General features: G+C 39.8%; 2 protein-coding genes across 2 annotated transcripts; both read left to right on the forward strand.

The window, feature by feature from the left end:
• Positions 1 to 22515: 22515 nt before the first annotated feature.
• On the forward strand, positions 22516 to 29251 carry PIP (prolactin induced protein). The gene is made up of 4 exons (XM_076006230.1): positions 22516 to 22648; positions 25044 to 25152; positions 28483 to 28744; positions 29068 to 29251. Exons 1-4 carry the CDS (start codon positions 22557 to 22559, stop codon positions 29190 to 29192), a joined length of 588 nt encoding a protein of 195 aa, XP_075862345.1. The 5' UTR covers positions 22516 to 22556; the 3' UTR covers positions 29193 to 29251.
• Positions 29252 to 40425: 11174 nt separating this feature from the next.
• On the forward strand, positions 40426 to 41707 carry TAS2R39 (taste 2 receptor member 39). The gene is given in 3 exon segments (XM_012768205.2): positions 40426 to 40471; positions 40691 to 41673; positions 41675 to 41707. Coding segments are annotated over 3 exon segments (1062 nt in total).
• Positions 41708 to 72089: the final 30382 nt, after the last annotated feature.

Genomic DNA, 72089 nt, shown 5'->3' on the forward strand with positions numbered 1-72089 from the left:
TGCTCTGGGGCACATATCTAGTGAGTGGTATCTGGGTTTGAACCCCAGAGAGCAGAGTACAGGGGATTCTGGGCTTGTGTATTTGGAACTTTTATGGAACATGACCTTGCATACACTCTACACTGACGTTCCTCATTCGCCTTTTATGTGCTAGACTCAGATTTTTATATATTTGCTGATCAGTGAGTATTTCAAGTATTGCTACCAAAAGTTTGGCAGAATGAGGACAAGTGGTTTGAGAAGGAGGAAAGGGAGGTTTATTAATTTGCCAGCAAATGAGGAAAAGGCAGGCTTGAGTCTTACAGTACCAATTTTCCTATCTACAAGCAGAAATACAGACGCTTTAAAGGGAGGGTTTTCAGCTTCAAAGTACTGTTTAACTACAGTTGGCGGTTCTGATGGATCCCATCTCCCCAACTCCAGTAAAGACAATCTTATGACTTTTGCCTGGCCAATTCTGTTTAGCCACCTCCTGTGGTACAAAGAACAAAAGACAGACACTCCCCTGACCCTCCTGACCGTTGGCCTGGGGAAGGGATGCAGGTTTTAATTCCCAAAAAGAGTAGGGGAAGTTTTAAAGAGACAGCTCAGCTCGTAAGACATTTTTACCTCTTTCCAGGCCATTCCCTCCATTACAGTATCATATATAGTATCACCTGCCCTAATGGTTCATCTTGGTCTGTTCAATTATTTAACTATTTTAATTGGAAATCATAAAAAGTGAAAATGGAAACTGGGCTTGGTGAGCTTCTATTTGCATAATGCATTTACATGAGAATTTTGACAAAACCACTACAACAAGTATACACAATACATCTGTCTCAAAGATTGATCCCAGGGTGGAATTCCATGAACATGTGTCTAAGTTTCAGAAGAAAGGGTCGGAGGCAGAGTTTAAAGGAAATACAACAGTCATGCTTCTGAGCAATATCTCTCACTCTCCTCTTCTAACCTTCTCATCCTTTCCCCAGGTACATGGGAAAATATGTCTGTCCTGCTGGAGCTTCAGATCTCTGGTTGGGCTCATTTAAGTTTTGGTGATGTATACAACCGCCACCACTTCAACGATCGAATGACCAAGAATGACAAAACGGAGAGGGGTTTTGAACCCTCAAATCATTTTTAAGCAGTTCTGCAACATATTTCATATGTGTGTAGAAGCTGCAAATGACCCATCTGAGGCTAAAAAGGGAGGTTGAGAGATTGAGGTGAAGTGGAAAAATTGGGGGCATAGGGATTGTTTAGGAAGCAATCCAAAAGAGCACTAAATGAGCTGAAAGAAGTCAAAGTGCTGTGATAATCAGCCTGAGAGAAAGACACCAAAGACAGGAGGGGAGAAGAAATGGAGCAAAACCACTAGAGAGATTCTGGCGTGAGCTGCCTGAGGCAGGGCGCTGGGCACAAAGAACATAAGTGACTATTCCGAGTGCCCAGAGTCCAAGGGCAGAGCTCGAGGATGGATCTGCAGCTGCAGCAGGAAAAACAAATTGTTCCCATACATTTGGGGGACAAGGAGACTAGAAAAAGAATGATGGCAACAGAGAGAACAATAACACGAGCAAGTAAATGAGCTCTTCCTGGTGCGAGGGTGACAGATGTCCTAACTAAATGACCCCAAACCATAATAAGGGAGGATGAAATCAAGGAGTGTGCCAATGGCTGCCTACCTGTAAAGATGAGGCTCCTGTAATTTATCTCAACTGTATGTAAACTCTACCTACATCTCCTTATGCTGTTCTGGCTGTGAGCTTATCCTGAGCTTGTTGCATTTCCTGGCAGTTGGTAGATAAGAGAAATGTAGAGAGCTGGGAATTGTAGGACATCGCTAAAGAAAAAGAAAATTCCTGGCTGGGTGTGGTGGTTCATGCCTGTAATCCTAGCACTCTGGAAGGTCAAGGTGGGAGGATCACTTGAGCTCAGGAGTTCAAGACCAGCCTGAGCAAGAGCAAGACCACATTTCTACTAAAAATACAAAAATTAGCAAGGCATCATGGTGTGTGCCTATAATCCCAATTACTGCAGAGGCTGAGGCAGGAGGATCCCTTGAGCCCAGGAGTTGGAGGTTGCTGTGAGCTCTGATGCCACCATTGCACTCCACCCAGGGTGACAGAGTGAGACTCTGTCTCAAAAAAAAAAAAAATGCCTTTTTTGATGTATACCCCCTTTCTGTTGTGTATGTAGGTAATATAAATTTTCCAAAACCAGTGGGGTAAAAATCTGACTGGAAGAGGATCCTGAATTTAGAGCTGCTTAAGGATGGTCTGGTGCAGCACTGACCTGCTTAGAGAGGAAAACTTCGTAGGTAGGTACCTGTCAGTGTTAAGGACCATCTCAGGAATTTTAGAGAGTTGCGGAACTATGACGATAGGCCCGTGAATGGGTGCAGTTTCTATGCTCTGGCTCTTATGGGGCTAATTATTCTACCTCCTGGTGGACGTAGAGCCTAAAGAAATAAGTGGAAAGAAGTTATCTCCTTTGAGATGCAGTATACCTTTGCATATTCCCTCCTACTAAAATAATAATCCTCTCCCAACCACCACCCTTCCATCTGTACCTGAGCAAGACCTGCGCACGTGCACACAAACACACACTTACACACACTTGATCCCATCTTCTCCCAAGCTTTTACCTTCTCCTGGATCTTTTACCCACTATGGCTGGCTTGGCCCCAAGGCTGAGATGTCAGGTGTCCTTCCTCCACAACCTCTAGGGAGCCTCAAGAATCACCAACAACTCAACTGATTTGAGTTCTTTATAACCCTCAAATCAAACTCACAAACTTCACTCTGGCAGAAGCTCTGTTCTAACTGCCTCCTTGCCATCTGCTGATCTAATAACACGCTTACTGCGCGCTGCCATTCTCTATTACCAACAGAACCTCTGCTCCTGTCTGGTAAACCGGTTTACCCTCTTCACCATGACTTGTTCTCTCTGCTTGGAACCCTGCTAAGTCACTTCCTTCCCCTAGACATGCTGTATCACAGCACCCTCCCCTACCTTTTGTTCTTCTACACACACACAAAAGTACTAGTCCTTTCCACTATCATAAAAACCCCAGCTGGTAATGTCATTTCATTTTGATCTTCTATTTAGCATTTAGGGACTTAGATGACACAAGTGTTGAACTCACTTTAACATCTTACAGAGGTTGAGAGGAAAGAAGAAATGCAATTAGTAGGGAATAAGAAATTAATGAGAATTAATAAAGAAGCTGGTATACTATCATTCTTAGATATCCAGAAAATTAAATTACCCATAATGAGAACAGACAGATCATTAAGGATTTTCTTCATCCCAAACAATCGCAGCACCCCCTGAAGAGGCAGCCTTTGCGGGTCCCCACTCAGCTCTTAGCTTCCCGTGCCTGGAACTATTTCTAGAGGAGTGAGCATCATTATTGCCATGAGTCACACATGCTGACAGGGAAGTTGCCATGGAGGGGATATGCTTTTCCAGAAGGGCGCTAAACGCTTATTACAGCAAAATCATGTATGTCTGACGATGGCCTCCTAGCAAATAATTGAACATTATTTAGAAAAAAACACTTAGAAACAAGTGGAAGCTTTAAGAATTTAAGGCAATAGCAACTTTGTTTCAGGAAATTTAGGTTCACACAGTAAAAGTACAAGTTATAGGATAAGAAAACTGAGATTGTGACCTAAATTTACAAATGTCTTATAAACACAAAGAGCCTATTGGCCGCTGCACGTCCCTAACACACTCGCCTGTCTCCACGGAGGAGCCAAAGTCAAGAATTATCCTGCCAGACTCTTTTCTGCTTTCTGGCTCCACAAAGGAGCTATGCAAAAAACCTCTGCCTCTCCCCACTGCTTTGTCCTTCACCTGTTAGAGCCCTCAGGCATTCTTTCTCACACTCAAATCTGCATCTTCATTTAGCACAAACTTTGCAGCTCCCAGAACACCCCTTCTCTCTCCTTTCTTTTTGTTTGTTAGTCTAAAATCTCCCAAGCCAGGACCAAAGTGTACAAGAGTGGTGATAGCAATGTGTCTAATGAGGAAAAAGAACAACAAGAAGGAATAATTTGTGCTTTTCTGGATTATCAGAAGACAGAAATAAAAGTCACTTGTAATTCCTCCCCCCAAAGAATATGAAAGTTGCCATTTTGGAAAGTCATAGGTTTTGAATCAAATTGAAAGTGACAAGTCATCCAAGGAATCATCCCATAGCCCCCTGGGCAAGTGTGGAAAGTCCCTGTGAAGGACCGAGAAACTTCCCACCGCTGTCCTTAGTCTCTATTTAGTAATCTACTTTTTAGAAAGCATCAACTTTCGACATTGAACACTTTTTTCTAAATGCTTTGTTTTTCAGGTTTGTTTAATTACAAGTCTTGCATTAAAAAAATCAAATATTTTTTAAAATTTTATTTTTAATTGGCAAATAATAATTGTATATATTTATGGGGTACAATGTGATGTTTTAATGTATGTATACACTGTGGAATGTTCTTAAATCAGCTTATTATTCAGTTAGGTTTATTTAGCCCTGAGGTTTTTTGGAAACCCGAGGTTTTTTTTTTTTTTTTTTTTACCACACCTGAGGGTTTTTTTGCCACATTTTTTCCTTGGGGAGATGTGATCTAAATTTAAAAAATAAAAATTAACAAGCTTCTTCCAATCATAAGCTTTGGACTGCCTGTCTATTATTGCTCATTCTTTGATAATTTGTTTCATATTCCTTTGACGTTTCACCTAGCCAGAGTAAGAACTATTTCTTCTCTATTACACAGTGGTACATCAAGGTAGGACCAATCAAGATCATTATTATTCCACTAGTTTGGAAGGTGTTGCAATGAAGATGTGGAATACAAACTCTGCCTCACTCATTGCCTACAGTTCACAGACTAAATTTCCCAACATCTTCCTTATCTCTCTTGCTGCTGTCCCTAAATAAAATTGTGCATTTACTGGGGCCATGTCCCCAAGCTTCAGCCTTCTTCACAAACCTCTTCTGTCCCTTCAGTGCCTCAAGGGCCTGCTTAGAAATAACAAATCGTGGAGGTAAAGAAAGAAACGATCTAAATGGCCCAGCAGATTGAGAGCAGGACTAGAAGCATAAGTTCCACAGACTCGCATCAGTAAGTTGAACATCACCAGTTCTGATTACTTAACGACATCCAAGGGCACAAGTCGTTGAAATGGAGTTCAGGCAAAAGTCAGTGGAGTTGAGAAAATCAAGAGAAGCTGAGGAGTTGAAAGGGTTGTGTGGAAGTTATGTAGGATGATGGCAGAATTCAGGATGAAAAAGATAATTTTCAGCCACATGCCAAAATTTTCAATGAGTAAGGAGGATTGATCAATAGATTTCAGGAAGGGAGAGAAGTGGATGTAATCAATGAAGTGAGCACCGAAGTAGCAGAGATTTTTTACATTAATATCTAAAAGAATCAGCTCAGACATCATCTTTTCCAAGAAGCCTGTTCAGACTCTGCCTCCACCAATTGTATGACGTGAATTTTGAATGTTTCCACATCACTCTTCAAGTTTCTACTGTATCACATACCAGGAGGTGTGTTTTAGTTTATATTTCCTCTAGACTATGAGCCTTCCTGTTACCTGGTGTGTGGAAGGGCCAGCTAAAAATCTATTGTACTGAACTCCCCCACTATCCTCTAGTGCCTCCAAAAGTACAGTTTATATTGATGGTTTTCTCATCACCCTCACCTATTCCATATGTCCAAACAAATAAAAGTCATTACAGAGAATGTTCAACATATCACTGTAGATATTAAAAAGAGTTCTTGAGTGTTGAACTTCGTGTCTTAACTATCAATTTCAATATCCTGGTTGTGATATCATACTACAGTTTTTCAAGAGGCTACCATTGAGGGAAACTGGATTAAGGGCACATGGGAACTTTCTGTACTATTTATTACAAATTCATGTGAATTTACTATTATTTTAAAATCAAAATATTCACACACAAAATATGTTTTCCAGGAACATATACAGAAAATAGGCACTAAACAGACTAGAGTGACTATGTACTGATAGGGAACGTGAGAGGAACAGGAGTGAGGATGAGGATAAAGGATATATGTTGTCAATAAAAAGGAAAAGTTTTAAATTATTTTTAAGAAACACTCTTACTGCAGTTGATTCACTCTTAGCTCATTACTGATTATCCGATGAGCCAGTAATAGATTGTTGAACGGGATCAATACTGTGGAATCGGATTCCCTACTGAATGCATCCAAAGTCATAGATTGGGGGTTGAAGCCAAAACAAAAAAGAAAAAAAGAAAAAACCTCTCTATCATATTAGGTTTATATCATGCCCATGGAACTCCAGATACAGTCATAGGCATCACATGATTGATTCAAGTTGGCAAAAGGTAGTTTCAGGCCAGACGAGGTGGCTCACACCTGTAATCCTATCACTCTGGGAGGCCAAGGTGGGAGGATCACTTGAGGTCAAGAATTTGAGACCATGGGGGATGGTCATGATGGAGACTCAGACTTTTGGGGGGGGGGGAAATGGGCATTTATTGAAACCTTAAAATCTGTACCCCCATAATATACCAAAATTAAAAAAATAATTTAAAAAAAAACAATTTTAAAAATAAAAATTGCCTGCAGGAAAAAAAAAAAAAAAAAAAAAAAAGAATTTGAGACCAGCCTGAGCAAGAGTGAGACCCCATTTCTACTAAAAATAGAAAAATTAGCCAGGCATGGTGGCGCATGCCTGTAGTCCCAGCTACCCAGGAGGCTGAGGCAGGAGGATCGCTTGAGCCCAGGAGTTTGAGGTTGCTGTGAGCTAGGCTGATGCTACGGCACTCTAGCCTGGGCAATGGAGTGAGACTCTCTCAACAATAACAACTATATATATATATATATATATATATATATATAGTTTCATTTTAATTCCAGGTGTCCTGTATTTACACATCAACTGATGCAATTGTATTTACAAATCCACTGATGAGTCATTGTTTATGAAAACCACTGTTACCATGGTAACAGTTAAGTTTACATTGCAAATGTAATGGCATGTTTTCTGCAGTTATGCTAACTGGCTCATTTTAATTGTTTGGATAATTAACTTGTAAAGGCACATTGCCATCAAATAACAATACAAGTTCAGTTTAATAAACTAATTGTCTTACTATTTATGTCTTTTAGTTCTCCTATTAATTTTTGCTTTCATAGCATTATGTTTAAAGACAGAAAAGGAGAATTTTGTGGTAAGGATTTTTAGTAGAAATTTTAAATAAGAAATTACTGGGGAAAATTGCTTGCAACCTTCAGATCCAATTCTGGAAAGGTTTTATTATGTTTATCAACATTTTGGGGGCATATGAGAAAATGGAAAAGTTCGACAAACTCAGGCCCATTTGATCTTTAAGAATGTGTTCATTCAAGAAGCATCTATTCAACAACTGCTATAGGCTGGGAACTATATTAGATACTAGTAAAAAAATGTAAATGACACAAAATCTCTATCCTCAAGGAGCTCAAAATCTAATAAAGAAAACAAGTAAACAGAAAATTACCATTTAACATGAAAAGGAATAAATAAAGATATGGATCAAAATCCTGTGTAAGTAAAGAGTAACGTAAGAGGGGGTTGTCACTTGCTCTGGGGGAGCCAAGTGAGAGTGACATTCACACTGTTCTTTAAAAAGGACCAAAGAAAATTAAATATCTAGGAGTATACTTAACAAAAGATACAAAAGATTTATACAAGGAGAACTATGAAACACTAAAAAAAAAAATTGCAAATGATTTAAACAGATGGATTGGTAGAATCATGGATTGGTAGAATCAATATCATTAAAATGTCAATATTACCTAAAGTGATCTACAGAATCAATTCAGTCCCCATCAGAATACCACCAGCATTCTTTACAGATTTAGAAAAAATAATTCTTCACTTTGTATGGAGCCAGAAAAAACCTCGTATAGCCAAAGCAATCTTAAGTAAAAAGAACAAACTGGGAGGCATCAATCTTCCTGACTTCAAGCTATACTATAAATCAATAATAGTTAAATCAGCCTGGTACTAGCACAAGAACAGAAGTATCGATATCTGGAATAGATCTGAGATACCAGAGATGAAACCATCAGTATATGGTAACCTAATCTTTGATAAACCAGACAAAAATATACAATGGGGAAAACAATCTCTCTTCAATAAATGGTGTTGGGAAAACTACATGCAGAAGAGTGAATCAGGATCCCTACCTCTCACCCCTCACAAAAATTCACTCAAGATGAATAACAGACTTAAACCTAAGGCATGAAACCTTAAGAATCCTAGAAGAAGATGTTGAGAAAACCCTATCAGACATTGGTCTGGGCAAAGGATTTTTGAGGAAGACACCCAAGGCAATCCCTGCAGCATCAAAAATAAACAAATGAGTTCTGATCAAATTAAAAAGTTTCTGCACAGCTAAGGAAACTATCAGTAGAGCAAACAGACAACCCACAGAGTGAGAGATAATATTTGCTCTCTATACCTCTGATAAAGATCTAATAACAAGAATCTATCTAGAACTTAAAAGAATTAACAAGAAAAATCAAACAACCCCATCAAGAAATGGGCAATGGAAATGAACAGAAACTTCTCCAAAGAAGACAGAATAATGGCCTGCAAACATATAACAAAGAAAAAACTCAACATCTCTAATCATCAGAGAAATGCAAATCAAAACCACAATGAGATACCACCTAACCCCAGTGAGAATGGCCTATATCAAGAAATCCCAAAACAACAAATGCTAGTGAGGATGTGGAGAGACAGGAACACTTACACTGCTGGTGGGACTGCAAATTAGTGCAACCTTTGTGGAAAAGAATTTGGAGATTCCTCAAACAGCTAGAAATAGAAATACCATTCAACCCAGCAATAGCATTGTTGGGCATCTACCCAAAAGAGCATAAGTCATTCTATTATAAAGACATCTGCACCTGAATGTTTATGGCAGCACAATTCACTATTGCAAGGATGTGGAAACAACCCAAGTGTCCATCAATTCATGAGTGGATAATTAAAATTTGGTATATGCTCACAATGGAATATTATTCAATTCTAAAAAACTACAGTGAGCTAGCACCGTTTATGCTATCCTGGATTAAGCTTAAGTGAAGCGACACAAGATATGGAAAATGGGCACCACATCTACTCACCATCAAATTGGTACTGACTGATTAAAACCATGGTGCTCAAATGGTGGTAATGTTCACTAAGGATTGGGGGGGGCAAATCTTAGGTATGCGGCGAGCATTGCGGGGGGAAGGGCATACCTCTAACCCTTCTTAGGGAGAGGCAAAGATATACAATGTAACCAAATGTCAAAAAATTAAAAAAGAAAACAAAAAACTTTTATCGGGTGGAGGACAGGTGGGAAGGGGGAGGAGGAGAAGGGTGTATACTTACATAAGAACAAAGGAGACATAGTGACCATTGAAAAAGTGACGATTCCACTTTTAATATCTAGGTGCCTGGTTGCAAATTCTAGGTTCATGTTTTCAGGGTGAGGGAGTTCCACAATTTAATGTTTTGCAATCCTGGCTGCATATTATAACCACTTCTGGGATGTTTTTAAACACCTAGGCAGTATGCCCAGAGATTCTGATAAATTAATTGGTTTAGGATGAGGCTCCCCAGGCGATTATAATGTACAGACATATCAAGAACCACAAAGACTGTCTCTAAGTGCATTGCCAGAGAAGAGAGCATTGGCTTACCGGAGCCAGGTGACTAATGAAGTCCTAGCTTTTGTCGATAGCACTGGCCACGAAGCCAGACAGTCCAGGGCATCACTCTCAACTAATCCCCCTACACCTTAGGCATATTTTGAAATCTGGGGGTGGGGGGAGGCAAGTAATAAGTTTATTTCTTCATACCTATATCCCTCCCTTCAGAAATGCAGGCATTTCAGATAATAGAATAGGGAATGGAGAAGGTAGGATTGTATATTATGAGCTAAATCTCACTGAAATTCCTGGGTTCTATTAACTGGTGGTGGCATTAGCTTTGTGGCCTATGCAGTGATCCTGGGCAGCTGTACTTGATGGACAGCACCCTCCTCCCCACTGGCCCCATGGGGATGTCTCCCCCTTTGGTTCAGAGCCAGTTCAATGCTCAGTGAGAGGCATCTTTTTACCTCACTCTGTCCCAGCTCCCAACGTGTTCAGAAGATTAGATGGACAGGTAGTCACCTCTTCATCTGGCTTATCTGCCTGGTTGGAAAATCACTGGGGGGTTTCTTGGGGTGCCCCTGCAGGAGTTTAGAGAAACAGTTCCTTCTTCGGTTGCTCATGAGGGCGGCCCAGTCCTGCCCAGGCTATTCCAGGACTAGCAGTACAAGGTTAATTTTCTGTCCCAAAGATCCATGTCTCCTGAATCATCCAAAAACAACACGGTGAAACTAGCCTGATTTCATAAGCGATTTAGCTCAGTGTTTCTTAGCACGGGCCTGCAGCCGGATATCCACCCTGGGCCAGGACTTCCAGAGGCATCATATGCAAATGAGGCAAAGAGGCCAGCAACCAGCTCTAAGGATCCTTATGTTCCACATCCATGTGTTGGAACTCCCAGATCCACGTGCAGAGAAGCACTGGCTTGGATTATAAACTCCAGGACACAGACGTGCTCAGGCACACCAGACTGTGGCCACGAGCACCCAGAACACGTGAGTTCACACGCACGTGTAGGCAGGCACGCAGCATCCTGCTGCCCGTGACTCACTAGCAACACCTACGCATATCCGTGCCACGGGGGATAAATGCCCACTGCCTGATGCTGCTTTCACTTCCACGATGAGCAACTAAAGCTTTCTACTCCTCTCCTCTCCCCGCCTTGGATACCGCCCTGTAGATGGCACACCAGGAACGTGGTGCCTTTGCCCCTGGACAGGGAACCGTGCTTCCCTGAGGAGCTGAGCTCTGGCCGGCCCCACGGCCCCTCTCTCCGCCTGGTGGGAAGGAAGAGCCCTCACCTGGTGTAGGACGAGGGATTCCCGGAGGGAATCTACACAGCGAAGGCAGGACGCAGGACTCAGACCTTTTGACAAATAATCACTGGGGGAGACAACAGGGGTGTTCTCCGTGGAACAGGACCGGGCTTGTGGGAGGGGCTGGGTTTGGCCCACTGTTTTTCAGTACAGGCCCTTTAGTACTATTTCTTCTGCTTAAACATGTGTGTGCTTTACTTCGATTTTTAATTTTTTGTAATTATCTTACCCTTCAGGAAACCACTTTACAATTTTAGCATGCTTGACTCTGGACATTCAATCAAGGTGCAATGAAATTAACATTCTGTTAGTGTCCTTCTATTAAGGACATTCTAGGATGCATCAGCAACTGAGCTATCAACACTGAACTTGAGAGATTTGGCCGATCATTATTAGGTTCTGACCACAGAGCGCTGGACCAAGGAAAGGGGAAATAACAGTAATTGTGTTTTGTTCCTACAAGTGATACAACATAAAACAATGGTAGAACAACCACACCCAAAGACTGCCTGTTCCTCACTTAGTATATTCACCTGAGAAATCCAGTTTTACTTCATTTCAAGTAGGACACCGTTCCAGACTTCAGACGGAATGGCCAGCAGCACATCATGGCACGTGGCTGCGATTCAAGTGATTTGGGCTGAGCCCGAATTAGCCTCTTACAATAGGCTCCGATGGACCTTTCCAACATTTGTCTCCCAATATTTTCTTCAGGAATCCCAGTTCCAGCCACACTGGTCTTCTCACCATATTCTATTTAAGTTCTACTTGATCTTCCCTCACTACACCTGGTCACGGCTCCAACTGCCTCCCCACCCAGATCCTTTTGCTCTCCCCATTTCCCTGAGTCCTCCTCATCTTGCACCACTCAACAGATGAACTTCTTTTTGCAGACTCGTGACATGCAGAACAGCGTTGGGTGCTGCAGAAGTTAGTCCTCTAGGAGCTTCGTGTTTCATTACAACATGAACAAAAGTAGGCAGGTAACTACCATGTGAGATAAAGTGAAACAGGTTCTGTAAAAAGGAATGCAAAATACTGAGTAGAGTGACAGACGTGAAGGGGATAGAGGTGAAGTCGTGGTTGGATGCTAAGATATTCCAGCACCAGAGTGATCTTTGAAGTAGGGCGAGGTATAGACAGAGAAGTCCCTAAATGATCATTTTTAAAAGTCTTTTTGTTCTCGGGACTGGGAAAAACAGGACTGATAAGAAGAGAGGGGACTTGTAATAAAGTGATCTCTCCCCCTTTTTTGCTGTGATGTGTTTTTTGTTATTGCTACTGATGTTTTGATCTTTTTGTTGTTTTTGTTCTATTCATTTATTTCACAGAGGGAAGGAAAGCACACAGTTGGCCAATTTTGCCATCTTGAGCTGAAAGCCCACAATAACAAAGACTCTGATGGAGATTTAAAGGACTATATCTAAAGGAAGAGAGTAATTCTGGCGTGAATTATTACTTCCCTGGCACCACCCCATTCCCAGCCCAACCTAGGTCCCCGGAAATTAACCTGGATGCTAGAGGACTTTGCAAGTTAGAAGCTGAGACAGGGGGAGTTAGGGTGATCTGTCACCTCGATCTGTCCAGAATCAAGGAGTCTCCCCTTTCAGTTCTGGGCAAACTGGGGTGACTTGATCACCTAAAAAGGGTGGAATGCAGAAAGTGGGCAGAAATGCCAGAGCTCCGATATCAATTATTTCTCTAAATTCTCTCAAAATGTGTCCAGGGCTGGGAAGCAGACATTTATAAGGAAAAGTGTGGGTGAGATCTCTGTGTGTACAACCCAGACAGAGGAAGGTTTTGATTTGTGTAAGGGTTTCTATCAGCAACCATTCACCAGTTAAACCGGAGCCCCAAAGACTTACCAGGGACGTGCCTGGGGTACACTCCTGCAGATGCTGCCATCCACAGGCAGGGGTGGAGAGGGAGAGTGGAAGACCTGGATCAGGGCAGTGCCAGGCTGGCAAGTGGAAATTAAACAACAGTTGGTGATCATCACAGTGGGCGAAATGGCAAGCAAGGAAAGGAGGAGAATTAAGCTGACCTCTCATGCAAGGACACTATTTCATCCACAAAACCAGGAAGAGCAGCGTGTCTCCTGTCCTGAGGGCATATTCATGACATTTGCCATTGTGTAGCTACTGTTGACTTTTCCTGTAGAATCCGTCTAAAAGGACATCTGGAAAGGTAAGAGGGCGTGTTGGAAACCCTGCCAACCAGCCTGAAGGGACTCCCAACCACCTCTTCCTCCTGATTCTTCCAGAAACCCCGCCGGGCACTACCGACTCACGCATCCTCTTGTTCTTAGTGGAGCTTCTGTGTTGGCGCTTAGTCCCGAATTCTACATGCAGAGGGTGGCCACTAAGATTAATCTGTCATTTGCAATTGTGAGAGGCAATATGGTATCATGAGGAGAGGCTGGCTTTTGTAATTAGAGAGGCCTAGATGTTTAATCTGGCCACTTACTACCTGCATTATTTTGGATACATTCATAAATTTCCATGATCCTTAGTTCTCTCATTGGTAACATTAGTTTAATAATCCGTATCTCATAGGGATTTTGTGAGATATGGACGTAAACGTATGAAAATGCCAAGCACAGTGTAAGTGAGGAAGGAAAGACCTTCTCTTCCCCCATAAAGTGGCCCACTCCAACTCTCCATCAGTGCGTGTGACTGTGAGTGTGTGACTGTACACCTGTGTGTGTGTGTGTGTGTGTGTGTGTGTGTGTGTGTGCATGCGCGCGAGCACAGGGCTCTTCAGATGACCTTCTGGCCTACAGCCTAAGCTGAGAACAGAAATTCTCCCTTTTATTTGCATCCTTCTCCAATAGCTACATTGAAAGCCCGAGAGGCTCTACTTCTCCATCTCCCCCATAGAGTCCCGTGCTCAAGTTCACACGTGTGGTTTCCATCCCATTGTGAAAAGGAAGACAGAGCATGTTTCTTTCCAATCCTGGGGGGACATGAAGCTATCTCTACTCAGAGACATCCTGCTCCAGTGCCTTTCTTTGTGGGGTCTGGATAACTGAGTCAGAAAATGACCCTCTCTCCCAGGTCCAGATGCTCAGATCCCTTGATGAAAATGAACCCAAGACTCTCCTTCCTACAGCCCCTTCCAGCTCAGGCTTTCCTTCCTCACCCTGTTCCCTGTTTTCACTCTGTTCCATACACAGTGAACTCATCAGGAACATGAACATCCCCAGGAAAAGGCCTCCACAGGACAGGGCCAGCACACTTCTGGAGGGACTGGAAGTTTGAAGAAATCTTCTATGAAAGAGAAGAAATTCTCAGGCTTCTAAAAAAAACAGGGGATTTAGAACTGAAGAACCTTATTTCTCCACAAAAGTGGCATGTCATCATCTCAGCAATGGGCCAAAGACACCCCTCACCCTAGTCTCAGCTGTCTCGGGCTGGGGAGTGGGAAGGTTGTTGGCCACGAGAGTGTATTTGAAGAAAGAGTGACACCCGGGATCTGAGCTTCAGGGTACACTAAGTTCTGAGCAAACACCACCCCCACTAAAAGATGCAAAATCTGCCGTGTTATGTGGAACTTTTAAGATTCACCTATTCTTTCCCCAAAACTAAATTATTACTTCCAAGCTTTTAAGAAATTTAAAATCTGAAAGAAGTTTACTCACTCATTTATTCTTTCAACAAATTCATTGATGGCCTACTCTTTGACAGCCACTGTTCTATGCCTTCTGGATAAAGCAAGAAATGAGAGATAGAAATTCCCTGCCCTCTAGGACTTACATCCTATTGGAGGGACAGACAAACTATAAAGAAACATATAATAAAATACTGGGTAATTGTAAATCCTATGGAGAAAAATAAAGCAAGGGAGAGGGATGAAGAGAGTCTAGAAGTGATCAACAAAGCAAGGTGGTCATAGAGAAGCTCGCTGAAAACATTTGAGCAGAGTGAGCCAGACATGCATCAGCCCATGACAGGAAAAAACAGCAAGCAGGAAAAAAACAGCAAGTACAAAGGCCCCAAGGCAGGATTTTGCTTTAGAGTGTAGCAAGAAGAGCAAGAAGGCCAAGGTGAACAAGACGGAATTAGAGAAAACAATAAGGAGTTGAAATCAGGTACTTCCATAGTGCCTAGATCTTCTAGGGCTTCCTAGGCCATGAGTAGGTCGAGGCATTGAAATTTATTCTATGTATAATGAAAAACTCTCAGGAAGAGATTATTTTTATAATGGGGTATAAAATCTGATTTTTTTAAAGGATCACGTTTTCTGGCTCTCATACATAAAATACAGTGTATGAGGGTGAAAACGTCAGCAGGGAGAACAGGTAGGAAGTGCTGCCCAGGGGAGTGATGCCTGCGGTTTGACCAAGGGGGTGGCATTGGAGGTAGGAGAGGAGACCTCAGGATTTGCTGGTGGACTGGTCATGAGACGTGAAAGAAGAGGTATCAGTGGTGACTCCGAAGTTCTGACCTGGGGAGCTGGGTACCTGAAGAAACCATTTGCGGCAATGTGTGGAGTACTGGAGAAGCAGCGGTTTAGGACGTGGGAATCAAGAGATCTAAGCGGGGTGTGTTAGTGTGTGATGTCCTGTGACACCCAGGGAAGCTGCTGAGTGGGCGGTTGGATGACGGAGCCTGGATTGCATGGGAAAGCTCCAGGCCGAGGACGAAAGCGGGCCACCATTTCCACATGGAGGCCAGGGTGACGGACAATTCTCGTTAAGTAAGAGTCATTCAACATTCGGAAGTTGAGAAGAGCAGAGGAGACTCAAACGAAAGAGACAGGATTGTTAAATCATGTAAATAGAAAAAGTCATTCAAAGTTCTGTTCTCTTCCAAAAAAAAAAAAAAGAAAAAAAAAAAAAGAAAAAGTCAGAACGATATAGTAGGATAGTACAAAAAGATGTTTGTTGTTTTTAATAACTCGGTGCTGTAAGAATGTGGGGGAAATGGCAACGTCATACGCTGCTAAAGAAGATGTAGTTTGGAACAAGCGCTTTGGAACTGGAACTTTTCACCCAATAATTTCACTTCCTGGAATAATGATTTACCTATTTTTTTCACTCATCCACTATTCAATGAGACTTCTATCTTCCATATCTCAATCACTGTTCTAGACACTAAAATTACAGAAGTAAAAAATATATATATATATATATCTCTACCTTCCTGGTGCGAGTGAGGATCTTATTATAGTATTCTTTAAAAGAGTTAAAATTGAAAACAACTAAATGTTTAAATAAGGGATTTGTTAAATAAATCATTCATGTACTCATACAATAAAATGCTATGTAGTCTGTGAAGTACATAGAAGAAATTTATTTACAGACACAAATATTCATAACATATGGTAAAGTAAATAATTAAATTCAAAATAAGATGCGTATTATAGATGTATTTATGAATCATACCTGTTTGTGTGTGTGTGAGTGTGTACATCAGGATAATTTACTGGGATATTGATCTCTGGATCTTGTTGCTGCTGTAGGAATAAGCTGGAGATATCATGCCTTTCCATCCTCATATGCCTTTCCGTCTGAGTCTGAGTCAAATAACTGAAATTGTCGCTCAGATACTTGGCAGTGCCGAGCATGGGAGTGGGTGTATGGGCCCAAAGAAAGAGGCTGGCGTACGGGTGGGGAGAGGATTACTGAATTCAGTTGGAGTAGATAGAGCATTCACTATAAAGGAAAAGGCTGCTAAATGTAAACATTAAAATTAAGAGCTTCTGTTCATCAAAAGATATGCAAAGCAAGATAAGGTAGAAGATGCAATCTGCAAAAAAGCTCATAGCTGAAATATTGATATATACAGAAATCCTACCAATTGACAAGCAACCCAATTGAAAAATGGGCAAGAGCCTTGAACAGGCACCTCACAAAAGGGAATATACGATATCCCCGAAACATATGAAAAGGCTAAAGACCATTAGTGATCACAAAAATTAAAAGTAAAATTACAATAAGCTCCAATACATACCCACCAGAAAAGCCAAAATTAAAAGAACTAACAATATCAAATATTGGCAAAGATGTGCAGCATGTAAATGGTCACCACAACTTTTGGAAATATTTTGGTATTCTTGTGAAATAAAATTTAAAAGCCATTGGAATCACCAAAACACTTTAAGCTATTAACAAAAGACCATGACATCTGTGGAGGAAAAGGGGAAATCTTTATTTTCCGTAAAAAAACAATCTGTAGATGGTGGAGTCCCAGCCTCCAGTGTGAACCAAAAACGCACTTAGAGATAATAAAGGTGAAAACTGCAGGGCGGGGGCAGAGCCAGGGGACTGAGGAGCAGGGTCTTGACTTCTGAGCCCCAAGTCACCAGCCTGTCTTAGTTGGCTAGTTCCAGATGGCCGGCTGGTGGTCAGGAGGGGAATTCCCAGCGACACTCTGTCACCCCACCAAAAACAGGATCTGGTTCGGCTCGATTGTAGACAGGAAGGTCCTGGGACACTCTCACGACATCTTTCCGAGAACACAGAGTACGGGACCACTCCCTCACCCAGCCACGCTGTCTCCTTCTATTTGGCTTTGAGCACCTCGGTCAGCCAGTCTAATTTGTCTGCTGGCCGGGGGTTAACTTTACTAAAGTCAGTCTTGAGAGAGATGTGACTGCAGTCTGAGTCACTAGCATGTTTGCAGTTCTGCTTCTCATATTAGAGCTTAACTTTCTTCCTCATTGTTCTTGTTCTGTACATGACGAGGAGAGATGAGAGACCAGGCCACCTGCTTCAAGGCACTGGCCTCTGTTACACATTAACTGCCTCCTCTATTGTCCTGTGCCTGCCGCAGACCAGATGGTGCCCGGAACAGGGACCTCATGGCAGGGACATCATCAGTGTGGAATATTAAATATGCCTCTCCTGAAAGAAAAAGACCACCTCAACTAATCAGATCACTGGTAACTATACACTAAGCCTTACACAGAAAGATGTTGAAATTCTGTTCAACTTCCATAAACTTTGTCTATATAAATGATCCCAAACTTCTCCACTTCGGAACGCTGACTTCCATTCTTTGACATCTGTGCTTCCTGGGCAGGCCCATCCTCAACCTTTGTGCTTGAATAAACACTTGAAACTGGACCCCTATCTTCTTGATTATTTTAAGTTGACATTCTCTACTAAAAATGAAGAGACACATACCACACGTGTATGGTAACAAGCAACTTCACCAGATCTGCTTCCTTTTCCTCTTGGGCAGGGAGGACTAGTCTGCATTTCCCAATCTCACTTGCAGTTTGCTTTGACCATATGGCTACACTGTGCTCATGGGGACATACACAATGAATGACAGAAGCCACTCCCGAATCTTACCCATTAAAAAAAAAATCCTTCATAATTCTCCATTCTTTCTTTCACCCTTTAACAGCTGAATACTAATGCCTGAAGGAAAGCAAAATATTCTGCCCTAAAATATGCTTCTTTGACATATTATGAGATGGCTGATCAGAGGTCCTACCAACAGAAGTATCTCTGCAAACTGTCTTTGGAGGGGAGACTTGCCTCTATGGAGAATCTGCATTGAGGCAGCCAAGCTTTTTCTGAGATCCTCCCTTATCTGAATCTTTATCTGGATCTAGGAAAGATTAAGTGCCAGTCTGATACCTTTAAAGGTCTGTAAGAAATATTTACCATCTATTCTCTCTGAGGGCTGCTATCTGTGAGGGTTTTCTACATAACAAGACCACCTTTGTCAGCTAGACCTCCTCTTCTCTCCCTCCCATAACCTGTCTTGCCACCACTACCTGATCTACCACCATAACCTGGTTTTGGCAGTGCTCCGAGCCCGTATTCCTCCTGTAACCTCAAGATGGCATATAAGCTTCTGTACTCCATTGGGGTGTTGGTGGTAATCACTCTGTAGTTCTCCCCTGTGTTTGTTAATAAATTTATGTGCATTTCTCCTATAAATCTGTCTTTTGAAAGTTGTTTTTCAGCAAACCTTTCGAAGGTAAAGGGGAAGTTTTATCTTGGCCCCTACATGCCCAAGGTGACCTTCGAAATGACACTAAACATGACAGAGTTTCTAAGAATAGAGTCACACTCCAGCACCTCTGAGAGATTTTGCTTGGATGCAATCCCCTCTAGTAAACAAATAGTACATCCTGAGCATACGCTAAATGTCCTTGTACAAGTGCTATAGCACCCATGCTTTTATTAAGCAAGAGGAAACAGAGTGGTGATTCCAAGGGTTGGATTCACTTCTACCTGGGTTCTAATGGCTTGGCCTAGTCATATGGCCAAACCAAACTGCAAAACCTTTGTCCTTTGTTGGTTATATGACATGAACAAGTTATGAAAACCTTAGTTAAGTTTCCTTTTCTCAACTTTAAGATGACATTACATCAAGAAACAGAAAGGCAAGTGTTTAAGGACATAGACTCTGGTATCGGACTACTTGATTATAAACTCTCAGCTCTTCCTATTACTAACTTTGCAATCTGTTCTCACCGGTACACAATGTAGTGGTTAAAATCTCAGATTCCAGAGTCAGATCCACTGTGTTGCAATTCTGGCTTTAACTAAGGTGTATCCATTAAGCGAATGACATGAAGCATTGGGGCTCCTCATGCACAGGTGCCTCTTCCAAGGTCCTGTATCTGTAGTTTACATCTGTAAGTCTGTATGCTATTTCTGAAAGAGGCTCTTCAATATTATAAACCAAAACTTTCAGATTCCACAAAACCTGGACCCAAAGTGGACCCCACCAGTTACTACTCTATGACCTGGGCTAGATATTTTATCTCTTCTATGCCTCTGTTTCCCCATTTGTAAAATGGCATCCCACTTCATAAGGTTGTTTATGAAGATTGAGTTAATACATGTAAAGTGTTCAGAATGACGTTATCCGCATGGTATATGTTCCATGTGCGTTGGCTGCTATAACTCCCTTTTTTGTTTATTCTTTATATTTCTCTTTCATGGGCCTTGTGAAGTCTAGGATCACCTTTCTCTCTGCAAATTTAGCCTGTGGCAAGCTTCTCATTAATCCCCAATCCCTTCCCTTTGTGGCTTTGCAGTCTCTTCTATAAGCCTCCTAAATTGTTTACAATCTGATTTTATCAACCTCTATTTGGCTTCTCAAACCTACTAGACTCGTTCATTATTTACTGCATGACAATTTTGTTTTCCCATTAATTTCTCCTTCCTCAAGGGACCTCAGAGTTTTCTCTTAAAATTTTCGATTGATTCAATGAGGCTAACCCATATTAGGGAGATAATCTGCTTTACTCACAGTTTACTGATTTCAGATGTAAATGTGAATCACATTAAAAAAAAAAAAAGTCATAGCAACATCTAGACTATTGTTTTACAAAAACCTGGGCACCATGCCTTGCTAAGCACACATAAAATTAACAATCACACCAGCATGGCCTTCACAGTACTTAGATTTATTTGTCAGGTACATTGAAGGGTTCTGAGTAGCACAGTGTCCTGATGACTTACAGAAGATCAGCCTCTTTACCTACAATAGATTCTCTTAACCCATTGTCATCAGCCCCTATCTGAGCATTGTCTTGCCAAAAGTGCTAAAGCTAAATCTTCAAGGGCAGGGCTGTGCCTTCAAAAGTAGCTAAATCTCAGTAAAGAGCTCTTCCTAGATTTTCCCACATGGACACTTCCTAAATTCTTTGGCCCTATGCCTTGGTCAGTCTAGCTAGCATGTCCCTCTGAGGGAAATCATTCAAGTGAGTGCATAAGAGAAGGACCAGTTATAAAGAAAATTTAAATGTGGGAGAGTGCTTATGAAGGAGGATCATTATATCACCTGGGCAAGGTAAAGCAAAAGCATTATTTTTGAGTCCATGGGACCAAAACAGAGCATGTGGCCCCAATAATAGCTGAAGTTTTAAGTGAGGAATGATATGAACAATTTCCAATCCAAAGGAACAAGGAGGCAGATGCAGGAATGGAGGAGCATGTAGAACAATTTTGAAAGATACATCCAGAAACTAGAAGTACACACCTAGACTTTAATTCTAAATCTATACTGAGCAGATCTAAATCTACACTGAGCAGCACTCTAGCAATATACATAGGTAACTCCTACAACTCTAATATTCACTCTCTTGCCAGAGAGGATCTTCCCAGGCTGCAATTTGTCATGCAAAGGTTAGAAACAAATCCCACAGTGTCATAAGTTGTAGGGAAGGAATAGATTTAATTTAGTAAAGAGAAACACACAATGCCAATGTCAGCAAGAGCAAGTCTCCCCATCATCCCAGAAAAAGGAATTCCAGGGCCAGGACATCTCTTGGACACAACTGTGGTTCTGTGCTAGTGGAAGGGGTCTTTCTTCCCATGGGTCTTCCCATGGGTCTTATGCTATAAGACAAGAGTGAGTGCAACAGAGGGAATGGCCTGGAAAAAAAATGATAAAAATATTTTCTGTCTCTTTAAAGCTTCCCCCACTCTTTTTGGAAACTTTGGCCTGGCCTGCATCCCTGAGACAGGTTAAGTCTTTTGTTACAAGAGATAACTCAGCCATCAGCAGGCCAAGGCCAGCTCCTAAGGTGGGCCCAGGTGAGGCTCTGTCTGTGGCAGGTATGACATGAATAGAATATTTAACTACAATAGCCTAGAACTGAGGGAACTCCCTTTAAAAGCTCTGTATTTCTACTTATGTTCAAGAAATGTAGATTTTGAGACAAGAAGGTCTACCATTTTTCCTTCTTTGCCAGCAAAGTAATAAACTTCTCTTTCCTTCTCCTCAAACCACTTGTTCTTGTTCTTCTGATGTGGCCTTGAGGAGAAGTGGCGAGATTTCAGTAACACGAGAAAGTGGCTGCGTCAATAAGAAAATGACCAGGCTCTTTGGTGCCAAGAAGTCTGATTTGGGGGTATCAGCTATTTAAGGAATTGTCTAGAATTAAAATAGAGGACTGTGGGGACCCTGGATCCCTTGGCCGTCTGCAGTATAGTACTGCTACCCCTGTAGTCAAAAGGTGTGGTCGACAATAACAAACATCTTCACATCATGAAGTCTCTGGGCTCACTTCCTCATCACTCAGAGCAGCCCATCTCTTCCCCAGTTCTCCCACCTCATGGCTAGTGGTGGCCGCTGGGAAGCCTCGATGATCCTAGTGCTCCAAAAATTTTTTTGCATGGCGTTGCCTCTTAAACTTACTATAAGGTGATCAGGCAAATGTGCTCTAGAGCTGTGGTCTGAAATGTGCCCCCACAGTGGGGTCCTCTACCTTCGGAAGTTAGGGGAGAAGTGGCTGAAGCTAAGACTACACACAGCAGGACAGACAGGCGTATACTAAGGGAAAAGAAAACCATCTCTGTGAGCTAGGGAAGGACTGGTGTGTCTTTTGAGGTACTGACCATTTGGAGAAACTCTGACACTGAAAAAATAAGGAAGGTCAATCTGACTCCTTTCCTAGTCTCTGACATTTTAGCTGAATGTTGATTTTTTTTTCCCCATAGGAAAACAAACGTTGGCTCAAGAAGGAAAGATCATGAGCGGGGAGGGTGATTTACCTCATGGATTTACCTGGCAGCTCTCGCACTTCCTGGATCTGCCTATAAGAAGTGTGCTGGGCACCTGGGACGCCACTTCTCTGGGACAGGTCACCTTCTGTTTCCTCCAGCATGCGCTCTCTCCAGCTCCTGTTCAGGGCCAGCACTGGCCTGCTCCTGGTTCTCTGCCTGCAGCTGGGGACCATCAAAACTCAGGAAGACACGTGAGCAATGCCCCTCTCCTCCCCACAGAAAAGCCTTGCAGGCAGTGCTCCTCTCCCAACCTGCAAATCTGCACATCCCTCTCGGAAGATTTGTTTCAACTTCCCAGCACTCCAGCCCGGGGAGCTCCCATAGACCTCCCGCCAGGTTCTCCTCCTCTCCCCTCTCTAGGCTGCCTGTGGAACTGAGGCTCCCCGTGTACATACGGACTGTAATTAACAATTAGTCTTCCTCCTGCACTCCGATCTGCATCCTGTTCATAATCTACACCTTGGTTCGGATTTCTGCTCAGTATACTTTACCCTCTCACACTTTGTCCCCTAGACAAGAAGGGTTAACAGGTCTGTGAGTTCCAACAGTAATTTTGGGCAGCTGTGGCAGGATTCGCTGAAAAATGAGAGACCCCGGTCACTGTCCTGTGGTCTGAGGTTGAGCTCGCCTAGCAGCTTCAACATTTGTCCTATCCTGAAGCCTGACAATGAATACTAGGACCTCTTGACCCCACCTGCCCTGGGACCTGGGAGCACAGGTTCAGGAGCCAACTTATTGAGGGTACACATTTGAAGGAAGCAGGGAAATTGCGGCAAGTAAAATAGTGTTAAGGTGAAGGGGAAACTTCCCCTTTACCCTTGGAAGAGTCCATGAAAAATCAACTCATAGTAAAAGAGATAAATAAGAGAAAAGCTATAAGAATTTATCTTAACATGTATATAGGGGACCCCTCGGAAAATGAAGATTCAACTCTTCAGTGAGGTTTTTAAAGAATGGGGGACTTAGAAGCAGAACAACAGTTTTGGGGAGGGAGAGAGGAAGAGGTTTGAGTAGTTAGAAAGGTGATTTTATTATTTAAATGATGAACATGTAGCAGCCCTCAGAGAGAATAGACTACAAATGTTTCTTTTCAGACCTCAAAAGGTGTCAGACTCTCAGTTAATATCTTTTCTTATCCAGGGGAGCAGAGACCTAGCTATATTCTGTACAGATGTAAATTTACACCGCCACCCCCCAACACACACACACACACACACACACACACACACACACGCACACGCAAAAGACACCTTTGCAGTGTTACTTTTATCAGTGAGACGTCTGAGGCCATCTTAAAATATGATGAAGAAACATATTTGGGGATAAAACATTTCTAATTTCCTTCAGTAGAAAATGGGGCCAGAGTCTGAGGAGAAGCAGGGATGCCCAAAATAACCTAGGGAGTTTTCTCCATAGCAGCAGCATTTGGAGTGCTGGGTTTCTGGGTTGTGATCCTGGAGGTGCTGTCTGTGGCATGGCTAGATGTCTTGTCCTAGAAGAAACTGTCCAGGGTATTGACAAGCTGGTGTCATGGAGACAAGTGTCCTGAGAAACCCTGCATGGAGACAGGTTCAGAGCCAGGTGACACTCCACTTATCCCCAAGGAAAGCAAGTTGTTGAAATAAGCTCTGCTAATCAGATGGTCCAACCATCCCCGTTTGCCCAGGACTTCCCTGGTTTTAACGCTGAAAGCCCCTCATTCCAGGAAATTCTTCAGTCCTATCAGCTGGTCATCCTACCAATCCTAAGCTCATTCACCAATGGGAGAGATTTTGAAGATGCTTAGGTCTTCACACCCCTTTTCTGTGCAGAGAGCACTAGAGCAATTGCTGAGATGTTTGGCCCTAGGAAACGGGGCTGAGAGCATTGTGGGCTACCACATTCCCTCTGTCCCACCCAACCCCAAAGCGATGTAGCCAAGAGTTCCTAGGAAAGAGAAAGTAACTCTCCTGGCCTCAACCAGGTCCTCACTGATGGAAGAGGAATATTGATCCATTCTCTCTGCCTCCATTTCCTTTTTCTATCAGACTGTGGTGTGTGGCCTGAACGTGGAGTGGTAGCTTAAGTTCCTGAACAGAGCTGTGTGTCCAAATCCCCTATGGAGCTAAGTAGACACAAATTCCTAGACCCTATCCAGGAACAAAAGGAGGAACACCTTCAAAGATGGTCCTACAAACTCCTTTAGGGCACTGAGATGTTTACTGAGTTAATGTGATTCTGTTGATAGGAAATTTTCTTCTAATGATGACTTGAGTGGCCCACTCAGCAGACAATCAGCTGAACCAGAAGGATGTTATTAGGAAATGACACGTGATGTCATACTTCTTTTCTTTTTCTTAAATTTGTTTTTTTGTCACTGGAAGGACAGAAAATGCTCAGTTTTCAAGGAAGTGTCCTAAAACTAAATCTGTATAAGGCAACCAAACCAACCAACGCACACAACTTATAGGGATTCTGACACTGAGCAGTTGATCTGACCCACATCGTCTCCCTCCCTCACTCCATCCTCAAGCCCCCTGCTCTGCTTGTGGCAGCCCCTCTCTCATGCATTGGTCTCTCATCTGTGTCCTGTTTCTCTCTTCCCAGAACCAGGAGGGCAGTCATAATGAATGTAGACATGCCCAGTAGAACACGGGTAAATCAGGAAGTCTCCGTGAAGCTTAACATTGAAACAGAATTGACAGAATGTTTGGTGGTAAGTAGAGGCTTGGGGGCATGATTTAAAAAAAAAAAATCCAGCTCTTTGATGATGAATACAATTTAATTAATCTCTCTCTTTAATATTGCACATTAGACTTAAAACAGTCTCCTATATGTTATGCTACTTGCGCCGCAGAACAACTGTGGGGCAGATGACTTTGCATTTTACAGATGAAGAAACCCTGATCCAGAGAGGTCTAGAAAGGAAGAGAAAGAGAGAATGAAGAGATGAGAAATAAGAAGGATGGAGAATAGAAAAAATTCCTCCAACATCCTGAGCATGATGGGTTTGGGATGAAAGTGGGAAAGGGGTTCTCAGAAGAAAAAAAAAATGCAACCCCATTCAGTAGGTTGAGGCAGGTGGGAAGAAGAGGATGGGCAGGATATATGATTCTTCTTCTCCAATAAGCCCTGAGGGATTGTGCTTTCTGCCCGTCTTCTACTCTTTTGCTCTGGGTCACCAGCAGATGACTTTTATTCCAGCCCCCTCTCCCTGACAAGGAGCTCACATGCATCTCTCCTTTTCCCTCAGTTCAGCTCAGTCTTGGAGGGAACTCCAATCTCTGAACTAGATCAGAGATTCTCAAAGGGTAATGTGCATAAAACTTCCCTGGGGATATTGTTGAAGTGCAGATTCTGATTCAGCAGGTCTGGCCAGAGGCCAGAGCGTCTAGATTTCTAACAAACTCCCAGAGAACACTGAAGCTGCGCCCAAAAAGACCATACTTTGAGCAGCTTGGCATTAGAGCATTATTCCCCTTGTCTCCTGCGTGGGGCCACAAGGAAAAGAGACCAATGCAGGTATTAAACCCCAGAGACTCTTCCCTGGCCAATGTGTCTCCTCCTGGCCAGTGGTCTTCTCAGGCATCACAAACATGCAACCTAACTACCTTTGTTCTAGGGCCACAACCTATGTGTCCCCTGTTCTCCCAGCCTCCTGCCCCAGACCCTTCTTGAAGGATACCCTCTGTTGAGTATCTCCCCACAGCATGAGTTTCTTAATTCAAATGAGATTTAGGGACAATGATTAAATGGAAAGCATATTTGGGAGCATAAAAGTTGCAATTCATTAAAATACATTCTAGAAATATCCCATATCTGTAAGAGAAAGATTCCTGGTCACAGAGTAAAGATTATCACAGCTGCTTTGTCAAATTTTTCTGTTTGCAGTTCAAGAATCTGAGCCATCTGCACTAATTTGGTGTGGGAGGGAGGCTGGATCATAATTTTTCAGTTCTGTGTTTTGTTTATCATACCTGCAGTTGAGAATGAGAATGAGAATGTATAAATAATGTGTACATAAAATGTTGAGAATAGTGGTAGTTTCTGGTGGTGATAGGTAATGAAAGTACATTTTCACCTCTGAAAATGTGATAGGTATAATAAAATGAGTTTGAATCTACAAAATGACATGTGATAAAATTTCGTGCTATTGTGATTAATGAAAGTAGGCTTTTAAGAATCATGCTAGTACAATAAAATAAAGTGATCTTTTCAAAACCTACCCAAGTACAAGTAGGTCCACTACCCGAGTACAAGTCTAAAGAACTCCTTAGACTAAGTAACTTTGCAAACTAGAAAGAATTTATAGGAAAGGAAAATTTGTTAACTCTAGTCAGCCAATTTTTATTTATAGTTATCAATTATAAAATATAGCTATAAAAATATCTTTTATATATTTAAAGTTTTAGTAAAATATAATTTGTTTATTTATATAAGTATAAAATTTCTACCACCTATCCTCATTGTCTATTAGTAATAATGTTTTTGTGACTAAATTTTTGATAAAATGGAGTCTTAGGCTCATATTTATTTATTTTAAAATTAGAATACATTATACCTACCACATGTATTTGAATGTAAAGATTATATCGTCCTTTAAGGCTGAAGAAAATTTGTGGTAAACCACAATGCTTACCATTTGTGTTCTATGGATGATTTTACTGGTTTCATGAAGTCTATGGAATGCTTATCAGAAAATTGTTTCTGAATGCATAAAGTGCATTGGATTACATAGGAAAACTACCACATTGAATAACAACGACACAATTATTAAAAAACAAACTTGTGATATAGTAATATGTTTCTTTATCAATGCATTAGCCGGAAAGGCAATACATTGAAAATATAGACAAGTTAAACTTTATTTTATGAAGGCATCATTGATCTGTGTGATGGCTGTTGTTGCTTAGCTTGAAGAAGTACATTAAACTGTATGCTGGTCTCTGATTTTTTGTTCTGATTATACAAATGGTGAAAATTGTGATTCATGAAGATATATAGCTGTGAATGTAATAAAAAGCTAAACGAAGTAAGGGTAGGCTTCTCTAAAGAAATACCAGAATTTTCCAAAGCATTCTGAGTAAAACTCCAATGGTGAGAATGCTTGAATTTACTGTTAGGGCCGAAGGGCTATTCCGTGCAGAGTTGCCACGTATCTGAGCTAGCTGCAGGAGACGGGCAGATGGCCAGACAGCCAGATGGCCTCAGCCGTGAACACGCAGCCTCTCTGATAACAGCCATATGTCCCAGGTAGTGACGAGTGCAGGCAGTATGTCAAGATATCTAAATCTGTAAAGTGGTAGGAACATATCTATGTTTCTTCTTGTGATAAAATCACAGATACTGCTAATGCTACTGTGGCTTCTTGATGACATTCATAACTGAAAGAATGCTAAATTTCAATTAGAGGTTTGTAAAATAAAAATGCATTTTTTTTCCCACCTGAGTTCACAGACTCGCCGAATTCTATCCACAGATCCCTCTGGGTCCATGGACCCCAGGATAAAACCCCTGTGTCAACATTAACTAGACAAAATCTTCCTGACTCCACTGACATTTTTATATTCAATAATCTGGGGTCTTAAATTGCAAAAAAAAAAAAAAAGAAAGAAAGAAAGAAAGAAATTTACATTCAAGATTGTGTGTACTTACCTAACAGCCAGGCTTTGCAGATCATTGTTTCCACCTCACAACTGAGGACAGTGGGAGTGAGAGGTGTAACTTTAATCAGAAAAGGTCACAAAGCTAGGGAGGAGCATGGCTGGGGCTTGGTCACAGTTCTGACAAAGCCTGGCCTTTGCTCCTACCCCCAAGTGGCCAGGCTGCCGTCTCACCAGCTCACAGAGTAAAAGCTAATGCAGGTCAATGCCGAAAGCTCTGGCTGGTGGCTAAGGCCAGCCTGCTTCCCAGATGGATAGCCACCGCGGGACAAGCCCTCTTGCCCTGTGGATTCCCTTGCATCTCCCTTTCCCCCCTGGGCCTTACACCCACACTGCTTATGCGGGAGCTTGAGGGTGTGACCCAGACTTAGCTGCTGAAATGATACTACAGAAACAGACACCTCCAGGCCCCCAACCACCCCTGCCCCCGTTCTGTGCCCTCCATCTTCTTCCTCTCTTCCCTTTCCCTTCCCTTCACAGTCCCCAGACTGACGCCTGTCCTTGCCCTTCTCCCACCTTTTCCTCATCAGTGTAAAGCTTATCTCAGAAGCAACGTCACCATGGATGGTCCGTTTAACTATCGATTCACTGTCTGCGTGTGTAAAGATGCTCCAAGAACACTTTACTGGGACTTTCAGGTTGACAGTAAGTACAAGAGTTAGTTGTCCTAGGGAAGCACTGTCCACCAGGGGAGGAAAAGCTACAAACAGAAATGTGGCTCTGGAACTGGAACCAGAGCAGAACCCTGGGGGGGGGGCTGGAAGGGGAGGGAAGGAGAGTGGGAGGGAAGATGCAACTGCACCCAGGTTCTGAGAGGGAGGCACTGTATGTGAAAAGCTAATATGGGAGACAGATTTGCAAAGGAATTGGGGAAACCAAACCCCTGTGGGCAGGTTCCTGATACTAGTCAAGAAGACAGGACACAGCTGGAATGTCTGAGAGATGATCTTTGTCCGCATCTTTTTCAGAAACTATGGGAATTGCAGTAGTGGTTGATACCGTTCGGGAACTAGGTATCTGCCCTGATGATATGGCCGTTATCCCCATCAAAGCGAACCGCTATTATTACACTACTTCTCTAGTCGTACAATAATGGAAGTCTTCGTCTGTTCACCACACCCAGGTGGTCTCCTCTAAGGATATTTGGCTGGAATATCTCTTGTGGTCCATCAAATAAACTTCTTACAAGTGTCTCTGTGTTCTGTCATGTTTTCTCTACAAAAGCAGAGCGCCCCAAATTTCTAGAGTGCCCCAAATTTCTAAAATATGTGGCCTTTAAAGAATCTTTACTGAGGAGATTATTTGGGTTTCACTGCCCATAGGTATGAGAAGAAGAAGAAATAGGGAAGAAAAGAGCCATTCTCTCAAAGAGGAAAAGCAGTGGCCCTAAAATTCATGGCAAAGGGGCAGCAGAGCCAGGACGGGCACCCACACCTCCCTGCCACTTGGCTCTTCTGCACCCCACTGCCCTCCAGGACTTGCTCAGGTCCCAGGGGATGGGAGTCACCCCACAAGCAGCAGAATCAGGGACTAACTAGCCTCATTTCCGGAACTCAATGGCTGCATGTGCCCAGGGGCTGCCATATTAGATGGTGCAGATATTAAACATTCCCACTATCTCAGAAAAATGCTGTTAGACAGAACAGGCCTAGAGCCTTAGCAGAGACAGCTTGCTGCCAACCCTCATCATAAAGGAGTTCACAAACTCTACAACCACCATCACCACTACTATCCTAATACTATTGAAAAATTGATCTCTCTCTCTCACTCTCTCTCTCTCTCTCTCTCTCTCTCTCTCTCTCTCTCTCTCTCTCTGGGAGAACAGCTTTTCTGTTGAAGTTTGCTACTAACTGCCTCATTCCTTTCCATTCCTTCGGCAAACTGGCTCTTGATTTAATTAGCTCTCTCTGTGAATAGATATTTCTTAACACTTAGCTGAAACATCATTTTACCCCAGAAAAGTAATTTACAACCTGCTGAGGTACTTGTGGAAGTCTCTCAGAGGAAGTAACCAGAAATGTAAAGGTAGAGAGACTGACTGGGCAGACAGTTTTGGTGACAGCAAATGCCCAGCAGACATAAATATAAATCCAGAAACCTTCTGTAAAATCAAGCAAGCACATCTAAGCACTTTATCTGTGGTCCTCAGTATGCGTTCAATACCTGAGAACCTCATTTAGCCCTAGCTCTAAAGAATGCCAGCCCCTAGACAGGGCCAGCCCTTGAACCCCAGAGAAAGAAACATAGCATTTTGCCTTGAAACCATGATATCTAGGGTTTCCATGAAGTACTTATTGAAACAAGAGAATTAAATGCTAAAGGAATGAAAGTGGGGTTATAGTGAAAGGCAGCCACATCATGTTCCACCAGGCAGAAGTAAGGACAGAATGAGGTTGCAGCCAAGTCTCATGCTAACCCCATCTCCTGGGGTCAGAAGTCAGGAAAGAACCTAGAATATTTCCAGACTTTCTCATACAATTGCAGATATATGTGCATACGTATCAAAACAAATGTTGGAGAGGAGTCAGAACAGGCAGATTTTCTCCTCTTATGAGAAGGGGACATCATGTCCACCAAAATATCACAAACATATAAGTCCACTTTTCCCTTTCTGCACAAACATGGGAATGAAGCAATTGACTGTGCTGTATCCAGTTCAAGTTAAGCCTCGAGGGGCTCACTCATGATGAATTAGACCAAGTTACCATATATTCCTTACTCTCCAAATAAAATAATTTAAGCATGAAATGGCTCATAAAAGAAAAACAAACAAACAAAACCAAGGCAAAAACAAAAAGGTGCAGGACCAGCCAAACTTTCTGATCTCTGTATCTCTTCCTCTAGCAAACATGGCCCTTCCCTTGTTAGCTGGATTTTGTAGAAGTCCAAGAAGTAGCAAAATTTGATATTCATAAAACTCAACTCACCTTTTCATTCTCCCTCAACCAAATCTTCTCACCATTTTATTTTTCTGTGAAAGGCATGGAACTCCATACTATTCTTTTTTTTATAACTCTTTGTTCCCTTTCTAATCATTTCCATTGGGCTATACACTCTTTGTTGATGGTCCTATGTTGGATGACATTTTGAAATACAAGCACACTTTTAATTCTTAGTAATTACTTTTTTAACCTGAAGCCTTTTCACTATTAACACTGGATGATGAAGTTGAAGCTCATAGCTTCATAAGAAAGCCAAACACAGAAAACATAAAAAGACAAATACTTGCCATATGACTTCCAAAATACATTCTTGAATTCCATAACGAAGACAATGTTTAAAAAAATGAACAAGAGTGAAGCCTTTTTGAAAAAATAGAAAATGTTTCTTGTTTCAAAAAATTGAGCCCAAAGAACTCATAGCATAAAGTTAATACTATAAACAATAGAACACAAGAAAAATACCTGATAATGTAAGAACCAATTTGCCCATATGAGGAAATAAACTCTATTGACTACTGGAGGAGGAAGAATGAGAAGAGAAGAAAATTAGAAATAAGCAGTAAAACAACAGAGTTGCAATTATTGACTTGGGTTTCTAGGAAAGGACTTTTTTTCCCCTCCCTCATAATAGAGGGGACCTGTATACCCTTTATCAGGGGTAAGTTCTGGGTAGAAAACTTGCAGAAAAACTTACATGTGGCCAGAGTACTAATGGCTGAGGGGGGCATTTAGATGGATGAAAGGAATGAGGGAGTCCCTACATCCCAGTATGGTGTGGCAAGTCCAACCAAGAATTCCCATGCTCCTCCAAGAGCTCTGAAGAAAAACTGAAGGATCCAGCACAGAAAAACCTGTATCTCAATTGGGATCAGGAAGACAAACTGTGAGTCTTTCACATTTGCAAGAAAAGGTAGGACTATGTCACCTAAACAGATGCCATGTGGGTAGAAACCATCACAGACTGGGTTCCATGAAAGCAGGACCTACGACAAAGGCAGGTCTGCAGGAAGTTTATTTGGCAACGTGATGCCAGGGAGTAGGGATGAGAAGCTGAGAAAGTAGAAAGGGAAGGAGGAGAGTCATAACAAGTCAGCTTCACCAAATTGGCTACTACTCCAAAAGACTGGTAGCTCGATTAGGAATCAGTGTCTGAGGTGCCTTATGAAATATGTATCAAAAGTGTTTGCCCAGAGGATGAGAAAGGAAGCTATTCATTCACTAGCTCTTATTTCCCAAGGAATGGTGAAGAGTAACCCCATAGAGCACTAACTCCCATACTCTTTTGAATTACACATGTGAATCTGAGTGTATTCCCATAGACCAGCCATGCCTCAATAACACAGAGACCCCAGGACAGGAAGTGAGTCACCCCTAGCGTGGTCCTGAGCCCCAGAAACTGAGGCCATTCTGAGCTCTTGAGTCTGGAGCATCCAGTCTACACAGTGATTGGCTTTACTGCAACTGCCTCCACATTGGCAGTGCCAGGCTGGGGAGGGAACAGGGAGAGTAGATGCTCTCACAGACCCCATGACTGAGAGCCAAGCACCCACCCCCAGGGCATTCAAATGGAGTGGGCGCTGATGTCACTCAAGAGCTCCTATGGTAACAGCCTCAGTGGGACCTCTGTGGAGAAAGAACCTTAGCCATCCAGCAGCCCAGTACCTGCAGCCCCATATGTCACCTGCTGAAACATGCCCCCATGGCCCTGTGTGCTACCCAGTGAGCCACAACCCTGTGGCATCATATGATGCCATGCCTAGAGTCCAGCACTCTTCTATAGACCCATTAGGCACAAGCCACTCCCTACTGCTTGCCACCATTACACCAGGATCTGGGTGGAGCAAACACCCACAACCTTGATACCCACAGCCACTGCCTAAATAGCCTCACATAGCAGCCACTGCCACTGCTGTGAGAAGACCAGGCAGAGAAATATCCCAAGACACCTGCCTCCATGGAGAGGGACTCACCCAGCCCCCCACCTGAGCTTCTAATAGTGGGCTGGGACCAGCCCACCACTCCACACGAAGATCCCTCAGCACCAGCTTCGACTGTGACAACCACAGGGGAGCAGGACAATGCAGAACAGCTACATTACAGAATTGCAGTGCATCCTGCTAGATCCATCCCTTCCCTGCCAGATCAATCTTCCGGAATAGGACACAATATCACAATCTATGGTCCTCTCCTTCTTCTCACTAATTAGGAGAATTTCCAGCAGAGAACAGGTACACTACAAACCCATCCACCCTGAGCTGAGAGAAGAGGTTTCAGGTAAGAAACCAGCAAAAGCACTCTGGAAACATAAAAAAGAGAGAGAGAGATAGTTTGACACCCCAAAAGTATCACAATAGATCTACAGCAACTGACCCCAACCAGAAGGAAATTGTCTAAATGTCACAAATGGAATTCAGAATATGGATGGCAAATAAGATGAATAGGCTTAAAAGGGAGAGTTGAAGCAACACAAAGAAGCCAAAAACATCTCAAGACATGAATGAAAAAAAATGAAAAATCTCTAAAGAAATAGACTACATAAGAAAAGATATAACAGAACTAGAAGAAATAAAAGAGTCATTTAAGGAATTTCAAACTATAGCAGAAAGCTTCAAAACAGTATAAACCAACCAGAAGAAAGAGTTTCAGAGCTTGAAGACAAGGATTTTGGAATAACACAGTAATGCAGAAAAAAGAATAAAGAAGAATGAATAATCATCCAGAGAAATTTGGGACTATGTAAAGAGAACCAATATAAGAATTTTAGGTATCCCAGGGGGAGAAAAAAAAGTAAAAAGTGTGGAAAACCTATTTGAGGGAATTATTGAAGAAAATGCCTCTGGTATTACCAGAGATGCAGATATACAGATACAAGCTGGTCAATAAACACTGGAAAGATTCATAGCAAATAGGACATCTCCAAGACACATAGTCATCAGCCTGGCCAAAGTCAAAATTAAGAAGAAAATTCTATAAGCTGCAAGATGAAAGTAACAACTAACCTATAAAGGAAAACCCATTAGGCTAACAGCAGATTTCTCTGCAGAGACCATAGAAGCCAGAAGGGATTGGGGCTCCATTTTTAATTTTCTCAAACAGAACAACTCTAGCCAAGAATTTGTATCCATGCAAAACTAAATTTCATAAATGATGGAGAAATAAAGACTTTTCCAAGCAAACACTAAGGGAATTCGTCATTACTAGGTCTGCCCTACAGGAAATGCTCAAAAGTGCACTATACATGAAATGGCACAATAGATACCCACCAGTGTAAAAACACACAAAAGGTAAAGCTCATAGATCTTAAAAACAATGGCACAAGAGAGAAAACAAAACAACAAGGCATCATTCAACATGGCAAACAGAAAAGTCTCCCACATATCAATACTAATGCTGAACATAAACAGTCTTAATGTTTCATTTAAAGGCATAAACTGCCTGAATGGATGAAAAATAATAACCCAAATACATGCTATCTCTGGGAAACCAAACTAGCCAGCAAAGATTCACACAGACTCAAGGTAAAGAGATGGAAAAATATCCCATGCAAATGAAAAGCAAGCAAGGGTAGCCATTCTCATATCAGATAAAATTTATTTTAATTCAACAATGGTAAGAAAAGACAAAGATGTTCATTATATAATGATGAAGGGGGCAATTCCAGAAGAAGACATAACAATCCTATGTATGCATCTAACACAGGAGCTCTCAGATTCATAAAGCAAATTGTACTAAATTGAAGCAAAGAAATAAACAGTAGCATCATAATCATCATGGACTTCAACACCTCACTGACAGAACTGAGCAGATCATTAAAGGAGAAAATCAATAAAAAACATTGGACTGAAACAAGACTCTAAAACAAATATACCTAACAGACATTTACCAAACACTCTACCCAAAAACTATAGCTTATATATTCTTCTTATGAGCACTTGAGACACTTTCCAAGATTTATCATATCTTAGGCACAAAACAAGTCTCAGCAAATTTGGAAAGTAAAAATCATACCGTGTATGTTCTCAGACCACAGTGGAATAAAATTAGAAATCAATTCCAGAAGAAATTCTCAAATTCACACAAAGTCATGGAAATTAAACAATCTACTGCTTAACAATCTTTGGGTCAATGATGAAATTAAGATAGAAATCAAAAGATTATTCAAACTGAATGACAAAGGGGACTCAAACTTTCAAAATTAATGGGATATAGTAAAAGTAGTGCTAAGGGGACAGTTAATAGCCTTTAATGCTTATGTCAAAGAAACAAAAGGATCACAAATTATCAATCTGGTGTCATATCTCAAGGAACTAGGAAAAAGAACAAACCAACCCAAAGTCAGCAAAAGAAAAGAAATAACAAAGCTCGGAGCAAAATTAAACTAAATGTTAAACCAAAAAAAAAAAAAAAAAAGATAATAATGACACATAGGATCAAACAATAAAACGTTGGTTCTTTGAAAAGATAAACAAAGTTGATAGACCACTATTTGAATTAACCAGAAATAGAAGAGAAAGGACTCAAATTAGTTCAATCAGAAATGAAAAAGGAGACATTACAAGGGATATCACAAAAATATAAAATATCTTCATAAATACTATAAAAACTTCTATGCACACAAACTAGAAAATGTAGAGGAAATGGATAAATTCCTGGAAACACCAACCTCCCAAGCCTGAATCAGGAAGATATAGTAATCCTGAACAGACCAATAATGAGCACCTAGATTGAGGCAATAATAATAATAAAAAAAAAATCTCCCGACAACAACAAAAAAGCCCCAGACCACAAGAATTCACAGCTGATATCTACCAGACCTATACAGAAGAACTGGCACTTATGTTACAGAAATTATTCCATAACATCGAGAAGTAGGAAATCCTCCTTAATTCATTCTACGAAGGCAGTATCACCTTGACACCAAAGCCAGGAGAGGAGACAACAAAAAAAGAAAACTACAGACCAATACCCATTATGAACATTGATGCAAAAATCCCCAACAAGATACTAGCAAACTGAATAAAACAGCTCATCAAAAAGATAATGCAACATGATCAAGTAGGTTTTATCCCAGGATGCAAGGATGGCTCAACATATGCAAATCAATAAACATGATTCACCACATAAACAGAAACAAAAACAAAGACCATATGATCATTTCAATAGATGTAGAAAAAGAATTCGATAAACCAAGCACCCTTTAATGATAAAAAAATAAAACCCTCAACAAGCAAGGCACAGAAGGAACATATCTCAAAATTATAAAAGTCATATATGACAAACATACAGCCAAAATCATACAGAATGGTGAAGAGTTGTAAGCATTGGAGTTGTAAGAAATGGAACATGTCAAAGTTGCCTACTGTCACCACTTCTACTCACCATAGTACTAGAAGCCTTAGCCTGAGCAATCAGGCAAGAGAAAGAAATAAAAGGAATCCACATGAGGAAAGAGGAGGTCAAATTATCCCTGCTTGCCAATAATATGCTCCAGTATCTAGAAAATCCTAAAAACTCTACCAAAAGACTCCTAGAGTTGATAAATAAATTCATCAAATCTCAGGTTACAAAATCAATATACACAAATCAGTAGCATTTCTATATACTAATAACAGTCAAGCTGAGAGTCAAATAAAGGATTCAATACCATTTACAATAGCTACAAAGAAAATAAAATATCTAGGATTATACTTAAGCAAGGAAGTGAAAGATCTCTACAAGAACTACAAAACACTGATGAAAAAAATTATAGATGACACAAAATAATGGAAAAACATCCCCTGCTCATAGACTGGTAGAGTCAACAGTGTTAATATGTCCATTTTTCCCAAAGTGATTTATACATTCAATGCAATTCTCATCAAAATACCAACATCTCATTTCACAGATTTAAAAAAATAATTCTAAGTTTCATTTGGAACCAAAAAAGAGCCCAAATAACCAAAGCAATCTTTAGCAAAAAGAACAAATCTGGAGGCATTACATTACCTGACTTCAAATTATACTACAAGACAATAGTAAACAAAACAGCATGCGACTGGTGTAAAAGTAGAGACATAGAGACATAGACCAATGGAACAGACTAGAGGACCCAGAAATAAAACCATATAGCTACAACCAACTGATTAACAAAGAAGACAACAATATACATTAAGGAAATGAAGACTCATTCAATAAATTGTGCTGGGAAAACTGGATACCCACATGCAAAAGATTTATTATAAAGTCTCAGTTGTTAAACAGTGTATTGTTCTTAAAAGGATAGACACATAGATAGATGGAAGAGAAGAGACAGTTAAGAAATAGACCCACAATATAGTCAACTGATTTTTGACAAGTGTACTAAGGCGATTCAATGAAGGAATAATACTCTAACAAATGATTCTAGAATAATTAAATATCCATATACCAAAACAAACAAAAAATCCTCAGCGTATTTCTCATACCTTATACAAAAATTAACTCTAAATAAATCATCAACCTAAATACAAAAGGTAAAGAATTTTTTGATCTAGCACCAAAAGCACAATCCATAAAGGAAAAGTTGATAAATTGAACTTAACTAAACTTTAAAATTTTATTCTGTGAAAAACAGTAGAACAACTCTGGAAAATATTTTGGCAGTTTCTTATAAAGTTAAATACTTAAATCTTGGTGTCTGAATACCATCCTCCAATAAAAGAATCAAGACTCCTTGGATAAGAGGTTAAGTCTAGGGTTGGGAGAGGAAAAATATATTATGACCTTACAAACATCTTATGATGCCCAAAAGTAAAGAAGTACTTAAGAAAAAATTACTGGAATGTGACCGAAAAAATAACATATAAAACAAAAATCTGTGAGTGCATACTAACACAAATAAATGTTTGATTAAATAAGTAAGTGGTAGAGAAGAAATAATTCTTTCTTTAAAATAATTCTAATTAATAAAGGGAAAAGGAATGAGAGAAATAAAACATTATAACACCAGAGTAATATAATCATTGCTGCAGGTACCATCCACTGATGAATATTCAAATTAGTGGATAAGAGTTTTAGGAAAAACAAGGTATTTGCATAGCTTCAAAGTATCTCCTCTAGAATATTACTGGGTGTTTTTTTTTTTATTATTTCAGAATATTACAAGAGTACAAACACTTTGGTTACATATATTGCCTTTGCACCACCCAAGTCAGAAATATGTCTACAAATTCTTTGAGATTTCTGCCACTAGGAGATCAAGTTTAATTCATCTCCCCTTGAGTGTGAGCCAGATTTAGTGACTCACTTCCAATGCATAGAGTATAAAAGGAAAAAAAGAGTAACGTTATGGTGAAGAAAACTGGCAGATACCATCTGAAATAAGTGATCAAATTACCATCACCAGTAGTAAGACATTGATAACGAGAGCCCCCACAATAAGAAAGCCACATCCCTCCATGGCATTCTTTCCCCAAATCCATGACGTTAGTCTAATCACAAGAAAATATAAGACAAACCCAAACCTAGGAATAGTCTACAAAATATCTGGCCAGGACTCTTCAAAATTGTCAAGGTCACTCTATCTCTAAAAAAAATGAAAATAAGTAAAACTTTTTAAAAAATTAGCCAGGCATGTTGGCGAGCACCTGTAGTCTTAGGGACTGGGGAGGCTGATGTAGGAGGATTGCTTGAGCTGAGCCTGGGCAACAGAGTGAGACCCTGACTCTAAAAAACAAACAAACAAAACAGTCAAGGTCATGAAAGAAAAGACCAAGAATCTGTTACAGTTTGTATGAGAAACAGAATGATTAAATGTGATGCAATCTCCTGGGTTGGATCTTAGAATAGAAAAAGGACATTAGTGGAAAAACTGAAAAAATCCAAATGAAACCAAAAGTTCAGCTAATAGTATTGTAACAATGCTAATTTCGTAGGTTTGATCATTGTACCATGGTTATATGTTAAGCATTAAAGGAGGCTGGGTGAAGGGTATATAGGAATTCTTTGTACTATCTTTACAGCTCATTTCTATGTCACAATAATAAGTTAAAAATATAACCAAATAAAATGGACTTTTGAAAGCCATTCCCTATATCCTCCATGGGTCAGCATCTTCATCATGAGCTTTCCTTGGTTGGAAATACACTTGAATACATCCAAGGCGAATTTAGGAAATTGGGTGTGCCATACATGTATTGGTCCACAAGCTCCACTTTGAGATTGTCTCTTCACCTGGAAAAGTTATTTCATTCCACCTCAAATGGCCCCTGGAAACTTCCATGAACAGTATTCCTCTTTCCATTGCAGGAAGCAACTCTGGGATAGGCTGTGGCAAGCAGAGCCTTCCGTGATGTCTGTGGTCCCTGTTCCTGCCCCCTGCCCTCAGCTACACCCTGCCCTGTGCGTGTCTGAAGTCTTTCTCGTCCTGTCGTTCTGTCTCTGCACACCCTCCTCTGTCTTCTCTGTCTCCCACCAGTGTTTCTTTCATAGATGTTTGTTCCACAAAGTCTCCTACGTCCTCACTCACCAGCACTGTCCCCGATCCCATACTCGATTTAGGCATAGAACCTGCCTAAGTTCAAATCTGGGGGGAGATGGAGCTACCATCTCTCCTCATGCCTCTTGTTATAAGGAGCTTCTCTGAGCTAAGGGTCATTGAGAAGGTTATTCATTCACCCAGCGAGTATCTATGTGCTGCCTTCCGGGGCCCAGGCTGCTGGGAGTGGGATATAATGACAAATGTGTCCCATTTCCCCTCACACTCTTGGAAGCCTGGAGCAGCAGAAGTCAGAGAGAGCCAGTGGCAAGAAAAAGCCCCTTTAAAACCAAACCAGAGGACCTATCATGCTCCAGACCTACATGTAGACACGGGCAGGGACAACCAGAGAGTCGCAGTTGTTTATCACACGGTGGTCAAGGGAAATATTTGGAGTTCGGGAATAGAGATTTTAAAATGAGATGGCAAAATTCATAATAACTTGACTAAAATGAATAGTTAGTGAGGCCAGAAAAGCTTCATAAGTTTTTGCCTTGTTTAAAAGAAGCTTTGAGTAAACTAAAAAGCAAATGTTACAAAGATTTTCAGAGACATCTTACTCACCGACCTTCTCATTACTAGAATTACTTCACTGACGTCGTTTCTAGAGTTATATACATTCATAAAAGTTAATTTACTCTGAAATGAAAAGTCTAATTTAGCATCGTGTGTCCTGTGCTTGTATTTTCTAATCAGAAGTAAGAAAAACATGATTCTTCTTTCACCTATTTTGGTTTTAATACCCCAAATTTGGGTGGATTGGGACATTGTTTTTACCCTAAGTTTGGTCAGTCTACCTTGTAAGGAACTGGAAGGCTTTTCCTTCAACTCTTATTTTCCCAGTCACAAATTAAGTGAAACTAAGTTAAATGGTGACTCGGTGGGCCAATATGCAAATTAACGGAAGCTACCAAAGAACACGGCTCTCAGTAGCAGGTTAGTGCTGTATAAAGGAGTCTCTCTGCTCAAGTGCTTCTCCAGGCCCCCTAGAGACATATTGAACTGACACCAACATGTCTGAAAATAGGGAGAGGAATAGAAACCAAATCCTTCCATCATTTGCATCTCTAGATTTAGGGCTAAGAATTCTGAGAAAAACAAATGAAGTACATTTGGAAATGATGCATCAACAGCTTCCTCCTATGACATGAATAGAGGGAGCTATCAAGGATCTAGGGAGGCATTGTCCCCTGAACACCAAAGAGGGGCAACAGCTCAGGATGACCGAAGCCTACAGCCCCTCAGAAGAGGAATTGTCATCATTTCTCATCGTCTTACTTTTAACAGTTGTAGGCACTGAGTGCATCATTGGTATCCTTGCAAATGGGTTCGTCGCGGCTATAAACGCAGCTGAATGGGTCCAGAATAAGGTAGTTTCCACGAGTGGCAGGATCCTGTTTTTCCTAAGTGTATCCAGAATAGCTCTCCAAATCTTCATGATGCTAGAAATTACCCTCAGCTCAACCGCTCTAAGTTTTTACTATGAAGATGCTGTATATGATGCATTCAAAATAAGCTTCATGTTCTTAAATTTTTGTAGCCTGTGGTTCGCTGCCTGGCTCAGTTTCTTCTACTTTGTGAAGATTGCCAATTTCTCCTACCCCCTCTTCCTCCAGCTGAAGTGGAAAATTTCTGCATTGATGCCCTGGCTCCTGTGGCTATCAGTGGTCATTTCCCTTGGCCACAGCCTGCTCTTTTACAATGGCATCTACACTGTGTATTGTAACAATTCTTTTCCTGTCCCCTCCTCCAACTCCACCAAGAAAAAATACTTCTCTGAGACCAATGTGGTCAACCTGGCTTATTTCTATAACCTGGGGATCTTCATTCCTCTGATCATGTTCATCCTGGCAGCCACCCTGCTGATCCTCTCTCTCAAGAGACACACCCTACACATGGGAAGCAATGCCACCGGCTCCAGGGACCCCAGCATGGAGGCCCACATGGGCGCCATCAGAGCCACCAGCTATTTCCTCATTCTCTACATTGTCAATGCAGTGGCTCTATTTCTCTATATATCCAACATCTTTGATAGCTACAGTTTCTGGACTATTCTGTGCAAAATCATCATAGCTGCCTACCCCGCTGGCCACTCGGTTCTACTGATCCAGGACAATCCTGGGCTGAGAAGAGCCTGGAAACGGCTTTGGCCTCAAGTTCATCGTTACCTGAAAGAGTAGTCTCTGCAACCAGCACCCAAAGCGGCCACAGGACCTGGCCCAGCCAGCTCTGCTGTTCCCTCCCCTAGATCTCTCTCTTCCTTCCTCTTCTCTTTCCCCAAACCTGACCTGTGACTTTCTGTGTAGGAGAGTGATCTTCATTTCTCGTTTACTTCATGAGCACAATCTTAGTGATGCTTGTCGTGTTTTTTACCAGAGGCCCCTATTTCTACCTTCCCTTTCTCTAAAGCAGCAATTCTGCACTGACTACAAGTTGGAATCTCTAGGGTTGATTTTTGAAAGCACCAATGTCCAGGCCCAACCTCAGATCGTTTAAGTCAGAATTTCTGGTGTTGGAACTTAGACAATTTGCCAAGTTCTCCAGGTGATTCTGATGTACAGAAAGGTTGATATAGCCACCAAAATAGAAAGTTCTGAAACTCGAGTTCCTGACAGCTTCTCTTTTTCCCCCTCTGCATGCCTTTTAAACAGGTTCGGGTTACTCGAGCAGCTTTCTGAGCAGCAGCTGGAAATGCATTTTGTCTCCATTCTTCAAAGATATAATCGGACCAATTTGGAACTATCTATCAAAATTGTACTATATAAAACAACTTTCAACCTAAGTATTACTGTCTAAGAATTTTTTCTATAGATATGATTATATTTATTGTGTGTGTGTGTGTATATATATATATGCAAAAAAATTCCAAGGAGATCTTTATTGCAGCATTATTCATTAAAAAGGGTACTTGAATGTCTAAAATGAATGTTATATTAATATTAACATTTTTAAAGTGAAATAGATGCATGTATCCTGAGATGAAAAAATTTTCCATGTCATTGTTAAGTGCAAAAGGGATATATTCTATGATTCCATTGATCTATTTTTTTATAGAATATACATATAGCTGTGTGTATAAGAAGTTTCTGGAAGGATGTACCAAAAACAATTAGCAGAGGACTTCTGAGTAGCAGCATTAGTTATCTGAGGAATAAATGAAATATTTACACTTTCTGCATTGTTTGAACTACTTAGAATGTTAGTATGCACTAATTTCAAAACTTTAAAAGATTTGTATTTTTTAATTAGAAAAGAAATTGGTAAGTAGAAAAAAATTGAGGGAAAGGATTGTCTGCCTTAACTTGCTGACTGAGTTTCTCCCTGTTGGCTTTTATTTTTAAAAGTACAAACCTCCAAAATCACAAATTAAGCATCTCACTCTTTTATCACTACCTTTTGTTTTCCGATTTTATTTGCTGCCATGGAAACATCACTGGCTTTTAGTCCCTTGACACCTCTATATTCTCTGTCCCTCTACCAGGCCTTTCCTCTCTTCACTTCCTTTCGTATCCAGCTGGGATTACTGGTCAATCGTTACACCTACCCCTCAAAAATATTTTCTGTGTATATGAATAAAATGAGCTATGTCTAAGATTTGCTTTAAAATAATCCATCAGAGGGCAAAGGAGTGAAGAGTGGGGAGGTTTGTATTAGTCACATGTTGATGATTTTTTCTTCAGACAAGGTTTCAGATACATGGGGTTCTTTATACTATTCTTTCTATTTCAAGATACATTTGAATTTTTCCCTAATATAATTTTTACATAAATGAATCATACAATACTCTCATTTCCTGGGCTGTCTCCTTCTTCAACACCATAATGTAGAATAATCCCACATTTAGATGAACCTGATTGGTTAACACTCCCCTGTTTGCTTCTAAGCCGCTGGATACTACTTGAGAGTGCTTCATAACCAGATGAACTTATGTTCCTACAAATTCCTACTCTTCAGCCTCAGATGAGTAACTTCATTGAACATTCCTGTTCTGTATTTTCCTAGAGAAGTCACTCATTAACAACCTAAAATGATTATCTCAAATCTTTTCTTTGATGCTCAAACCTTCAACTTCTCGTTTCCCTGTCTCATTTCAACTGATGAAGCTGCCCTTAAATACCTTGACAGATGCCATTAGAAGGACATTCCTTCATATTCCCATTAGCACATCTACTAAAGCACCAATATTCTCCTACATCCCCTTTCTATTTCAATAGAAAGAATGTCACTTGACAAAATAATTAGACATGTTCTAACTATTGTCTCTTCCTCCTATATTTCTCTTTCCTCCAAGTTCCATTTTTCTCTGTTTTAGTTTCTTCTCTTCCATGATTGAAGCTTTCCTTAAATATCTAGTGATCCTTGAAAGTCAGCACTAAGAAGCTAATTATACAGCTTAAAAATTAATTTTTTAAATCTCTTAGAATATAAAAATTATATTGAAATCTCTATGTTAGAGGTATCTCAAAAGCAGCATATTCAAAGGTAGATTCTTAATTCTTAATTCTTAATCCAAAGCCACATTTCCTTCTATCTACACTTCTCCTTCAATTTTCTCCAATTTGTTAAATAGTGCCACAATATTTTCGGTTGGAACCATCTATATGGGTCTATCTTCTATCTAATTCATAAGTCTCTTTTTTCTCTTTTTTGTATTGTGTGTAATTAAAGGATCATTCATTTATTAACTGAACAATTATTGGCCGAACACCAGATATATAGTAGATACTATCCTAGGCACTATGTATACAATGAACAGTGCTCTTATCATCACACATCTTCTACTTTAGTGGGAAAGCACAGATAATAAAACCCAGGATAAATGGGACGTCATGGTGGTGGTGTTAGGTCAACCTACCAGGAAGGGTCTGAATGAGTAAATAAGAGTTAAACAGGAAATAATTTTAAAAACTAGAAGTCTAGATAGAAGGAATAAGTTCTAGAGTTCTATAGCACAGTAGGGTGACTGTAATTAGAAATAACTTATTGTATATTTTCAAATAGCTAGAAGAGAGGACTTTGAATATTCCCAAGACAAAGAAATGATAAATGTTTAAGCCAATAGATATGCTAATTACCCTGATTTGATCATTATACTTTGTGTACATGTATCAAAATTTCACTCTGTACCCCATAAATATGTATAATTATTACATGTTAATTAAAATAAAATAATAAAATAAAAGTTATAAATCAAAACCAAAAATTTAGAAGATTATAAAACAAATATAAGGAAAACATAACTCATTAAATATTGATTTAATGAAGTAAAGATGAAAAAAGAAAATTAAAATGAATACAAAGACTAGTTCTTTGAGAAAAGACAATAAAATTAGTATTGATAACTTATATAATCAAGAAAGAAAGACAAAAGGCATAAATACACAAAATAAAAAACAATTAGCTAGCCATGTGGAAAGAAAAACTAACCACAAATTGGAGAAATTGCAGTACTTTTAAGAAACTAGCATTTGTATCCCCATAATACTCTGAAATTTTTTAAAAAGTTATGTATATAAATTGAAATGGAGGTAAAATTTACTAGAAATTTTAAAAAATAAACTATTTTGTTCAACTCTATGCATGAGCTTGAAAATCTAGATAAATGTTCCTAGAAAAAATGAAATTTACTAAAATTGACTCTCAGAAAATCTAAGCAGAATAATCATCATAGTTGAACTAGAGAGAAATTTGTCAAGAGACATTTCCCAAAAAGTTCTAGGACCAGCTGTTCACAAGGGAATTCTATCAACTTTTGAAAAGCAGATAATTTCAAGGTTATGTAAATTGTTTCACAGGATCAAAGTTAAAGGAAGTTTCAAAATTTGTTTTATGAAGTATGATTTAGATAGCAAAACCTACCCAACAAAAATTGTCTTTCAGAAAACTGCAAACCAACCCCATCTACCAGTATTTATGCAAAAATAATAAATAAATGTTAGCAAGCAGAGCCAGAATACAGGTTTATTCCATGAAAGTAAAGATGGTTTAATATTAGAAAATGTATCAATATCTCAATATAATTTTCCATATTACTAATACTAAGAAGAATCATATAAGAATGTTCATAAATGTTGAAAAAAGAATAAAATTCAACATTCATTCTTAATTATTTTAAAAATCTTAATAAAATAAGAATAAATGTATGATTTCTTAACATGTTAAAATATATGTATCTCAACATAATAGCCCCCATCATTCTTAAGAAGGAAACATTATTATTTCCATTAAATTCAGGAAAAAAGACAAAGATGTTCTTTTACACCCTACTGACTTACATTATTCCTAGATGCTATCCAACACAACTGGAAAAGAGAAATAAATTTAAAGTATTAAAAAAAATTGGAAGGAAAAAGGTGGAAGTATCATCTGCAGATGATATAATTGTATACTTTAAACCCAAAAGAAGCAACTGAAAATTATTATAAAGAATAAGTGCAAGAAGCACTGAAGGAACAAAACAAAGAGAAACAAAAAAGATAAAATACTAGAACGTCAAAGTTAACAAAAAATGAACAAGATCTATATGGAGACCACTTTAAAATGCGTCACAGGTGTACATCAGGAGACTGAACAGGTAGAAAGGCTACCATGTTGTTGAGTGGACAGTGTCAATGTCATTAGGTAAAACATTTCCCCAAATGAATCTATATTTAGTATAATTTTGAATGCCAAAAAAATTTTAGACAAACTTATGATAAACATTATCTGAAAAAAAATGAAAGAAGAAGAGCCAGAAACATTCTGAAAATGAAAGAGTAGTGATGGAGGATTAATCCCTTGAGATAACAACCACATTATGAAGCTAACATACACAAAACAGCATTGTAGTGGACAATGAATAGCCCACAAAACAGAATGGTCCAGAAAAATGAGAATTTAGTATGTGATAAAAGTGGTGTTGCCAATTAGTAAGGAAATAATGAATTATTCAATAAATTATATTAGAACAGGCTCATGCCTGTAATCCTAGCACTTTGGGGGACCAAGGTGGGAGAATCACTTGAGGCCAGGAGTTCCAGACCAGCCTTAGCAACATAGCAAGATCCCATCTCCACAAAAAATAGAAAAATTAGCTCACCTGGTGGCATTCACCTGCAATCCCAGCTACCCAGAAGGCTGAGACAAGAAGATTGCTTGAACTCACAAGTTTGAGGTTGCAGGGAGCTGTGATGAGCTCCCACTGCACTCTAGCCTGGGCAACAAAGTGAGACCCTGTCTCAATAAATAAATAAATACATAAAAAAATAAAATTAGAACAATTAGCTAGCCATGTGGAAAAAAATAAATTTGGATGCATTTTCCCATATCTTATACTGGTCAAAGGGATCAAAAATTTAATGTTTAAAAAAAGGAACTATTAAATACTAGAAGAAATCTTGGAGATTTCAAAATTCATTTTGAAGTTGGGAAAACCCTTCTAAATATAATTTTTAAAAAGCTTTTAAAAAGCATAAAATAATTTATTATTGTTAGTTTATAATTTATTGATTACATAAAATTAGAAGATACTATGTGGAGAAAATATTCTAAGCAAAGTCAAAAACAATTAAGAAACTGAAAAATAATATTTGCTACTCACATGACAGATAAAAACTGATTTTTCCTAACATACCAAGAACCCATACAAATCAAGACTGAATTTAAAAATTGGCAAAGAATATGAATTGGCAGTTACAGAATATGAAATAAAAATGACCCTTAAGAAATTAAAAGCTTATAAAATGCAAAAGGTATAAAGAACGAAGATTTTAAAATCACCCATTATCCTTCAACCCCAAAACAACTTTCATTAACATTTTTTAAATGTTAATGTGTGTGTATGCGGTTTAATAAGACTGGGTTCATACTAAATATAGGTTTTGTAACCTTTTATTTTTATGTAACATTTTGATGATTATTTCCATTTTTATTAAATTGCTTTCCAAAACCTTCAAAAAAAATTTAGGGATGATCAGCCTGATTTATCACAAGGGAAATAAAAATTAGAACCACTCTGAAATACAATGTTTCACCTATCAGATTCGCAAAGATCAAAAAGTTTGATAACACACTGTGCTGAGGATAATGGGGACCAGGCAATCTGATTAATTGATGGGAGTGGTAATTACTACTACCTCGAGTGCAGTTTAGTAACAGCTACAAAATTATGAATGCACGAACTTTTACTCGACAATTTTACTTGAGTGAATTTATCGTACAGGTAGACTTGAATACGTAAAAGATGACATGTACAAGTTATTTGTTGCAGCGTTGTTCACAACAGGAAAAACAGGAAACTCAAAAAGTTCAATAGACATCCATGTAAAGGTTGAATGTAACCTGCTATACAAAGAAAATAGGGAAGGGAGGAGAAGAAGAAAGGAGGAAAGAAAGAGAAAGTGCAACCGTGTTTATGTGTGGATATGGAATGGCTTCCAAATGTATTATTAATATTAGGTATTAAACATGTTTTAAAAGCAGTGCATACTATCATTTGCATTCAAAAGTGTTTTAAAAAACACTTAAATGTGTGTGCTGGCATATACATAAATTCTCTGTGGAAGAATATGGTAAAAAATTAGTAATATTGTTCTCTTAACTATGTGACTGGGAGATAGGAGGCAGGAGAAAGACTTTTCACTGTATACATCTTTGTATCTTCTGAATTTTCAGTGGTATTAACATATAATCTATTCAAGAAAAGAATAAATAGCAACACTGAGCTGTTTTGCGATATGTGCTACTATGTGTTGAGAATTTACTCACGCTTATTATAGGGCTAACAACATTCATGGCCACCCCTGTGTTTCCATAACTTTGGTTTGTTTCAGGCACGAGCGTCACAAAGATTTTTTTCATGTCTGGTCCATAATTAGCATATGCTATGCGGTAGCAATTCTCAGAAGGCCTGATGCGTGCCGACTTGGATTAAGAGGGGATTTGTTTCTGTGGCCCGATCAATTTAAGAACTTGTCTCTGGAGCCCCAGTCAACAAGTTTCTCGTCAAGCTCTCCTCAAAGCCTTATTTATTTTGTTAATAAGCAATGCGAACCTCCATTTGGAAGTTTTACAATGAGTTTCTACTTTCTGGTTTTGGAATGCAGTAATTTATTTCTAGATGTATGTATCAATTTTGTTATTGAATGTGCCTGTCTTTTAAGCTTTCTAATCTCTTCTGCTTTCATCCATATTCTTACTAAAGTGGTTTAAATGAGCTTTGTTGAATTGCTTTTTATTTCTTTTCTTTTCCTAAACTTAAGATAAAAATTGTTTTATACTGGAAGATGTTCACTGAGGTTTCTAGCAACATAAGGTCTTTGTCTACTTAGCAAGTGCCTGCTTAAGAATGTGAAATGCAGAAAATCATGTCTCTTGTTGAGATATTTATTTTCTATATATTAAACAAAATGTATCTAATTCACCATGACCATTAGAATGATAGGCTCTAGTAAGCTGGGTATTTCATTTCTGCCATATGAGCGATAAAGTAACATATCATTGGCCATTTAGCAGCAAGAATTTGTTCTACTCAGCAGTAGAGCAAGGGTAACCTACAGTTGAGTTGACAAGGACAGATAAAGATACGTGTGAAAAACTAAAGGGGGGGGGAGGGACCAAAGACTAAAAAGATCAACTGAAAAAATGCTGAGGAAATAGTAATTAAGAGAGTGCTCAGAAAGGAAAACTGGGTTGAATCTTAAAGAAAATTGAATTGTTTAACAACAAAAGTAACAGTAACAACAACAAAATAACCACAAGAGCGCAAAGTACATGGTCTATAAGCAAGGAATGGTAAGAATACTGGTGGAGTAGTTAAATTCAAGTTGAAGTTCTAAGTTTTTGTCTTCTACTCCCTGTTTGTCCTTGAGTAAATACCTAACTCGTGCAAATTTTAATTTCCTCATCTATAAAATGAGGCGGGTAATAGTGCTGATCTCACAGAATGTTGCACAACAATAATTAAGATAATGTATGCATGGTAAATAACTGACACAAGGTGACCATACTGGTTATTGAAATGTTGAATCACCAATCACCAGAACTAATGTTGAATCACCAATCTCCAGGACTTGATCCATGATAAAATGTTCTAAGTAAAACTTATTCCACCTATATTGCTATCTGGAAAGAATTAGGTGAAACTTCTGCTGAAATAGAGACACTATTTATTTTTCTTTTCAGGAAAATGCAATGACTCTTCTTAAGGGTCTCATTTTCTGAACTGTAGTGTTGATGGACTTCTACAACGAGATAAATAAAGGCAAAACAGCAAAAAGTAAGAACAACCCTAAAACTCTCAAGTTGGGGAAAGAGAAGCTACAGCTCACTTTATTCTATTCAGGGCTTGTGCTAGACAGCCGGCTCATGACCCAGAGTGGAAAGGGTGCCAGGAGGGAAACCATTCTGAAAGGAAAAAGGTGAACTGCCCTGCAAGTGTGTTAGACAAACGTCATTATTTGTCATCTGATCCTTACCAGGATTTTGCTGTTTATAAAAATAAAAATATTTGGTATTCAAAGCAATGGCATGCTTCCTTGTACCTTAACAAAATGGATTTTGAATAATATAATGGATGCTGAGAAAATTGGTAGGCCTGTTTTGTAAATGCCTTTTCCCATCTCATCATTCTCAGGGGCTGAAGACATTAAGTCAACAACTATCAAAACATAGCTACTGGAAGCTGTAGACAGAGCATCAAAGCCATCAGGAAACCACCCAGGGGAAAATATTTATGGGAAATGATGAGATTCCTCATCAAGCAGCTCTCAACCATCTTAGTTAACAGGTAATTTGGGAAGTACATGTTACACATCACAATTTTTTGCCACTATTTTCTGGTAATGTTGACAGGTTTTATCTTCTTGTGAAATGGCCTGATTACTATAAGTTGTCTATTTTTTTTTATTTTTTTTTTTGAGACAGAGTCTCGTTGTGTTGCCCAGGCTAGGGTGAGTGCCGTGGCACCAGCCTAGCTCACAGCAACCTCAAACTCCTGGGCTCAAGCCATCCTCCTGCCTCAGCCTCCCGAGTAGCTGGGACTACAGGCATGTGCCACCAAGGCCGGCTAATTTTTTCTATATATATTAGATGGCCAATTAATTTCTTTCTATTTATAGTAGAGACGGGGTCTCGCTCTTGCTCAGGCTGGTTTCGAACTCCTGACCTCGAGCAATCCGCCCACCTTGGCTTTCTAGAGTGGTAGGATTACAGGCATGAGCCCGGCCAGAACGTTGTCTTCTTAAAGAGTTTGTTCAGGTGCGGTCACATTCCTGGTCTTACAGGGAGGGAAATAAAAGAACAATTGTTTTCTAGGTAGGTCTGGATCTTGGACAGATAAAGAAACTTCAACATGGAAACAACTCAAGTGTACGTCAATTCATGAGTGGATTATTATAATTTGGTATATGTTTACAATGGAATATTACTCAATTCTAAGAAACCACAGTGAGCTCGAGCTAGCACTGCTTATATTATCCTAGGTTGAGCTTAAGCCAATTACCCAAAGTGAGGTGATACAAGATCAGAATAATGCGCTGCACATGTACTCACCATCAAACTGGTACTGACTGATTAACACTATGGTGCTCAAAGGGTGGTGGTCTTCCCCAGGGATTCAGGGGGTTTGGGGGATTAGTCCCACATCTGAAGGATGCAGTGAGCATTGTGGAGGGGAAGGGCATACCTCTAACCCTTGCTAGGGAGAGGCAAAGATATAAAATGTAACCAAAATGTTAAAAAAAATACCATAAGAAACATTTATCGGGTGTCGGGCAGGTGGGAAGGGGGAGGAGGGGATGGGTATTTACATACATAGTGAGTGCGATGCAAACCATCTGGAGGATGGACGCTTGAAGCTCTGAGTCGAGGGGGGAGGGGAGACAAGGGCAATGTACATAACCTTAATGTTTGTACCCCCATAATATGCTGAAATTAAAAAAAAAAAAAAAAAGAAACTTCAACAAGAGCAGATGGTTGGAGGGGGGAGGTTAGAGAGAACTTGAGGCTTCTTCAGTCAATCCAGCATGTCAAAATGCCATATTTTGGGATAAAATATTTCAAATTTCCTTCACTATACTTCAGTCTTCTACGCTTTATCTCTAAATTGATTTTACATGTGGAGAAAAAAAATAGCATTTCTAATACTGCGACTAAAAATATTATTGGACTCAGAACCAAAAACTGCTTTCCATTAAGGTCAATGACAGAATCCACAGACCCAGATCAAGTGAGATTGTTTCCAGAATAAAAATAAAATGTGTTTTATAGTTTTTGGTGTACAAGTCCTTCAACTAATTGTTTCTTATTCCTAAGTATTTTATTCTTTTAGATGCTGTTGGGTTGGTACTCCGTTCTCAGTTCTTGGTGTGCTCTTGGCCCAAGAATGACCAGACACACTGAAAGCAAGGCAAGAATGAAACGAAGTTTATTGAGGAAGAGCGAGATAGGTTTAGAGAGCAAGCTCAAGATGCATTCACCGTAGGTGGCAAACAGGCCTCCTGTTGTAATAAGAGGCTCTGGCTATGGTCTGGGGTCCTGGTTTGTACTGTCTAGATTGGGCCCTCCTCGTGGTTCAAATGTCACCTTTGAACCACTTTGATGGACAATTAATGACATGATAATTAGCCTTAGGTTACTTTAGGTCATTTTCCAGATCCTATTATGCCTGGGCTGTCTGGCCTGTGGGCTGGGGAATTCCCTGCACACTTTTGCAGATTGGCAGGGCAGTTCTCCTTCCCCCAGGTGTGGCAATTGCTGGAGGCAGCATCAAGGTGGGGCGCCTGCTTTTGTCCCTGGGAGAGCCAGAGATGCCCTGCTATTGACCTCACAATGCTACTGTAAATGGGATTATTTTCTTGATTTACTCATCAGATAGTTCATTGTTGGTATAAAGAAACTACTGATATTTGTATGTTGATTTTGTATCCTGAAATTTTACTGAATTTGCTTATTAGTTCTAATAGATTTTTTGGGGGGGAGTCTTTAGAGTTTTCTACATATAGAATCGTGTCATCTGCAAACAGAGATAATTTTACTTCTTTTTTTCCAATTTTGATGCCCTTTATTTCTTTCTCTTGCCTAATTGCTCTGAGTAGGACTTCCAGGACTATGTTGAATAGAAGTGGCAAGAGTGAATATCTTTGTCTTAATCTTGATCTTAAATGAAAAACTTTCAGCTTTTCATCATTTAGTATGATGCTAGCAATGGGCTTATCATATATGGCTTTTTTTTTTTTATGAGACAGAGTCTTACTCTGTTGCCCTGGCTAGAGTGTTGTGGCATTAACCTAGCTCGCAGCAACATGAAACTCCTGAGCTCAAGTGATTATCCTGCCTCAGCCTCCCTAGTAGCTGGGACCATAGGCATGTGCCACCATGCTCGGCTAATTTTTATATATTTTTTTAGTTGTCCAGCTAATTTCTTCCTATTTTTTTGGTAGAGACAGGGTCTCATTCTTGCTGGCTGGTCTCAGCTCAGGCTGGTCTCAAACTCCTAAGCTCAAACGATCCGTCCACCTTGGCCTCCCGGAGTGCTAGGGTTGCAGCCATGAGCCATCACACCAGGCCATATATGGCTCTTTTTACATTGAAGTATATTCCACTGTAAAGGAAAATAAAAATCTCAGGATCACCGCCCACCCAATTCCTTATGCAAAAGGGAAGGAGGCTGAATCATATGATACCCTGTTGCAGCAGTGTGTACAGCTAGTGTTACAGCCCTTGTTACAGCTCTTTTGACCGGGGAAAGAACCAAGCGCACATGAAGAGTCGGAGAACAGCCTTTATTCTTCCACAGCAGACTCAGCACACCTAGTGTTACAGCTCTCTTCATGTCTTCCGATGTTCTCCCTCTTCTTGCCCTTCTGCCCCTGCTTTTATATCCTTGGTAGGGCTCAAGAAGCATCCAATCAACTACAAGCTCTAACATCCAATCAAAAACAGTGGGATTCAAAAATTACCCAATCAGGATCACGCAAGCAGCAAGGCCAGAAACAGGCCCTGGCACTCGGGGTCCCTGCGGCACAAGGGGGTCCCAGCGAGGCTGTGAGCCCTGGGGGTCCCGGCCCCAGCAGTGTGCCTCTAACCGGCCACACGCAGCACTGGCCTCGCAGATGCGGAACTACGAGGAGGCGGCAATCGGCCGGTCCCTGGGATCGACATTTTCCGCATCAACCCCATTCCAAATGAATAGCTGTTATTAACATTATTCATCAGCCAGATCCCCATGGAAAGGTAAAAGGCAAAGGACTGTCCCCCACAGATCATTTCATTCATAAGGAAATTCCTTGCTGGCTCCCGTAAGCAACGACATGCAAATTGTAACTTTGGGTCTACAGACCAAGTCTAGCTCCTAATGCTAAAGTTTGTTTGAGACCACACTAATAATGTTGATTACAGGTCTATCTTCCCAGATGCAGAACAGAGACAAGACAAGATCAAATACTTTTCCACCCATCCAGGGACATCTGGATTATTGATGCTTCTTCCTTCACTCCCTTTTCTCTTTTATTTTTTTTATTTTTATTTTTTTTTTGAGACAGAGTCTCACTTTGTTGCCCAGGCTAGAGTGAGTGCTATAGCATTAGCCTAGCTCACAGCAACCTCAAACTCCTGGGCTCAAGCAATCCTGCTGCCTCAGCCTCCCAGGTAGCTGGGACTACAGGCATGCGCCACCATGCCCGGCTAATTTTATATATATATATTAGTTGGCCAATTAATTTCTTTCTATTTATAGTAGAGACGGGGTCTCCCTCTTGCTCAGGCTGGTTTCGAACTCCTGACCTTGAGCAATCTGCCCGCCTCGGCCTCCCAGAGTGCTAGGATTACAGGTGTGAGCCACCGTGCCCAGCCCCTTTTCTCTTTTAATGTTCTCCTTATCTTAGGTAAGCTATAGATTTTCTTTGTCTCACAGGAATGTAACTATTTTGTCTCACTGCCCACTCCTCTACTGCTCTGTTTTTCTGTTTGCCCTATTCCTCTTTAAAACTACATTTCCCAAGTTCCACTTGAGAAAAACAGCCACGGGTTTGTCTGTGGCTTGTGTTTTCCTGAGCGCATTTCCAACTTTGGCTTAATAGATCTTCATTGATGGAGATTTTTGCCTCAGTGACTTATTTTGAGTCATGACCTTCTAAGCCTAATTTGCTGAGGGTTTTGATCAGGAAAGGGTGTTGGATTTTGTCAAATGCTTTTTCTGCATCTATTGAGATGATCATACAATTTTTTTCCTACATTTGGTTAATGTAGTGTATAACGTTTATTGATTTTTATATGTTGGATTATCCTTACATCTCAAGGATCGATCCTGCTTGATTATGGTGTTGTTTCTGTGCTATTGAATTCTTTTCTTTTTTCAGCATATCATGGGGGTACTTGAATTATTTTTGTAGTATTTTATTGAGGATTTTTGTGTCTATGCTCATCAGAGATATTGGCCTGTAGTTTTCTTGTAATATCTTTGTCTGGCTTTGGTGTCAGGGCAATGCTGGCTTTATAAATTAGTTTGTTAAGTGTTTTCTCTTCTTCTATTTTTTTAGAAGAATTTTTAAAGTACTGGTACTATTTCTTCTTCAAATGTTTCATAGAATTCATCTGTGAAGCCATCTGGTCCCGGACTTTTTCTTTGTTGGGAGGTTTTCGATTACTGATTCTATCTCCTTACTTGTTTGTCTATTCAAGCTTTCAATTTCTTCTTGATTCAACCTTGGTGGTGGGGCTATATGTTTCTAGAAATTTATCCATTTCAAATTTGTTGGTGTATAACTGTTTATAATAGTCTCATAATTCTTTTCATTTCTGAGGCATCCATTGCAGTGTCTCCTCTTTCATTTCTGATGTTATTTATTTGAGTGTTTTTCCTTCCTGGTGAGTCTAATTAAGGGTTTGTCAAATTATTTTACCTTTTCAAGAAACCAACTCTTAGTTTTGATTTTTAAATTGTTTTTCTATTTTCTATTTCATTTACTTCTGCTCTAATCTTATTATTTCTTTCCTTCTGCTAAATTTAGGCTTAGTTTGTCCTTCTTTTTCTAATTCCTTGAAAAATAAAGTTAGGTTGTTTCTTTAAGATTTTTTTTACATAGGTGTTTATCACTATAAACGTCTCTCTTAGTGCTGCTTTTGTTGCATTTCACAAGTTTTGGTATGTTGTCTTTTCAGTTTCATTTATCTCAAGATATTTTTAAATTTCCCTTTGATTTATTCTTTGAAACATTGACAAAGGAAATTGAAAAAGACACAAACAAATGAAAATATATTCCATGTTCATGGATTAGAAGAATTAATACTGTCAAAATGTCCATACTATCCAAAGTGATCAACAGATTCAATGCAATCCCTATCAAAATCCCACAGGCATTTTTTACAGATATAAAAAAAATCCTAAAATTCATATAGAACCACAAGAAACCTCTAATATCCAAAGCAATCATGAGCAAGAAGAAGAAAACAGCAAACATCAAAATTCCTGATTTCAAAATATATTACATATCTACAGTAATAAATACAGTACAATACTGGCATGAAAACATACATATCAACCAATGGAATAGAGTGTCAGGAAATGAACCCACAAACTTATACTAATTTTTGACAAGAAGTGCAAGAATATACAATGAGAAAAAGATAGTATTTTCAGTAAATGGTGTTGGAAAACTAGACACCCACATTCAGAAGAATGAAATTGGACACTTATTTTATACCATACACAAAAAAATCAATTTAAAATGGATTAAAGACCTGAAACTGTAAACCTCATAAAAGAATACATGGAAAAATCTTATTGGGATAGGCCTTGGCAATGATTTCTTGGATATGACACCAAAAGCACAGGCAACAAAAGCAAAAATAGACAAATGGCACTGCATCAAATTAAAAACTTCTGCAGAGAAAAGGAAATAATCAGCAAAGTGAAAGGAAAACCTACTGAATGGGAGAAAGTATCTGCAAACCGTATATCTGAATAAGGAATAATAGCCAAAATATACAAAGAACTCCTACAACTCAATAGCAAAAAATAATAATAATAATAACTTGATTTAAAAATGGGCAAAAGGCTTGAATATACGTGTCTTTTTAAATTTTGAACGCAGGATTAACATATTGAATATACATTTATTCAAAGAAAACATACAAATGGCCAACAGGCATATGGAAAGATACTGAACATCACTAACCATTAGGGAAATCCAAATCAAAACTACAATGATATATTATCTGTTAAAATGGATGGCTATTATGAAAAAAAGGAAAGAAAGAAAAGAAAACTAATGTTGACAGGATGTAGAGAAAAGGAAACTCTTGTATATTGCTGGTGGGAATGTAAATTGGTACAGGCACTATGGAAAACAGTATAGAAGTTCCTGAGAAAATTAAAAGTAGAACTACTATACGATCCAGCAATCCTGCTTCTTGATATATATCCAAAGGAAACAAAATCACTATCTATAAGAAACATCTGCACTCTCATGTTCATTGTACCATTACTTATGATACCCAAGATATGGAAACAACCTAAGTGTCTGTCAACAGATGAGTGGATAAGAAAAATGTGTGTGTACACACACATACACACACACACACACACACTGGAATAGAATAGTATTCAGCCTTATAAAGAAATCCTGTCATATGCAACAACATGGATGAACCTTAAGAACATTATGCTGATTGATGTAAATCAGAAACAGAAGAACAAATACTACATGATGTCACTTAAATTACAAATCTAAAATAGTCAAAAGTCATAGAAGCAGAGAGTAGAATGGTGGTTACCAGGGGCTGAGAGAAGGAGGAATAGGGGAGGTATTGGTCAAAATGTACAAAGTTTCAGTTATACAAAATGAATAATCCCTAGAAATCTTCTGTACAGCATAGTGCATATAGTTTACAGCATTTTATTGTGTACTGCTTTAAATTTTGTTTAAAAAGTAGATCTTATGTTAAATATACTTATCACAAAACAAGAAGGAAGGAAGAAAATTTTAGAAGAAGTGATTATGTTTTTGGCATTGTTTATGATGATGGTTTCACAGTTATATACATGTCTCCAAACTTATCAAGGTGTAGACATTAAATACGTATGCCTTTTTGTGTGTCAGTCATACCTCAATTTTTAAAAATCAAGTGTATTTTATTTTCTTATAATCCATTATTTACTCAGTAGTATTCAAGAGTTTAGTTTGGTTTGTAATAATTATACTCAATTGCCTTCTTTTACATTGTCTAGACTCTCCCTCCCTCCAAAAAAGGTAAGCTTATGCTATACTACTTCCTCAAAGTAACTCAGTTTTTTAATCAGCTACTACCAATTAGATTTAATCTATCTTTTTTTTTTCCCTCTAGAAGCAACTTTCTCAAACCCTTCATCCTCTTACTCCAATCAACCAATTGGAAATTCCTTCACTGAATGTCTGGATTATATCCACCAACTATTTCCTAGATCTCATGTCATACTCTTTAATTATTTTTGTGCTTTCCTACTGGAACACACCCTCAGGTAACTCCTTCAGAAAGGTTGCCTGAGAACGTAAACTCTCTCAGTCATTGAATGTTGAGAAATATTTTTATTTTGCCCTCACTCTTAATTGGTACTTTGGTGGAGTATGCAATTTAGGTCTAAAATCATTCCCCTTAAAAACTTACAAGAAATGTCATTATTTTCCAGCATTCATTGTTACTAATTGGAAGTCTGAAAGCAATATGTGTCGTTGTTCCTTTGTAGGTTTTAGTATGTTTTTCCTTCAGAAGTTTCTAGAGTCTTCTCTTTATCTTTGGTGATTCAGTAGTATTGCACAACTACATATAACACAAATCTAGCTATAGTAATATAATGCCTAATATTTTTAATGTAACAGGAAGTCTAGAGGCTGGAGAAAATGCTCCAGGATGTCATGAAGGACCTAGGATCCTTCTAGCTTCTTGTCCTGCCACCCTTATCATATTGCTTATGCTCTTGTTCATTGTCACAGAATGGCTTCTCCACATGGAGGCATAACATCTACATCCCTGGTGGAATTGGGTCACATGGACACCCCTTCAAGGAAATCTGTAGGAGAAATTATTTTTAACTGTGCACACTTTCACTAAACAAAATCAGCATTCTTGTAATGAGAAAGAGGGGAGAACATGCATGTCTTAGTCAACTAGTAGTGAATGCCCCATTGATAAATTCAAGGCTTATCAATCAAAAGACCATGTTTTTCATCAGCACTGAAATTTTTTCACCTATTTTTAAAAGACAATGACTTTCTCTCCATTCTCTAATCTCACTACCTAAAACTCCTTTCAGTAAGATCTTAAGCCTGCTAGGTTAAACAACTGCGTCTCTCATCTTTTCCCTCGTCTTTTTTGATTATTGAATTTTGCCATGAATTCTGAGACTTCCTCTTATTTTTACTGTAATTGTATTACTTAATTTTAAATCATGCTTTAAATTTTCAGAAACCTCTTGTTTCTTTTTTTACTTTGTTCTTAATTGACACATAATAATTATACATATTTATGGGGTATAATGTGATGTTTCAATACATGGATATATTGTGTAATAAGTGATCAAATATTATAAATGATGAATATTTAACATGTCCATCATCTCAAACATTTATCATTTCTTCATGGTGAGAATATTCACAAATCCCTTTTCTAGCTATTTGGAAAAATATAACACAATATTGTTAATCATAGTCATCTTACTATGTAATAGAATACCAAAACTAATTCCTCCTATCTAACTGCAACTTTGTACCCATTGACCAATCTGTCCTCAACCTCCCATTTCTCCATCTCCCCTACTCTCCCCATCTTCTGGTAACTGCTATTCTACTCTCTACTTCTTTTTATTAATTTTATATTTTAATCAACAAATAATTATGCATATTATGGAATACATAGTGATGTTTTGATACATATAATGTATAGTGATCAGATCAGAATAATTAGTATATCCATCATCTCAAACATTTATCATTTCTTTGTGTTAGGAACATTCAATATCCTCCTTCCAGTTATTTGAAACTATTATTGTTAACTATAGTCATCCTACAGTGGCATAGAACACAAGAACTTATTCCTCCTATCTGGCTGTAATTTTGTATCCTTTAATGAATCTCTTCCTACCCTCCCTTCCTCCTACCCTTCTCAACCTCTAGTATCCTCTTTTGTACTTTTTCCTTCTATGAGATCAATTTTTTTTTTTTTTAGCTTCCACATGTAAGTGAGAACATGTGGTGTTTAACTTTCTGTTCCTGGCTTATTTCACTTAAATTAATGTCCTCCAGTTCCATCCATGCTGCCACGAATAGCAAGATTTCATTATTTTTTATACCTGAATAGTATTCTATTGTGGATATATACACATTTTCTTTATCCATTTAACTGTTGTGGGACACTTAGGTTGATTCCATATCTTGGCTATTGTGAATAGTGCTGTAATAAATATGGAGGTGCAGGTGTAGTTTGATATATTGATTTTCTCTCCTTTGGATAAATTCCCAACAGTGGGATTTCTGGGTCATATGGTAGTTCTATTTGTAGTTTTTTGAGGAACATTCTCCATAGTGGTTGTACTAATTTACCTTCTCACCAACAGTATATAAAAGAATTCCATTTTCTCTTTATTCTCATCAGCATTCTTTGTTATTTTTTTATTATAGCTATTCTAACTGGACCGAGATGATACCTCACTGTGGCTTTGATTTGCATTTCCCTGATGATTAGTGATGTTGAACATTGTTTCATATATTTGTTCATCATTTGTATGTCTTCTTTTGAGAAATGTCTGTTCAAATCATTTGCCCATTTCTTAATCAGACTTTTTGTTTTTTTACTGTTGAGATGTTTGAGTTCCTTATATATCTAGATATTAATCCCTTGCCAGATGACCTAATCTCTATTTCTATGAGATCAACTTTTTCAGATTCCACATATTAGTGTGATCATGCAGTATTTTTCTTTCTGTGCCTGATTTATTTAATTTAACATAATGTCTTCTGGTTTCATCCATGTTGCTGCAAATAACAGGGTTTCATTCTTTTCATGGCTAACTAGTATTCCATGGTGTTTAAATATATCACATTTTCTTCATCCATTCATCCATTGATGGACACTTGGTTGATTCCTCATCTTGGCTATTGTGAATAGTGCTGCAATAAACATGAACTTACTGATATCTCTTAGAGATAATGATTTCATTTTTTAAAAAGTATATACCCAGTAATAGGGTTGCTGAATCAAATGGCAGTTCTATTTTTAATTTTTGGGGAACCTCTTTACTGCTTTCCATAGTGGCTGTGTTAATTTACATTCTTACCTTATTGTTTCTTAATTGCTTTTTTTTCACAAGGCCCGTCACTTCAGAATTAATTGCTTATTTTTAATAAAATCTTTTTATTATTTTATGGATGCAATATCTTCTCTGCCTTCTCTGAGGATACAAATTTGAATTTTTGAAGCATTCTTCTTTGACTTTTATGTCTAGAGGGGTCATTTATTCTTAGTGTTTATCTTGGTCTTTTTCTTTCAGGCTGGGGATTTTGTTCCTATTTTTAATAATCCTTGATTACTAATTCATGAAGGAAAACAAAAGGCTGTTTGGGGTAAGTAGGTATTATTCTGCATTAAAACATTTTCCTGAATGGAAAGGCTGATTGGGAGCTCTGTTTTGTAACTGGGCCACCTTGATGGGCTGGCTCCTCTTTTAGTTATGTGTGTGACATAAGCCTTGAAATTCAAAATGCTGTAATAAAAAAAGGATTTAATCTATGTGTAAACATCTACACTAGAAGCCCTAGTTTTCCTTGGAAATGTATTTAATTTCTCTAGAAAATAATTGCCAATATGGGGACTGCCAATGGCTCTGTGTGCAGTAGTGTAGAAGGGGTTGGAAGGGATCAACAGTGGTTATATGGCAGACAGAATGTCCGTGATGCCTCTGGTTCTGCCCCATGCCTCACTCTCGGTATCCAAAGCCAGGAACTCTGCCTCCAAGGCTCTGCAAGTTCCCAGCAGGCTGACCAGCTATCACCTTCCCAGAGGCCCACCGTGTGTGTATTCGAGCACTCTCTACTCCATTCCATCCACAGAGTGCTGCCACTGATGACCCACAACCAAGAAATAGGATGAAATCTCTAGTCTGCTCTTGGCCGTCCTCACTCCTCTCTCTTCAATACTATGAGATTATTTATCCTCCATAGTGTCTCAGAAGAAAAGAAAGGCAAACACAATACAAACAAATATCCAATCCGAAAACTTATAATCTTTTTATCACACAAGAACCTCTAGGTCTATTTCAGAAGCTTAAAATTTGTTGCCTAAAATGTGTTTATCTTGGACAATCTTGTATTGCACAAATATTCATTTGGGGCCCTAAAAATCTCCCAAACGGGCTCTGTTGAGGAAATTTTTGAATTGGAGCACAAACTCCATTGATCACAGGCTGATCTTATTTTTGTTTTATGCTGGTGTGCTTTCTCTCCTGCCAAGAAACCTGCTAATTTCATTATGTGACCCCTTTGGGAAAATTTATCAATCCCTCAAACTTATTAAACAGAGGCAGCTTCCAATTATTTTTTCTTATTGGCAAAGATTTGTTTCATAGAAAATTTCCAGAAAGCTTAAGTTGGTGAAAGCTGATTATTGACCCATAAATGAAAGGTTTTTCTCAATATGCTAAGTGGTCAGGATACTTAAAAAAAACATCTGTATGAGACCTTTCAGCAGGTACTCTACACAGCTATGTCCTTCGCCATTATCCCAGGAATTTTTTTTTCATAAGCACATAGCAACAAGCACAGAAAAGATAAAAGTAGATTTAGGACACCTTAGCCAACTCTAGCTTGTATGTCAAGTAGGTAAGAAGACACAGTGGCAGATTCCTGGGAACACTTGCACCTGTATCACCATGGAGACCCTCTTCCAACCAAGGAATAATGGGATTCTAACGAGGAAGGCTGCTGTACAACAAACATAGCTGAGCACAGAGATGGAGCTGCTGGCATCAGATGGGTGGGCAAGAGAAGGGACAGTCCAAGACAGAAGAATAGGTGACATGCTGAACAAAAGTGTCATGGTGAGAAGAAAATGGGTTTCAGGCAGTGACTCTGCCTAGAGACCAGCCCAAATCACCTTCCACCTTTACTTAGCAGCCAGGCTCAAAGCAGGAGGGGCAATCTTGAGTAGGATGAGTGTGATATGAAATGAGTCATTTTACCCAGAATTATGTTTTCACCCATAAGGCGAATGGGGAGGGGAATGGGGCAAGATGGAAATTAAATTAATTACTTTTCAAATGTACATTGCTTTTTTATACAGTTGGTTTGTAAATTGAAAAATTAATCCTTACTTTATGTGTGAGCTCATCTGGGATGTTGAAATAGCCTCCTGGTGCACATCTGCACATAGACCAATCCTAAACAATGGACTAGAATTTGGAGTAAAATCATCTCCAGACAAGAGCCAGGACCAATGAGAGATGAAAGGCCCAAGAAGCAGTGAGAATAGATGAAATGAACCCTCACTGCTGATGTCAGAATTAGGAATGAGTTATGACGAGGCTGAGTTTGAAAGAGAACTGCAAAATATTAAAATGCCCATGGTGGGTCCATTATGCACTCTTCTCTTTCCCTGCAAGCTGTTTCTGAAAAGTCTCCTCCACTCTAAGCATTCAAGTTCCCAACAAGCCAATGGCTTCCAAACTTGTGTTATCCAATAACTCACTCCTGATTCCCAGAACTCTCTACCCTCCAACAACCCCTTCTCCTGTATATCTTCTTTGGACCCAAATTTTTGCTAAACTAATGGCTCTGTCTCTAGCTATCCTCTGCCTTACAAATAAAAGCTCTTCCATTCTAAGAACTATAATGGGCTGGCATTTGTAGCTGAGATTAAAAATAACCCCCTACTAAACTGCCTGTGAGGTGTGGTTTCCTGAGAACCTGCAGGCCTCGGGAATGCAAATCAGAGAGTGATCCAATTGCCACCAACGCTTAACCAGGGAAAACTGCTGTTTGCATCTGCACTCCCGATCAGCAGTGGCTGCAAATAAATCATTGGCTAACTCAAACCAGAACCCAGGCACAGATTGAAAAAGTTCAAGTGGAGGTGGATTTGGAAAGAGGAATGAAAAGGACAGAGCTCTGGAAATTGGGAGAAATGAGTCCATGTCACTGTCAAGATGGAAGGGTGGGCAATATATTCTCACGTGTCTAACCCTAAGCTGATTTAAATTTCATCCACAACTCCTCTATTCAAGCTAACTGTAAGAAGGGTGGGAAATGCAAGGAACTCCCTGCCATGTTTTTGGAGCATTCCTGTGTCTGCCCCAGTATCTCCCTTTTTCTGCTGAAATAAAAGCCCTTTCTCTTACTCAAGAAATGTGGAAAAGGTGCTCACTATTAAACTGGAACTAATCAATGAGGACATGTGTGCACAGAGGGAAGTAAAACTCAGTGGAAATCGACAGGGTGTGGAAGGGGGAGGAAGGCAGGGGCAAAAACCTACCTAATGGGCACGATGGACAGTATTTGGGTGATGGACACACCTATAGCTGGAACTCGAGTATCACAAAAATGCCCCTTGTAACCTCTAACATTTGTATCCCCTTAGTATTTTGAAACTTAGAAAAGAAAGAAATGTGGGAAAGGAAGAAAAGGAGAAGAAAGGGATATATTTTTATTTATTCTCTCATTTTTCTACTAATTAGTTGCCTAACTCTTCAACTTGAACTCCCTACTTGACCCCAACTCAAATACAGCAGGTGGCATTAGCTTCTTTAGGGATCATACAGATATGGCACCCTCTTTTTCAGAAACTTAGGGGTTGACCTTTGTCAAAAAATAAAACAACCCTCTTGATCATTATAGACTTGGGGTCTTGGTTTGAGGACAAATGAAAGATAGCATTGAGAACAAAGAAAAGCAAATAGTTAAAGTATGTAAACATATCAATTGAAACCTACTCTGCACCTAGATTCTTTACATTTAACATTCATTGCACCCATCCAAGTTCCAGGCACCTTATAATGGACACATTTGCAAGCTACAGCATGACACAAAGAGCATTTACGAAATGAAAGAGCACCAATCCCTTCTGAGTATCACCTAATGTAGAGAAACACTCTCCCTCTTCAAAAAATACAACTACAGAGGACAAGAATTTAAGTATCAAACATATGGATAGATGATGGGAAGCTAGCCTCCAGAAAGAGAGGAAGAAAGTGATCCTAAGGCAGGTAGCAGAGGCAGGACGCACAGGGCTCTTTGGTTTTTACTGCATTTATGCACATGATCGCTGTGAGCTGACTGGTAAGAAACAGAGTTGCACACGCCACCTTCATGGTAACATTTTTTTACCCTCTCATAGGATAAGAATAGAATTCCTCCCCACCACAAACCTCAAAAGAGATCTGGCACCCAATTAGCCTACCTGCTCTCTCTGTCACCACCCAAATCCTCAGAGACCCTCACAGATTTAACTTCCTCCACAATCTCAGATGCCATTTTTTGAAGTAAGTTCATAGGATAGTACACACAAGCACAAAACAAAAAGGCAAGTCTTCATTTCTTTCCTCTTTCCTTCCTTTCTCTCTTCCCTCTTTCCTTCTGTCTCTCTTTTCTTTTCACTTTGCTTTCTTCTACCTTCTTTCCTTCCCTTTCTCTTTCCTTTCCTTCAACAAATTATTTATTGATAGCCTAACATTAGACAGACACAACTCTTTAATTTAGAAAATAAGACTTTACTAGATGCAATGTAAAAGTAAAAAGCACTTGCTCCCAGGTAGACAGGGACAAATACTTTGAGAGAGACAGAATCCAGCTGCAGTTAGGTACTTCTGCCCAACCACCTGAGCAAAACATATTGTGCCCTGGGTCCTTTTCTTTGACAGATAATCCTATGTAAGATTTGGGGCATGAAGGCAGCATGCACCCACAGGGGTAAGAATAATACATAAACAATGTCTTACTTTCAATATCTGCAATACACCTGGAGTAGAGTTTTGAAAGTTCATTCCTAAAAAAGAAAGGGGGGGGGGGGCAAAAAAGAAAGTTAATTCCTATTTAGGACCTAGAGATAGGTTAATTCTGCTTAACTCTCTTCACTCCTCCCTTCCTCCCCCATGTCAGTCTCTTTCATGGCTCTGTTCTCTGGACCTGAAGCTTTGTTGAGGATTGAGCCCTATTTTCTGGCTTTATATTTCCCTCAGGCTTGGAAAGCACGAAATACCCATTTGTTTAATTGCATTATCTTCATTATCTGCTGGACCTTATCTTGACTACTCCATTCCATTCACATATACTCGCCAACGTCTCATCTCGTTCTCTGCACGTAACACACAACCATTTTTGATGCTCCATAATCTCCCCTCCCAACAAAGCAAAAACAAAAAAAACAAACAAAAATTCCAAATCAGGTCAGGCGCGTTGGCTCACACCTGTAATCCTAGCACTCTGGGAGGCCGAGGTGGGCGGATTGCTCAAGGTCAGGAGTTCGAAACCAGCCTGAGCAAGAGCGAGACCCCGTCTCTACTATAAATAGAAAGAAATTAATTGGCCAACTAAAAATATATATACAAGAAAATTGGCCGGGCATGGTGGCGCATGTCTGTAGTCCCAGCTACTCTGGAGGCTGAGGCAGAAGGATCGCTTGAGCCCAGGAGTTTGAGGTTGCTGTGAGCTAGGCTGAAGCCACGGCACTCACTCTAGACTGGGCAACAAAGTGAGACTCTGTCTCAAAAAAAAAAAAAAAAAAAAATTCCAAATCACTATATCTGCCTTTGTCGAAGAACTATGAATAGAATATGTTTGTCATTTTTGAATTCTTAAAATAGTCTTTATAATTATATATAAATATTTCACACCTAATCGAAAGCCATAGGTAATTTTGGTTTCAGATTAATGATTGCCACTCAAAACTTTCAGTCTTTGTGGGTAAACTGCCCAGCTGTGTGCTTCTGGGTCCCAGGCATGAGAGGAGAAGTTGGGGATTACATATCTGATCAGTGTCCTCAAGAAACCCAGGGAAGTTTCCTGGTTGTAGCTTTCGAGTCCGGGCCACCCATACATACATTCACACACTGGGAAGCATTTTAACGTCTGATTCTTCGCTGCAGAGCTGCAAGCTGTACCCCTCTCCCTTTGGTGGCCACATGTCCCAGTGTTTCCTGCCAGCACAGATTTAAAATATTGTCTACTTATTCTTCCCTCATGAGAATGTTGGTGGCTATCAATCCAGATCTTTCTATCTTTGTCCCAGTCTTCTCTCTTCACTCTTTCCTCTACCTCTTCCCCCACATTTCTAGGTAATAGAAAAATATCCAGTGTTCCTGGGAAAGGAGAAAACAAGTGGACTTCCCAAGGCCTCTCTGCCTCCAGGTACCAACTAGCTCAACCTGCAGCAACCTCACCCTCTCTAGGAAGATCTTCCCAGTCCCAGGGGTGGGAGGTGTGGGGGTGACACAATAGAGTTTTGAAATCTCCTCTCCCCCACAATCATCTTGTTCCAGGTTTATTCAATAAACCAGATTCTATGAGGTGCTATGAAGGATAACATCTTCTCTTTCCATCATTGCCTTTGTTTGTACTGTTCCAGAGCTCCTTTCTCCAGCCATGAGCAACCTTCCAGGTAGGGCCCATGGCTTTCCAGATATGCTATAAATTAAAACAGCATTATTTTCAGACAAAGAAAAAAAAAAGTCCAGTTCTACTTTAATCAAAACCATTATCTCCCATCTCATTTAAAGGTTCGCTCCTCTCTCCAGCCAGGCTTGAGCCACAGAGCTCGATTCCAGTTCCAGCAAACAGCCATTCTTTTATCTTATCTCGCTTATCTTATCTGATTTGCTTTTCTCTCCCTCCTTTCCCTACTTGCTCCACTGTTGCCAGTTCCTGGAAGGGGTTGTGAGGAGGAAGTAAACAGCGTAGGGAATAACTTAGCTAGTGGTGATGTGATGTGTTGTGGCCACTCAACGCCCTGTGGCGGACATGTGCCCAAATACTGACTGTCACAGACAGAATAATGCCCCCAAGATATCCACCTCCTAAGGTTTAGAACTTGGGATGGAGAGGATTCCAGATTATCCACCTGGACCCAATCTAATACAAAGGGCCTTTATAAGAGGGAGGCAGGAAGGTCAGAGTCAGAGAAGTAACGTAGCAGTGGGATTGGAGGTCCCAGTGATGCCATGGCTGGCTGGGAGCTGCCAGCCACGAAGTAAGGGTAGCTGGAAAAGCTGGAAGGGGCAAGGAAGGGGATTCTCTGGGGAGCTCCTGGAAGGAACGCAGCCCTGCCAACACCCTCATCACAGCACTTGTTGGACTTCTGTCCTCCCTCTAGAACTATAAGGTAATAAATTTGTGTTGTTTTGCACTGTTAAATTTGTGGTACTTTTTTACAACAGCCATAGAAAACTGATACACTGACTCCCTCATGAGACACTCCATGGGTTTTCCAGAGCTCCATAGCAGGACCCTTGGCAATGCGTCTTTCTTAAAAGCAGTGTTTCTCAACCAGGGATGATGTTTGCCCTCCAGGGGGAACTTGATAAGGTCTAGAGACATCCAAAACCATCATGACTGGAGGAATGGCACTAGCATCTAGTGGGTAAAGGCCAGAGATCCTGCTAAACAAACTACAAGGCACAGGAAGCCCTCACAGTGAAAAACTATCTGGTCCAAAATGCCAATAGTGCCAAGGTTGAAACCCCCTTTTTTAAAACAGGCAACTCTTTGACTTCTTATAATTCTCTTTCTTATCCAACAAGCAGCTGTCTTCAAGAGGATTCTTGCAAAATAACTTGAGGCTGGTTAACTTCAACAGCATGTACCTGGAAGAGAAAGCATTCCCCTTTTTTGTTCCTCCAAAGGCTAGACTGTCAGGCAGCCCTCACACACTTACTCTTTTTGCTCTGCCACCAGAGGAAGCACCAGGAAGTCCCTTGCCTTTAGGTTCCAGCAGGCAAGAGTCGGGCATCAACCTCTAGATTGATCTTGCTCTCCAAAACAAGGGGCTTCGCTCTCAGCTAGGGGCAATTTTGTCCTCCCCAGGAGACATTTCGTTATGTCTGGAAACGTTTTTGGCTGGCAGAACTTGGGCAGGGCAAGGGGGAAGGGAAGTTTGTGCTGACATCTAGTGGGTAGAGGCCAAGGATGCTGCTAAACATCCGACAGGGCACGGGACAGCCGCCACAACAAAGATTTATCCAGCCCCAAACATCAGTGATGCTGAGGCTGAGAAACCTGGCCAAGGAGATCCATGTTAGGCTCTCCAGGAACTGTCCTGTGCTCTGCCCAGGCAGCAACACGGGGAAGCCTGTGAGCCAGGAGCTGGCTCTACCAAGTGTGGTAACTCTGCCAGTGCCTCTCTGGATGCTCCCAACCTTACTTGTCTTTGTGGGGGAGGGGGGAAGATAAGCATTCTAGAGAAAGGGATAGGAAAAGCTGCTCCCTTCTTATGCACATTCCCTTGGAAAAATCCTCTCTCTTACGTAGGTTGGTGTCCCGACCCGCGGGACCTTCTGTTACTCGCGGGGGCGAGGGGGACCGTGCCTGAAAGAGATGGGCGAGAGAAAGAAACGAGACCAAGCGAATGGTTGTCAAGGTCTACTTTACTTGGATTTTTAGTAGGTTTTATATACAGAAAACAAGGAAGTAGAAACAGAAAAATAGAGTAGGGGGATGATGAGGCTTGGGTGTGGGCTAATCAGCCCCAATCAGCATCTCAATGGCACCGAAAGCTGTAATGCATTCTTCTCGGAACTATAGCTGGAGGGCTGGGTGCTATTTTCATCTTAGGCTATTTTTCGTGCGTAGGACAAGTCAGGACAAGTCGTTGGAATGTGGAGGGTCTTAGTCTCCAACAGGTTGGCGGCGGCAGGAGATGAATTTAGGATCCCCTCTCTAGGTTCTCTAGATTAAGTGGCCACTTATCACTAATTGTATTCAATTTGGATGGTTTAGCAAAACCTTCAAGAGCCCCACTTAATACCTGGTTAATTATCTTTCTTAAGACACCCAGGTAGGGCATTGTGAGGGCTTAGAGATTTCCCAGTTAACTAATTCTGCCAGGAGGTTTTGTAGGCCAACATTTTCATCAAACAATGATGACTTTTATTTCCTGAAAGTGTTTTCCACACATATTTGTAGAACTGAAGTATGTAGGATACATTCTAATTATGTATGTTTCAGAAAAAGGCTGTATACAAACAAAAGAGAGAACTAAGGGAGTTTGTGTGCTTTACCCAAATATTCCACTCACATGTTACCTTCTTACCAAAAGCTTCTCTGACCACAGTGATCAAAATCACCCCACCACTACTCCATGCCCACTTCCTCTTCTGTCCCTCACTCTACTTTATCAGCTACTTTTTGAGGAACTGCTGAGCTGTTTTCCAAAGTGGCTGCACCACTTTAAGTTCCAACCAGCAATGCATGAGGGTTTCAGTTTCTCCACATCCGTATCAACACTTGTCCTTGTCTTTTATATTTTTGCCATCCTAGTGAGTGCTAAGGGGTTTCTCATTGTGGTTTTTATTTGCATTTCCCTAATGACTAATGATACTGAGCATTTTTTCATGTGCTTATTGGCCATTTGTATATCTTCTTTGGAAAAATATTCAAATCTTTGCCCATTTTTAAATTAGTTTTTCTTTTATTGTTTGGTTGTGAGAGTTCTTTATATATTTTGGATACTAGACTCTTATCAGTTGTATGATTTGTAAGTACTTTCTCCCATTATGTGGGTTGTGTTTTCACTTTTGTGGTAGGGCCCTTGGAAGCAGAAAAGTTTTTCATTTTGATGGAGCTCAATTTACCTACTTTTCCTTCATTGCTTGTGCTTTAGGTCTTTTATCTAAAAATATCATTGCCTAATCCAAGGTCACAAAGATTAACACCTATGTTCTTAATCTCTCTTGAGTTAATTTTTGTATGTGGTGTGACATAGAGGTCTAAACCCATTCTTTGGCATGTGGATATTCAGTTCCAGCACCATTTTGAAAACTATTCCTTCCCCCATTGACACCCTTGTTGAAACTGAATACTTAATTTCTTTATGACACTTATCACTAACCAAAATTATATCATTTACTTTTTTATTATTTGCCCTTCCCAAATTTTCTCACTGCCCTTCCTCCCACCCACCCACCCACTCCACACACATACAAATTCAACTGTACATTTTATGAAGGCATAAGCTTGTCTCATTTAGTATTTTTCTCCAGGGACATTATGGGCACATAATAAATATTTGCTGAATGAATGAATAAAGGAGACTCCAGCGTTGTTAAGGAACAATGGCCATTGTATGTGTCTATACCCAAATGTAGGTAATTACTTTATTTCGGGTAAAAAGATTGTCCAACACTGCCTAAGTGAGATTTTATAACCATTTCCTGGATTGGATGAGAAAAGCCTGGGCAACTAATTTCCAACTGGAAAAAAGAAAAAGAAAAGGAAAAAAAGGCCAGCAGAGAACTTTAATTTGAATATTATAGAAATCCAAATGCAAGTGTAAAGAAACTATCTGAGAGTCCTTACTTGATACTCCAGTAATGACCCCAATGGGCGTGTGGCCATAGGCAATTCCCTTCACTTCTTAAGGCCTCATTTCACCCACCTTGACATGGAAAGCTCTTGTGCTACCCAGGCTCTCAGGTCACTTGCAGTACCAGTATTCTGTTATTCTGATTAGATTTCTGTAATTCTGATTTAGGCTCTGTTGTCAACTAAAGTTAGTCTACTTAAGGAATATAGTTTTTATTTGCAATTTCTCATGCAAAAATAAATACTAACTAATGTGTTAATAAAAGGGATGCTTGATTAAGAGACAATGAGTTGTCTCATGAAAACTGTCTGAAATAACCCTGACTGTGAGTATCAAGAATCAGAGATCTTACTAATAGAGTCAGTAAAGCTCTTAGCCAACTGCTTAAAATAGAAGAGCATTTTCCAATGTTTCCCCAGGAGGCTCCTATTTAGAAAGAAAGAGCATGACTGCTCACTAGTGGGCGAATTAAAGAATTGCTCTATTTTCCAAGAGGAACTTGTAAGCTCCATCTTGTGGTAAAATGTGTTACCGTGTTTCCCAAAAAATAAGACAGGGTCTTATATTTACTTTTCCTCAAGAAGACACCCTAGGGCTTATTTTCAGGGGATGTGTTATTTTTTTAAGTACGGTACAACAATCTACATTTATTCAAATATACTTAAGTTGTCTTCTTCTGGAACATCATCCTAACTCTCCAAACCCCGGATTCCATCCTGAATTTCTTGAGACTCTATTTCCTTTAGAACTATTGGCCCTAATCTCTCATGTCGAGCAATAGAGCTCTCATGGGGCAGATGAGAAGGGCTGCTCGTCTTCTTTACCACTCTGCAACGAAATGCATGGGTCGTGCAGATACGCTGCATAGCCACGCCCATCACTAGGTCTTATTTTCGGGGTAGGGCTTCTATTGCGCAAATGCTTAGAAATCCTGCTAGGGCTTATTTTATGGGTAGGTCTTATTTTCGGGGAAACACTGTAGGAATGATATTTAGTTTCACTTAGTTTATTACTGGAAGACAGATGTTCAAAAACGTAGGTA

This window comes from Microcebus murinus, chromosome 9 (genome assembly GCF_040939455.1).
Source record: "Microcebus murinus isolate Inina chromosome 9, M.murinus_Inina_mat1.0, whole genome shotgun sequence".
NCBI classification, from domain to species: Eukaryota; Metazoa; Chordata; class Mammalia; order Primates; family Cheirogaleidae; genus Microcebus; species Microcebus murinus.

Bases quoted from the DNA above. Each gene is read 5' to 3' on its own strand.
- PIP (XM_076006230.1), top strand. From the start codon at position 22,557: ATGCGCTCTCTCCAGCTCCTGTTCAGGGCCAGCACTGGCCTGCTCCTG. The intron at 22,649-25,043 runs GTGAGCAATGCC...CTCTCTTCCCAG, and splicing joins ATCAAAACTCAGGAAGACAC to AACCAGGAGGGCAGTCATAA. The intron at 28,745-29,067 runs GTAAGTACAAGA...CATCTTTTTCAG, and splicing joins CTGGGACTTTCAGGTTGACA to AAACTATGGGAATTGCAGTA.